The sequence below is a fragment of the Glycine max genome, chromosome 18 (genome assembly GCF_000004515.6).
Source record: "Glycine max cultivar Williams 82 chromosome 18, Glycine_max_v4.0, whole genome shotgun sequence".
NCBI lineage: Eukaryota > Viridiplantae > Streptophyta > Magnoliopsida > Fabales > Fabaceae > Glycine > Glycine max.
Window position 1 is genome coordinate 23,243,294 of NC_038254.2, and position 72,089 is coordinate 23,315,382.

The 72,089-nt window shown below is 38.1% G+C and overlaps 2 protein-coding genes, 1 non-coding gene and 1 pseudogene across 5 annotated transcripts; 2 read left to right on the forward strand and 2 right to left on the reverse strand.

The window, feature by feature from the left end:
• Positions 1 to 9,710: 9,710 nt before the first annotated feature.
• Positions 9,711 to 24,263, reverse strand: LOC100785225 (uncharacterized; annotated as a pseudogene).
• An 11,408-nt stretch (positions 24,264 to 35,671) lies between these two features.
• Positions 35,672 to 35,778, reverse strand: LOC113000243 (small nucleolar RNA R71). The gene has a single exon (XR_003265534.1). It is a non-coding gene; the product is annotated as a small nucleolar RNA R71 (small nucleolar RNA).
• Positions 35,779 to 49,886: 14,108 nt separating this feature from the next.
• LOC100785762 (putative mediator of RNA polymerase II transcription subunit 26) lies at positions 49,887 to 57,477 on the forward strand. 3 transcript variants are annotated; one of them, XM_006602343.4, is made up of 12 exons: positions 49,887 to 50,415; positions 50,525 to 50,567; positions 51,114 to 51,539; positions 53,703 to 54,019; positions 54,095 to 54,289; positions 54,369 to 54,548; positions 54,640 to 54,714; positions 54,819 to 54,885; positions 55,008 to 56,136; positions 56,212 to 56,268; positions 56,889 to 56,963; positions 57,115 to 57,477. In XM_006602343.4, exons 1-12 carry the CDS (start codon positions 50,071 to 50,073, stop codon positions 57,158 to 57,160), a joined length of 2,955 nt encoding a protein of 984 aa, XP_006602406.1. In that variant the 5' UTR covers positions 49,887 to 50,070; the 3' UTR covers positions 57,161 to 57,477. The 3 variants fall into 3 exon arrangements, with proteins under 3 accessions (XP_006602406.1, XP_040867867.1, XP_040867866.1); XM_041011932.1 differs by having other exon boundaries at positions 49,904 to 50,415; positions 54,098 to 54,289; XM_041011933.1 differs by lacking the exon at positions 56,889 to 56,963.
• A 10,243-nt stretch (positions 57,478 to 67,720) lies between these two features.
• Positions 67,721 to 69,818, forward strand: LOC100786276 (uncharacterized). Its single transcript, XM_006603272.1, has 3 exons — positions 67,721 to 67,930; positions 68,225 to 68,392; positions 69,759 to 69,818. Exons 1-3 carry the CDS (start codon positions 67,721 to 67,723, stop codon positions 69,816 to 69,818), a joined length of 438 nt encoding a protein of 145 aa, XP_006603335.1.
• Positions 69,819 to 72,089: the final 2,271 nt, after the last annotated feature.

Below are 72,089 nucleotides of genomic sequence, written 5' to 3' on the forward strand. Positions count from 1 at the left end.
TGGCCACATTGACGTCCCTCAGCTTGTTGCACTCTTTCCCGACCTTGATGGCCGTCGTCTTGAACTTTTCCTTGACCGCTTGCGCCCTTTCAAGTTTCACCTTTAAGGCTTGCACCTCTTCGCTCTCCTCAGGGGTTTCAACCTCTTCCTCACTTGAGATCTTTAGCTTCGGGAGCCAAGTTATCTCTTGTGTTCTAGCCTTCAGCCACTTGTGATAGCCACTGATGACCCCATTGCTGCATCCCCTAAGCTCCTTATCCTTTCTTTGCACCGCACTTCATGCTTTTCGGACACTTTGAAACGTCCTTGCATTAGGGTTACTAAAACCTCGTGCGATGAAAGGGGTGACACTTTCTTTCGACGGCGCTCCTCTCATGGGATAGCCAAGTTGTCTTATGGCAAGGACGGGATTATAATTGATACATGTCATACCTTAATTTCATCCGGGGACAATTGTTTGTTGACATGCAGATTTTTGCCAGCCGAGTTGAGCTGCTTAATAGTGATCACTGCGCGATCCGAAGGGTTTCACGATGTTTCGGAAGGAAATGGGCAAGGAACTCAAGATGGGGGCAAAATGGTCCATTTTGGAACATTCCACAGCCCCTGGGCCCACTAGATGACTTAGGGGGGAAGCAACCAGCTTGCCTGGGTGAGTAGGTTGCTTCTGAAGGAAGCCTCCAGCTTCTCCTCCATTTTTTCTATAAATGGACATGGGAGGCTAAGGGGAAGGGGTTCAGCACCCTTGGTATTCATATTTCACTAAAAATTAGTGAGGAGAAGAAGAAAGAAGGAGAAAATCAAGGTTGAGGCGCTTCCGTGATGTTTCCGTGACGTTTCCGTGACCAATTATGTGAATGTTCTTCGTTGTTCTTCGTCCGTTCTTCATTGTTAGTTGATCATCTTCAATCAATTATTTTTCGATTTCAAAGCTTTGAATTCATTCTATGCACCCTTAGGGGTCCATTCTTGCTTTGTATGTTTTCATCTTCATCTCATCTACTTTCGGTATTCTTTTTCTTCATTTTAAGCGAGTTTCGACCGATCGTTTAAGCCGTAATCTCACTTAATCAATGTTAAAATGAATTTTGACCGATCGTTTGCATTGTAATCTTATTTAATCACCTTTAAAATAAAATTCAACTGATCGTTTATGCTATAACCTCGGTTAATCATCAAAAAGGCAAGTTTCAACCGGACATTTGTTTTGAAAGTTCTCTTTTAATGAGTTGAGAAATAACCAAGTGAAACTAAGGCTAAAATCAACTCACAAATCAAGCTTTGCCTGCAAAAAGGTCATTTGAAACCGTTTCAAGGTCCAACGCCTTAAACGGTCCTTTTATTTTTATCAGTTAAAATGAACCGTTTAAAAGTCTAAAATCAACACCTCACGTAATTTTTCTTGCTTTCTCAAAGAACTACGTAGGTCTGGGTTCTTCATTGCAATTGAGGATACGTAGGAGCAAAAGCTCCGCTTTTGTCGACCCCAAAAGATAAAAAAAAAACATAAAAAAGGGAAAATAAAATAAATTTGAAGTCATGATTTTGCACATTTGATTAAAGGTTGTCGTCCCTTGTGACGGACGCATGGGGTGCTAATACCTTCCCTGTGCATAAACAACTCCCGAACCTTTATTTCTTAAGATTCATAGACCACTTTTTGGTATTTTCTAACGTTTTCCTCAAATAAATGTTGGTGGTGACTCAGCGCATTTCCCTTCCTTGGGAGACGCACCCGTGACTCTCGCGTCACCCTCCCACCGAAGGATAGGTTGCGACAATACAACACCTCATTCCCATCAAGGGGACGCTCGAGAACCCCTCACATGAGGACAAAACTCCGGCTCCTCCTTCCTTCCATCGGGGGAACCAATTAATGGATGCCCCTACCATACCAGCCAAAAGTTGCTCCCAATTTGCTTTCCCTTTCTCGGCACACAGGCAGTGACCTTGTAGGGGACAAACAGGTCTACTTTCATAACGAAAGAGGTGAGAGACCAGCCACACATAAAGACCGGGTGTGTAACAAACAATCCTTGGGCCACTCTTCTCGCATCTCCAGTCAAATGTGTCATAGGCATCAGCCAAAGCAACAACTACCGGACTTTCCTTGCTATGGTGATAAGCAAGGAAGGCGTCGATCGCCACTATATCCACTAGCCCATCCATATTTGGAAAGAGGATGGCTCTGAACACCAATAGCACTAAGACATCAATTAATAAAGCCCATTCACCTTGATCAGCCAAAGCCTTCGCTTTCTCCTCCAAGTGCTTCCTTGGTATTCTGACCACCCCATTCCTATTTTGTTTTACTCGGTCCAATTCTTGCGCCAAGACTTTGACCACTTTGGCCATTCTTGCCATGGAGGGGTGTAACCCAGAAAAGAGATATCGCTTTCTTCCTCCTAGTGGGCATCCCAAGATCTCTTCAAATTCTTCAATGGTCGGTACTAATTGAAAGTCCCCAAATGTGAAGCACCTTAGTGGCTGGTTGTAATATTGAACGAGGGATGCAATGGCTTCAACGGACACTTCTATCATAGCCAAATCCCAGATCTTTCCATATGTCTTGTAGAAAGCTTGAAGTTGGAGCTGACCCATTTGCTGCCCTAGCTCTTGCAAATCGACAACTTCTAGGCTTTTGATTTTGACATGATAAAATCTTTTCTTAAAAGAGGGTACTTGATTCGATCCCATGTTTTTGCTAGAATGAAAAACTCTGTTGATCAATACTTCAGCACCCTATCATGGAGGAAATATAAATGAATGCATGAGGGAATGTTTATGGTATGCATGACACAAATGCATTTTACAGACACAAGAGCCCGAAAGATCATCTCTTTTTACTCACAATGCATTGGGCATTATGGTTCATTTGCAGTCATTACCATCGTGCCCCATGCATGCATTAAAAAGATGACACGAACCTTCTGACTTCCCGTGACAAAATGACGAGACACATGCAATGCACGAGTGACAACATAATATGGGTACACATGCGTGAGACCACGTAGTTGATAGCACAAAAAGAAACGTACTAGACGAACGAGCACGGCAATGCAATCAATTAATACCGAAATGACATAACAACATAACAAGCATTGGAAAGATGCACACTATCATGACATCCTAAAGATATGCATGGCAATATCATGGAAACAACACGTAGCGTGTTTGCTCCGTGCCCCTATTTCAGGAACCTAATGGGGGGAACTAAAGGTTTTGCTATTTAGTGATAATTCCTGAGGTGGTTGAACATAACTTTCAATGGTTTCTAGAGATGTCATCCCCTTTGATATCAAACATTGTGGTGGTAGGGACTACTAGCGACAACGTATCATCAAAGAGAAAAACTCTAGATGAGTTTTCACTGTCATCAAGCAAGTCGGAGACTTAGCATGACCACAGATTTACCTCCACTTCCTATGTTCCCATGGACCTGGGTGTAGGGCCCTTAATAACTCACAGTGTGTCCCAAAGTGTAGGTGTCGTGTGTGCATCAAATAAACAAATATTTATCAATGCATGTATTAAATAAACAAGTACACCTGTCATACCCTAATTTCGTCCGGGGACCATCTGTTTGTTGGGATGCGACCCTCGTTTGACCACTTTGAGGTACTTGGCACCCATCGTTAGGCAATTCGTGAAGTTCCATGCCATGTCGAAAGTCAAAAGAAAGCATTGTTGCACAATCCGTGAAGTTCTGTGGCATGCCGGAAGTCAAAAGAAAGTGTTAGTGCGCAATCCGTAAAGTTCCGTAACATTCCGAAAGCCAAAAAAGGGATGATTACGTGATCCGTAAGGTTTCATAACATTACGGAAAGAAAACAAGTATCATTACGTAATTCGTAAGATTTCGTAACGTTACGGAAAAAAAATCAGCAAAAAAGGGCAGGGGTGTGTTTAGTAAACAGGGGGTGCAAATAGCAACCATGCCCACTTGGGCCTTCCAGGAAGTTCTCCAGAAGGCACCGCCTTCTGGAGGAAGCAACCTAGCTCGCCTGGGCGAGCTGGGTGGCAAGCTCCTCCCTCATTTTCCTATAAATAGGGGGAGGAGGGAAGAACAAAAATGTTCAACCCTCCTGGTATCTAAGAATCACTTAAAATTAGTGAGAAAAATTGTTTCCGTGAAGAAAATCCAAGCCGAGGCGCTTCCGTAACGCTTCCGAGACGTTTCCGTGGGTGATTTCGCGAAGATTTTCCACCGTTCTTTGACGTTCTTCGTTCGTTCTTCGTCGTTCTTCGGTCTTCAACCAGTAGGTTCCCGAAATCGAACTTCTCAATTCATTCTATGTACCCTTAGTGGTCCCCACTTGTTTCGCGTGCTTTTACTTTCATTTCATTTACTTTCCGTACCCCCTTTTGACATGCTTTAGTCATTTATTTAAGTCATTTTCTCGCCTAGTCAAAAATAAAATAAATTTCCATCAATCATTCGTATTGTAACATCTTTTAATTTCTGTTAAAATGAAATCCGACCGTTCGGTCATGCCGTAACCACGTTTAAAACCAAAAAGAGGCAAAATAATAATATAATAATATATTTTAGTAAAATAATAAATAAAAAATCAATCGGACGTTTTTCTTTGGGATTTTTCTTTCTTAATCAAATTGACTAATAACCAAAGTGAAACTAAGGCTAAAATCAATTCATAAATCAAATTTTTGTCATCACCTAAAAAAAGCCATTTTTAAAGGTCCAACGCCTTGAAATGGTCTTTTCCGCTTTTATTGGTTAAACGTAGATTTCTAAAGGCCTAAAATCAACATGTAACTTTATTACCTCTTTCAAAAAATAATAAGAGATCATTAATGGTCCAATGTCTTAATGTTTTCTCTCCTTTCAAAAGAATCGAAAGATTGTTTAATGGTCCAACGCCTTAAATGACCTTTCATTCAATAAAAACATATCTTGCAAAAAAGGATAAAAAAACAAACTTAACCAACACTTAGTTCTCAAAGAACTACGTAGGTCTAATTTACTTATCACAATTAAGGAATACGTAGGAGCAAAGGGAAACACCCTTGTCGACCACAAAAAGATAAAAATATAAAAAGGCATAAAAAGACATAAGAATGTAAAAAGGGAAAATAAAAAAAATTGAAGTCATATTTGCACATTTGATTAAAGGCTGTCGTCTTTTGTGACGGACGTGTGGGGTGTTAATACCTTCCCTGTGCATAAATACAACTCCTGAACCTTTCACTTAAAGTTCGTAGACCATGTCTTTTCCGGTTTTTCTGACGTTTTCCTCAAATAAATGTTGGTGGCGACTCCGATCGTATTCCTTTCTTGGAAGACGCACCCGCGAGTCACGCGTCGCCTTCCTGCTGAAGGGTAGGTTACGACAACACCAAATACGAAAGCATCAAAGGGGTTACAAGAATACAAGAATGTAAAAGAGAGAAAGGGAAACAAAACAAAGAGGAAGTCATGATAAAAAATGCACACAGATTAAATGGCTTAACTCTCTAAAAATAGTCCCCAATGGAGTTGCCAACTGTCGCAACCTACCCTTCGGCAGGAGGGCGATGCGAGACTCACGGGTGTCTTCCAAGGAAGAAAAACACGCGGAGTTGCCACCAACGTATATTTGAGGAAAACGTTAGAAAAACCAAAAGAGGGTCTATGAATTTTAAGAACAAATGTTCGGGAGTTGTTTACCTACGGGGAAGGTATTAGCACGCCACGCGTCCGCTTCAAGGGATGACAACCTTTAATCAAATGTGCAAAATCATGTCTTCAATATTTGTTTATTTTCCCTTTTTTATGCTTTTTACTTTTTGGGGTCGACAAGAGCAAGACTCTTGCTCCTACGTATCCCCAATTGCAATAAGGAACTCAAACCTACATGGTTCTTTGAAAGCAAGAAAGTTATGCGTAGGGTTGATTTTAAACTTTTAAAAGGTTCATTTTAATCGATAAAAGTAAAAGAGACCGTTAAGGCGTTGGACCTTTGTACAGATTCAAGCGATTTTTTGTGGATGAAAGCTTGTTTTATGTGTTGATTTTAGCTTTGGTTTCACTTGGTTACTTTCAAACTCATTAAAAGAGGACTTGCAAAGTAAAGGATTGGTTGAAACTTTATTTTTCAATGATTAACCGAGGTTACAACACAAACGATTGGTTGAATTTTTATTTTTACATTGATTAAGTGAGATTACGGCACAATTAATTGGTGGAAACTCGGTTTACTATGATAAAAAGGAGATTACGGCACAATTAATCGGTCGAAACTTGCTTTGCAATGAAATAAAATTACTGATGGCAGAAGAATGAAGATGAAGATGCAAAAAGCAAGAGTGGACCCTTAAGGGCGCATAGAATGAACTCACAACTTCAAAAATAAAAACTAATCGGTCAATGAACAAGGAACGATGAAGAACGGACGAAGAACGATCACGGAATCGATCATGGAAACGTTACAGAAACGTCACGGAAGCGCCTCGGCCTTGTTTTTTCTTCTTCTTTCTCCTTCTTCTCACTAATTTTAGTGAAAATCTCTCAATTTCATATGCTGGACCCTTCTCCTCAGCCCCCTCACGCCTATTTATAGGAAATGAGGGGTGGAGGTTGCACAGGAGCTCGCCCAGGCGAGCTGCTTGCTTCCTCTAGAAGTAACCTTGCTCGCACAAGCGAGCTGGTCACCTCAGCCCTAAGCTTCCTAGTAGGACCAGGGGCTGAAAAATGCCCCAAAAGTGTCCCTTTTGCCCTCCTTTTGAATATTTTGCACATTTCCTTCCGAAACGTCACAAAACCTTACGGATTGCACAGTAATTAGTGTTAAGCAGCTCAATTCGGCTGGCAAGATTCCAAATGTTGGCAAACGATCATTCACGGACAAAATTAGGGTATGAGAATACCCTACCCATATTGCAGCAATTGTCATCCCTAGACATTAGTCACTCATAGCACACAAAGCTAATAGAAAACTAGGAAATGGTCTACACCAAAAAATTGATGTAACAAATGTACTGCATAACATTCTCCTTTTAGGTTAGAAATAGAAAGCAATGCCTTCTAGCGTGTGCAGGCTAGATAGGCCATGCATCATGTGAAACAAAGATGAACCATTAGATATGAAACTTTTTTGAGATTATTATAGGATTGTGTGGATTAAATTTAAAGAAGAAAAAACTGTGTTTTTTCTTTCATTCTCTCACAACTCTATCCCTTTCCCATGAACTAGTGGAGCATGCAAATGGACCTCCTCCAATCATGAACAGTCAAGCTTCATCTCCCGTTCTTTCAAAAAAGCATGATGTGAAGGATGGAGCAGACGTGGTCGTCAGTGCGGCGATGGGTGGCAAACCCGATCTTATCGTCGGACGCAAATCCACACGTGGTCACACTGATTCTGAAAGAGTGTGTCGATCACCACGACTTCAACGAGCACAACGATGTGATAGAGGAGAACATTTCTTGGATTGCAGTTGGTGGTCGGAGAAAGGAACATTGTATTGAGGTTTGGAAGGGAAGAAACATTAGAGAAAGAATTGCGTAGGATGTCGACTATCGAGGTTTTCTGTTTTTATTGCAGTGTGTGTATCTCTATGGTAGACCCCCACTTATCTTAATTGTTAATTATAATAAATTCATATCTAACGGATCACCTTTATTTCGCACGGTGCAGGACTTATCTAGCTTGTGCACACTAGAAGGCATCATAGAAATGGCAAATTTATGTCAGAGGGTCCTATTTAGAAACTATTTACGTAATAGGGTCTGTTTCTAAATATTTAACGGGGGGGGGGGGGGGTCTGTTCTGCATGGAAGCTGCAACTGCGATTGGCGATGAAGGAGGAATTGCCATTGCCGTTGGCGAGAAAAAAGATGACGTGGATGTCCCGCCAATGGTGATGGCGAGCTAGGCTGACGTGGAGCGTCCCGTGGAGCTTACTGCCAATGCGTTTGGCGATATAGCTTGCAGGCTAGGCCACTGTGCAGATCAGAGTCACATGCACGCAGAGATCAGAGGCACAGCTAGGGCAATGGTTTCTCACCACTGGTAATAGCGGGACTCTTGTCCTGAACATTGTTTCCTTCCTTTAAATAGGCAGGTTGTCCCTTTAAAATTTGTAGTGATTCGTGAAGAGAGAAAGAAAGCAAAGAAAGCAGAAAGCCTTTGAAGTTTGTTAATTCCATGTTCAGATTTTATTTATTTGAAGTAACAATTTGTATTGTTGTTTAGTGAATTTTTTACAAGCTTTCCTTCATTCTCTTTCAAGTTAAATTTTTGAATAATTTTTATCATTTACAAATTATTTATTTTGAAGTAATAATTTTTGTGGTTAGAATGAAATTTGAACCTGAAGTTTAAGTGTAGTAATTTTTGGAATTAGATTTTTTATTTTGAAATTATTACTAATAATTATTTATAAGCCTCTTTGTTCATGGTTTTTCTGCCTTAGAAATTTTTACATGTGACCCTTCCCGTTTTTGGAGTTAAAGAATTATTCGTAAATTATTTAATTGGAGTAATAATTTTTTTGTTAGAATGAAGTTTGAATGTGTAGTTTAAGTTTAATAGAGCAAGAAAATAGATTTTTTTATTTTTATCATTCACAAATTATTTATTTTAAGTAATAATATTTTTTGTTACAATAAAATTTTAAGCTGAAGTTTAAGTGTATTAATTTTTGTAATTAGAATTTTTATTTTGAAGTTATTTTTATTACGATTAATTATTTATAAGCTTTTGTTGATGCTTTTTGTGCCTTAAAAATATTAATTAAAAAAACATGTACCAATTTGTGACAAGAAATGAGTATATCGCCAATAGTAGGAGCGAAACGCAAGAAGACACATGCAGGAGAAGGAGAAGATAAAATATTATAGAGGAACTTGGGGAGGAGAGGATAAGAGTATACGCGTTCTATGCAGGATTTTTCTAATGGAGGATTTTTTTTATTGAAGGGGCGCTACAACTGTGCATGTCTCGCCATTAGTAATGGCAATATATGAAAAGCTGCCTCCTCTGCAACCTTCTGCAACCTGCTGCCTCTTCAAGCTGCTGCTGCAAGCCTATGCCCTAGCTGCCTGTGTTGTGCATGTCTCGCCAATGGGAGGGGCAATTCTAGCTCCATGTCACCAGACTCGCCATTGTCAATGGCGGCATCCTCTGCATGCTGGCCACGTCAGCGTGTCTCGCCAACATCAATGGCGACATGTCCATGTAAGCAGCTCCCTCGCTAGTGGCAATGGCGGTTGAGGGTATATCGCCATTGGCAACTGCGGCAAGCTTGTAAAAAATGGACCCCCCTTGTAAATAGTTTTAAAACAGACCCTGATTGGTAAATACTTTCTAAATAGGACCCTTTGACATAAATTTGCCTCATAGAAATATTGTTGTCCCAATTTAAAATAATAAATAGTAAGAGACCCTCATTCCCGGTTTTAACTTATCCTGGTTTTAACCTGTGCAACAAACTAGCCATTTCTGCTATACATGTTTTTTTTTTCTCTTTTTTAATAGAATTACTGCACATCCTTGTAATTTCAACATGAAAACACCACACTAGGGAAATATAGCAAAATAGCATCTTTATCTATCTGATACATACAATAATTTTACAAATCTATTCCATACATTCTATAATGTTACAACATGGACTTCACATTATATAAACTAAAAAAAGAAAAACTATAAATAATTAGAATGTATACATCACAAATCTGAGAACTCAAACTCTTTTATAAGTGTATTTTATCTTTGAATAAAGAGGGTAGCTCCAACTAATCCCAACCATATTGTTAAGCCAACCCAGAAAGCTCGATTTCTCCTTAATCCAATGGGAGGTTTCCATACAAGAAAGTCCCCAAGGTAATCTTTAGATGATGGAAGCTGATTCGTGACTGATCCACTAATTTTTTTATCCTTGTCCTTGTATTTATCACTCCATGTTGCCGCATAGCTACAATTATAACATAATACATACTTGATAAACCATAATTTTAAATATGCAACTACAATATAACAAAAGAAAAATGCATAAGCAGTTATAATGTTCCCCAATACCAATGCCAGTGGCAGTTCCTTTATCTGGAAAACTGAAGCATATAAAGAGATATATTGTGCTTTTCAAGAACCAGAAAGGAATGGAAAAAGATGATACAACTTCAACAAGTTGCAGCAAATTCAATCCTACTTGTTACCCTCTATAAGCCTAAAAGGCACAAGAAAAATTGAAAAGAAAAGGAACTCAGAGAGAGAGAGAGAGAGAGAGAGTTGGGCATCCATAATTGCATTCTTGATTTCTTTGAGAGCAATTAGTTCAATTACTGTACATGTGCTTTATAGCTTTGTCGCTATTTCTTGTCAAGATAATTATTAAATAATAGCATCATTGCATCATTGATATTGTTTGCTAACTATAAAGGGCTATTTAATTAGTCTTCTCTTTAAAATATGCATAGAAAGACTCAAAATCATTTTGATTTAACACCACTAACAACTGAGGTCACCATAGTAAACCACATACAAGAAAAGAATTCTTAACACATTAGGGAAAGCTTCACACCAGGTATAAATGTTATATGGGCAGAGAACAAAGATGAAAATTCAAATTAAGTTTGCTTAAAATATGAAGAGGACATTGTCCTTAAGATAGAAGCTGCAAAAATAATTATTTATAATCCTACAACTGATCTGCAATTCAATTTACAATTTAGCGACCAAATCATTTTGACTGACATATCAATATGTGCCTCCGCACCATAATGGCATAATCCATCGCCTATCATTGGCTTTTGGCTGCCTAAGTGTGCTAATGTCAGAAAAGTAAATTGTGCCACGGCAAAGCCACCACCGAAGCAATAGGATGGCAGAGCCTATGAGATATCACTATGCAGCTTATGCAATGAGTTGGAAGAACTATTCCTGCTCTACAAAGTATCATAACAATCCTCCTCATAAAATCTAGACAAATAATTTCTCACATCCATATAGTGTCATGCATAAATGAAAGTATTTCTCAGTTTGAGCTTTTCCTTACCTTGTGTTTGGATCAGGAATTTTAAAATTTCAAGGAATTTGAAATGTCTAGAATTTGAATTGCTTTGATTTTAATTTTTTTTTCATTTTTCAAATGGATAAATCAATTCAAATTTTTTTCATTTTAAATTCTTTGTTTGGATAGGGCAATTCAATTTTCTACATATGCAAAATTTCAATTTTATATTTTAAATAGATGAAATTTTAATATTAAACCTTATAGAAAATAAACACAATCTAATTTTGAAATATTAATTAAAAAACATTTTCAATTTTTAATAATTTATAAATAAAAAATATTGATAATTTTAACTAGGATTGTTTTGTCTGACCACAGCTAGTGATGTTTTTAAACCGACATCAACCAAGGTTATTTTTTGGTTGACATCAAATAGGGTTTTCTTGTCAAAGTACGCTGGGAATATTTGTCAGCTGACGTCAGTCGGGGCTATTTTTTGGCTAACGTTAGTTGAGTCTATTTTTTAGCCGATGTTGGCTAGATTTTTTTACCAACATCGGCTAGGGTTTCTTTGGCCGACATCGGCTAGGGTCTTTTCAAACGACATTGATCAAGGCTATTTTTAGTCAACATCGGCCTAAATACTCCTAGCAGGCGTTGACAAAAAAATCTACCCAATATCAGCTAAAAAATATCTTGATCGATGCCGACCAATAAAACCTACCCGATGTCGACTGAAAAACATCATTGGTCAACGTTGGCTGAAAAATCTCTAGTCAAAGTTGGCTAAAAATTAGCCCTGACCAATGTCAGACAAAAAACCCTACCCAACATCAGCTATAAAATAGCCTTGGCCGATGTTGGCTAAAAAATAGCTCTGACCAATGTCGACCGAAAAAACTCTACTGGATGTCGACTATAAGAACCTAGTCAATGTCGACTAAAAATAGTCATGCTTGATGTCGGTCAAAAATACCTAGATGGTGTTAGTAGAAAAAACCCTAGCCAACATGATGTAAGCTCCATTTGAGCTTGTAGGCCTAGGATCTTCTTCATCAATGGATTCCTTTGCTTCTTAGAAGATGAATGGCAGCAGAATGGAGAAGGAAGAGAGAGAGGAGACGCCACTTCAAGGAGAAGATGAGTCTAGAAGAAGCTCATCACCATAGGAGGTCATGGATAAGAGCTTGGAGGAAGAATGAGATGAATGAAGGGAGGGGGAGAAAAAAGCACAAAATTTTGTGCTCTAAAAGAGCTCTAAAATCTGAAGTTTAATATTCAAATGATCAAAGTTGAAAAAAATGCACACACATGACCTCTATTTATAGCCTAAGTGTCACACAAAATTGGAGGGAAATTTGAATTTCAATTCAAATTTCACTTGAATTTGAAATTGAATTTGTGGATCCAAAATTTCACTAATTATGATTAGTGAATTTTAGTTATGGTTCAGCCCACTCATCCAAGATCAATTCCAAGATTCTCCACTAAGTATGCTTAGGTGTCATGAGGCATGTAAAGCATGAAGGACATGCACAAAGTGTGACTATATGATGTGGCAATGGGGTGTAGTAAGCAAATGCTCACCTCCCCCTCTAAAATTTAATTGGAATGGGCTTCAACCAATTCAATTAAATTTATTTCCAACTACACACATCAAATATTCACTTAGTTCATGTGAAATTACAAAACTACCCCTAATACAAAAACTAGTTTAGGTGCCCTAAAATACAAGGGCTGAAAAATCCTATATTTCTAGGGTACCCTACCTACATTATAGAGCCCTAAATACAAAGACCAAATATAATGGCATCCTAGTCTAATATGTACAAAGATAATTGGAACCAACGTTGGCCCATGGGCTCAGAAATCTACCCTGAGGTTCATGAGAACCCTAGGGCCTTCTTCGACAGCTCTAGCCCAATCCTCTTGGAGCCTCTTGCTCATGGCTCTAGTGACTGGTCCCTTCCTAGGGAGGATTGCATAACAACATCAACCAAAAAACCTAGCTAATGTGGTTAAGAAATAGCTATGGCTGATGTCAGCCAAAAAACCCTAGTTGATGTCAGCAAAAAAATCCTAACCAACGTCGGCTAAGAAAATCAAGTTGACATCAACCAAAACACCCTAGCTAACATCAACTAAAAAATAACCCTAGCCGATATTGGCTAACAAATAGCTTTGGCTGATGTTGGCTAGAAAAACCTAGCTGACACCGGCTGAAAAACCCTAACATGTATCTACTCAAAAGTTAGTCATGACCAATGTCAGTAGAAAAAATCTAGCCAACATCGGTCAAAAAAATCATTGGTCAACATCAATTGAAAAAACCTAGATGATAACGGCCAAAAAAATCCTCGGCTGACATTAGCAAAAATTTCCCATGACTGACGTCAGTGAGAAAATAATCCTAACCAACATCATCTAAAAAATCTTAGTCGATATCGGCAAAAAATAGTTTTGGTTGACATCATACAAAAAATTTCTGACTGAAAAAATCTCAGCCAACGTCAGTGAAAAACAACTTATGTCGATATCGGCCGTAAAAACTTTGGTCACCCGTAGTTGTGAGTGTTGAGCAAGAAAGAGTCACGAGCAAGAACGTAAGTTAGAGTGAGCATCTCCGAAAAAAGAATTTCAAATTCTATATTTTTTGAGAGAATTTGAAATCCCACTATTTTAGTCAATCAAAATGATTCATAAAAATACCAAAAATTAAATCTTCTTTCAAATATTCTATCCAAACAAGCTATTTTATCACGAATCATTTTAAATTCCTTGAAAAAATGAATTCCCCTGTTAAATTGCTCCATCCAAACACACTATTAGTGTATTTCAATGTAATTCATAGTATCTAAATACTTTTAACAATTATTAACTTGTGTCCAGATCAGAAATAACACAATCCTATACTAAGGCCATTCACAGAGAATAAATAGCATTAATACAGCCATGTGTTGCATCATCAATAATGAAAATTTCTAAAAGTCAACCCAAACTTTTGATAGAAGCAGTATTACTCCTTGTGTTCAAACAAGAGAAATTCTTTCAAAGTCTCAGTGTTAGTTAACTTCATTAAGAGTGTAAAGACACAACCCTTTGAAAATTGTAATTTGCACTAGACTTGGAATGGTTGTACAATCTTTCTAGTGCAGTAGTACTTCAAGTTACCAATCAATCACTTGTTATCACCCACTGAGCTTTTGAACTAGAGTATGCAAAAGTAAGGTTGGGTTTCTATTAATGGTGATTCTAATTAAATGGTTTTTCAATCCCATTTATGCATTTATCACATTTATAATAGATACCATACTTGCAAGAAATCAAAGCATGTTTTGACATGTATTCATATTCAACTGATTTATAACTACGATGTGCTAATCATGCCATAAATATAAATAAGGATTAACAATAAGAACAAAACCAAAAAATTATCATTAATACATAGTTTGAGCATCCCGTCACAAGAATACTGATGGGAACCAAGACCCATTGTTAGATCGAGATGACTGCTCTTCTAGAAACGGGAAACCAAATAACTAGTAATTTGGTCCTCGGACTTTTTTTTTGTTTGATCCTATATTTTATTTCATTTTAGTCCTTTAATTTTTTTTTCTATTAGGTCCAATTAAGTCAATTGTGGAGGGGTTTGACCACCAAAAATCATGATTTTTTTGTCAATTGTGATGGTTTTTACTGCCACATTTGATAAATAGGACCATACTGAAACCAAAACAAGAGATAAAAGATCAAAATGAAACACAAAAAAGTTATAGAACTAATCCAAACAAAAAAAAAGTTAGAGAACCAAAGTACTACTTGATGTAAGCTCCATTGGAGCTTGTAGGCCTAGGATCTTCTTCATCTATGGATTCCTTTGCTTCTTGGAAGATGAATGGCAGCGAAATGGAGAAGGAAGAGAGAGAAGAGACGCCACTTCAAGGAGAAGATGAGTCTAGAAGAAGCTCACCACCATAGGAGGCCATGGATAAGAGCTTGGAGGAAGAAGGAGATGAATGAAGGGAGAGGAAGAGAAGAGCACGAAATTTTGTGCTCCAAATGAGCTTTGAAATCTGAAGTTTAATATTCAAATGATCAAAGTTTTAAAAAATGCACACACATGACCTCTATTTATAGCCCAAGTGTCACACAAAATTGGAGGGAAATTCAAATTTCACTTGAATTTGAAATTGAATTTGTGGAGCCAAACTTTGGAGCCAAAATTTCACTAATTATGATTAGTGAATTTTAGTTATGGTTCAGCCCACTAATCCAAGATCAATTCCAAGATTCTCCACTAAGTGTGCTTAGGTGTCATGAGGCATGAAAAGCATGAAGGACATGCACAAAGTGTGACTATATGATGTGGCAATGGGGTGCAGTAAGCAAATGCTCACCTCCCCCTCTAAAATTTAATTGGATTAGGCTTCTACCAATTCAATTAAATTTATTTCCAACCACACACATCAAATATACACTTAGTGCATGTGAAATTACAAAACTACCCCTAATACAAAAACTAGTCTAGGTGCCCTAAAATACAAGGGCTGAAAAAATATTATAATTCTAGGGTACCCTACCTACATTATGGAGCGCTAAATACAAGACCCAAAATTAATGAAACCTTAATCTAATATGTACAAAGATAAGTGGGCTCATACTTAGCCCATGGGCCCGAAATCTACCCTAAGGCTCATGAGAACCTTAGGGCCTTCTCTTGCATCTTTGGCCCAATCTTCTTGGAGTCTTCTATTCAATGCCCTTGGGGGGGTAGGATTGCATCACTACTTTTGCTGGTAAAGAACTCATATGTGGATGAGCCTGAGTTAGGGACAGCAACTACTATTGGGTAATCAATGCTCACACAAACAAAGTTACCCATACTCACAAAAGATCGTGAGAACACAACAAACATTACACCGTAGAAAAAATAATAACAAACACAAGAATTTAACGTGGTGTGGCACCTCTTGCCTACATCCACGAAATCGTCTCAAAAGTATTTCCCTATCACAAAAATGATTACAAGATTGTAACCCACCCTAAATAGCATATCACTCTACAAACTCGAGTACCACACTCAATGGTTACAAGAAATGATAACACTCACACAAAGACACTTTTCTATCAACAAAGTGAAGTTGTTTCACAATCTCTCTTCTCACACACTCTCTCTTCATTAGTCTCTTCTCCACTAATTCTCTTCTTTATTTATAGTGAAGATTTCCACCAATTATAATAAATAAATTATCTTGGAAGTTGAAACAATACAACTTCCAATGCATCCATTCAAATAAGTTTCATCTAGTAAAATGCAATCTTTCACTTTGCATTTAAACCACCTAAACCTTAGTGATAAAAATTCAATTCCCACTATGCATTAAATGCACCTTATCTTTTGGCTTGGAACTCTACAACTACTATTATATTTGAAGTATGTTGAATTTGTATACAACATTAACAAACCAATCCTTTTCTCACTAGGTGGGGTCGGTACATGGATCAAATATCTGGCATAATGTTCTATTGTAATTTCAAAATCATGTCATCAACCTGCCCATGTTGTGCTTTGCTGCAATCTTTAACATGTTATATCCCAAGTCCTAAGTAAAAGGTGAAGTTTATGTTAGACAATTGATAACCAATGTAAAGCTTTCTTGAATCTTTACGACATGGATCAATGAGGAGATTCTGTGTATTTTTTATAAATTAATAATCATTCACTAATTTATAAATTGGTGTTATACCATATTGGTCTTACCTGCCAGATTGAGAGGAGATTTTTTAGGCCAACGGAGTAGATATCCATCCATGATTGAGTGACAGAACATATGGATTTCTTGGAGGAAAGGCTTAAAGGGTCGGAGGCCAGAATCGAGGCTAGCATGGAAGAAAATATTGGATGGAAGTTATTGTGATTGAGAGGCATTTAAATGAAATGAGAAAGGTTTTGAGAAAATGTTTGGAGGAAGAATATGAAAGTTTCACTACTTGAAGAAAGGATCTAAGCAGTGGCTTCCACATGTCTAGGTGCAATTGGCAGAAAAGCTAGTTGTAGTTGTGCAACTGCATAAGTAGTGGGATGAAAAAGTCTAAGCGCAATCATGCAAAACTCTTAAATCTTACCAGAAGACAAGCACATCTATTCAGTACAAGACAAAAGAATCCCATAGATGAGAAATGAGAATAATGCACAAAGTCAGTTACTATGCAACAAATAGAAAGAAAAATGAGCAGCAACAACATTATCATACAAGAGAGGCTAAACAAAGGCTTGAGCGAGGCTAATTTTCAAATACAACAATGCATTCACCTGTCATAAGTAAAGCCAATCAAGGGTATAGTGATGTGATCCTTACTAGGAGCAGATCGCTTGGTACAGGTCACAGAATTTGGAGGATGCCACTTCCAGAGAGGGAAGATAAGTCAGGATAGACGCCACAAGGATTACCATGATAAGTCTGAGATTGGTTTAACAAGGAACCCAGAGAGAAGCTCTCACAAAATATTCTCAAAATGCCAAAAAGTCCTTCTACTAAAAACGAGTTCAATACATATAGTGTATCTGAGGTGCAGCTGAAAAGGAACCAATTTTATTTAATTAAAATGACAATAAAAAAATAGAAATAGAAAAAATTATTTGGCATGGGCCTTCAAATTAGTTTGGGCCTTCAACAACAATTAAGATTCTTGGTAGTGTCTCTGGGCCTTCATCCTTCTTCACTTGGGCCTTGGTAAGGATGTTTGATACCATTTGTTGGAGGGTATCCTCTGACTGTTTGGTCCTACTCCTGGTTATAGGTCCCTGTATTTGGGCAGTTTTAGGATTTTCATCATATAGTCACCATCTCCTCATGCGATATCTTGAGCTATGGTGCTTGTAAAATGTAACGAAGCTCTGCAACTTGGCATCGAATGCTAACACTTGGGTGCGTCTTTTCTATTTGCTGGTATAGAGCAATGCAACCTGCATGGCAGTTATGGGCCTCATAAGCCATAGCCAGTCATATTTGTATCTAAAATTCACAACTTTTTAAAAATTAATTTACCTCCTCGTTCCACAATCAGACAAAAATTCTTGTTTGGGCAAGAAAGAACCAACCTCACCACCAAATAATGTAGGCCTGGGTATGATAGTGAGTGCAACTTCAAGAAATTCAATGGCATGTCCATAGGAGCCCTTCCCATAGGCCTTCTAACCCAAATCAAACATCAACTAAGTAGTGGCCCTCTTCTCTGCCTGTTCCTTAGCCTCCTGATTGATCCACCAAACCAACAAGCAACATGTCGTCAACAAACAATTTCCATTTCAACATAAACCCTATGCAATAATTGTTACCCTAAGTTAAAAGAACAAAACCTGGACCAAATTAATTAATTGAGTATTTTTTATGCTATTCTCCAATCTGAATTGGAGTTTCATTTATTGCATGTTTGCATAACCATTTCCATAAGAGAAATCACATCAATTCTATGTAAAAATGTGGAAGCTTAGTACTTGTTTGATTTCACGTTAAAATACCAATTTATGTGGTTTTTGATAAATTTTCATGTTTTGGGTTCCATTGAGGAATTGATTCTAAGCTAAAACAACTTTGAGTAGCTTAAGTATTGGATAAAATATTTTATAATGTATCTCACCACTAAATGCTTCTATAATTAAAACACCCAAATGTAAATCATATCACTTCAAAATCAATTTTAACCAAAGTCAATTTTGTAAAATCAATTTCATTCAAAATTAATTTTGATAATACTTGTCGCAACCTACCCTTCGGTGGGAGGGCGACGCAGAGGCTCACGGGTGCGTCTTCCAAGAAAGGAAAATGCGCGGAGTCGCCACCAACGTTTATTCGAGGAAAACATCAGAAAAACCGGAAAGGTGTGGTCTACGAACTTTAACTGTGAAAGGTTCAGGAGTTGTTTTTACGCACGGGGAAGGTATTAGCACCCCATGCGTCCGTCACAAGGGACGACAGCCTTCAATCAAGTGTGCAAATATGACTTCAAAATTATGTATTTTTCCCTTTTTTATGTTTTCATGCTTTTTATGGGCTTTTTTGTATTTTATTATCTTTTTGTGGTCGACAAGGGTATTTTCCTCGCTCCTACGTATCCTCAATTGCGATGAGGAAATTAAACCTACGTAGTTCTTTCAGAACTAAACGTTGGTTAAGTTGTTTTGATCTTTTTCCGCAAGATCAATTTTAACCGCACAAAAGTCGTTTAAGGCATTGGACCATTAAACGATCTTTTGATTCTTTTGAAAGGAGAGAAACGTTAAGGCGTTGGACCATTAACGATCTCTTGGTTTTGAAAGGAGAGAAACATTAAGGCGTTGGACCATTAACGATCTCTTGGTTTTTGAAAGGAGAGGAACGTTAAGGCGTTGGACCAATAATGATCTCTTGGGGTGCTCCACAAAAACGCTACGTATCCTCAATTGCGATGAGTAAATCAGACCTACGTACTTCTTGCAAAAGCAGTAAAGTTACGTCTTGATTTTATGCTTTTGAATGGTCCATGTTAACCGATAAAAGCAAAGAAAACCGTTTAAGGCGTTGGACCTTAAAACGGTTTTTAGTGATTTTCGCGGACAAAGCTTGATTTATGAGTTGATTTTAGCATTAGCTTCACTTTGGTTATTAGTCAATTCATACAAGGAAACTTTCAAAGAAAAATGTCCGATTGATTTTTTTGATTTATTTTATTATTATTTTTTTTTCAAGATATTTTGATTATTTTATTATTATTTTTCTTTTTTTGGTTTAACCGAGGTTACAGTGTGAACGATCGGTAAAATTTTGCTTTAACAGTGATTAAACAAGATTATAACGCAAATGATCGGTTAAAATTCATTTTATCATTTATTAGGCGAGATAACAGCTTAAATGATCGGTTAAAGCACGTTAAAAACAGAAGAAAAGAAAACTGAAAGTAAGCGAAATGAAAGTGAAAGTACACAAAACAAGTAGGGACCACTAAGGGTGCATAGAATGAATTGAAAGATTCGATTTCGGGAACTTACCGGTTGAAGACCGAAGTACGACGAAGAACGAACGAAGAACGGTGAAGAACGATGAAGAATTTCCACAGAATCGCTTATGGAAACGTCTCAAAAGCGTTACAGAAGCACCTCAGCTTGGATTTTCTTCACGAAAACACATTTTTTCACCCAAAACAGCCGAAATGCATAGCCAAGGGGTCCAGAATATTTTGAAACAGCCCCGCTCCCCTATTTATAGGGAAAAAGGGAGGTGCTTGCCGCCCAGAGGCTTCTTGAGGAAGATTTCTAAGCACACCCCAATTACTAAGTTCACCCGCCTTTTCGAACTTTACGAAAAAGTTACGGAAGCCTTACGGAAGTGTTTCGGATTTGATTTTCAACTTTTTTTCTCTTCCCTTTCACCAATGTTAAGCGAAATATGCTTACCCAAGGTTTTCGGAAATTTTACAGAAGCAGTACAGAAGCCCGGGAACCATTTTTCAACATTGAGGAGCTTGCCACCCAGTTTCTTCCTCTTTAAGCAACCCAACTTCCAAAATTTTCTGGAAGGGCCTAGATTCGAATTGCTATTAACACCCCTATCTTGATAAGTTCACCCCCCTATTTTTGTGTTTTTGGTTGTTTTCTTTTCGAAATCTCACGAAACTTTACGGATTCCACTGCGATGAGTGTTAAGCCTTCTGAAGCGATCAACAATATTCCTCGGATGAAATTAGAGTGTAATAGTTTATTTACACACACCCCACTTTGCTAAATACACTCTCGTTTTCGTGTTTTTGACCGGTTTCTTCCTGAAACATCTCAGAACTTTACGGATTCCACAACGATGGGTGTTAAACATTTTGAGGTTGCCAAACAAAGGTCACATGCCGATAAACAATGGTCCCCAGACGAAATTAGGATATGACAGTTGCCCCTCTTTACTTACCTTTTATTGGAGATAAAAGGAAAGTAAAGATAAGACACTAATTTCGTTCGAGTTGAATCTTTACCCGACTGGCCACTAGCACAAATCCAAGCAGTAAAACCCGTGAAGGCATGAAGATATTGAAATTCCTTCTTTTCTCATTTAATTTATTTTCATTTTCATTTTCACTCTCCCCTTTTTTTTAAAAAAAAAGCGTACAAAAGAAGGACGTCGAGTCATACAAAGCACAGGGAAAAAGGATATTGAAGTTTTTAAGGTGAAGACATTGTCGTCTTCGAAATGAAAATGAAGACATTGTTGCCTTTTGAAGGCATGCAATGGATGAAGACATTGTCGTCTTCGACATGTAGATGAGGACATTGACGCCTTTGAAGGCATGCAATGACTGAAGACATTGTCGTCTTCGAAATGTAAATGAGGGTCATTGTCGCCTTTGAAGGCATGCAATGACTGAAGACATTTTTTTCTTCGAAATGTGTGCGAATTACTGTATAGGGTGTCTCCACATGCTACCTGACTTCTCATAGGTCGGGGTAGCAAAACTGTGTGTGTACAAATAACCACATGGGGTATTTTCGCCTGCCACCTGACTTCACAGGTCAGGATTAACAAAAGTGTGTTTGTACGGATAACCACTTGGGGTATTTTCGCCTGCCACCTGACTTCACGGGTTGGGATTAACAGAAGTTGTCTTTGTACGGATAACCACTCGGGTATCTCCGCCTGCCACCTGACTTCACGGGTCAGGATTAACAGAAGTTGTCTTTGTATAGATAACCACTCGGGTATCACCGCCTGCCACCTGACTTCATGGGTCAGGGTAATAAAAGTGTGAGACTAAAAAAAGTCTCGGCCGGAAGATGCTGACATCTCCAGGAAAGGTGCAGATGATGACGTTAGTCACTGCATGCTATCAGGCTTTGAGTCTTACGGATAGCAAATGAGACTTTTTTGCAGTCTCGGTCGGAAGACGCTGACATCTCTAGAGAAGGTGCAGATGACGACGTTAGTCACTACATGCTATCAGGCTTTGAGTCTTACAGATAGCAAATGAGACTTTTTCGCAGTCTTGGCCGGAAGATGCTGACATCTCCGGGGAAGGTGCAGATGACGACGTTAGTCACTGCATGCTATCGGGCTTTGAGTCTTACGGATAGCAAATGAGACTTTTTCGCAGTCTTGGCCGGAAGATGCTGACATCTCCGAGGAAGGTGCAGATGACGATGTTAGTCATTGCGTGTCAACGGGCTCACTTGCCTCTAACTAACAAAAGGTGCGGATAACCATAAGGTATCTCCGCATGTCATCAGACTTGTCGTCTCTGGATGACAAAGGTGCGAATAACCGTAAGGTGTCTCCGCATGCTATCGGACTCACTGGTCATGATAGCAAAAAGTGTGCACGGATAACCATCGGGTGTCTCCGCGTGCCACCGGACTCATAGGTCACGATAGCAAAAGGTGGGGTGGTCAACAAAAGTGGGGCTTTTGCTCCTACGTATCCTCAATTTGTGATGAGGAACTCAGACCTACGTAATTCTTAAGAAAGCGGTGTAAGACTAAAATAGTCTCTACCAGAAGATGCTGACATCTCCAGAAAGGGTGCAGATGACCACATTGGTCTCTGCTTGTCAATTGGACTTGGGGTCTCCGAATGAGGAGGTGCGGATAACCGTAAGGTGTCTCCGCATGCTACCGGACTCTTGGGTCACTGGATAGCAAAAGGTGGGGTGGTCGACAAAAGCGGGGCTTTTGCTCCTACGTATCCTCAATTTGTGATGAGGAACTTAGACCTACGTAGTTCTTGCCTTTTTTGTGTGAGACTAAAATAGCCTCGATGTTCTTTCACTAAAATGCGAACATGCTTTAGTAAAGAAACAAAACCCCCCAATTGATCAGAGCAACACATAATTTTTGGTGAAAAACAACGTGTCTATTGGGGAAGGAGAGTATGCTGATGAAATTTTCTCATAACCACAAAATGAGATTTTGGATGTTAGCGTTTCATTTCTAAACGACCATTTAGAGGAAACACTGGGCCCAACAAAATAGAAGAAAATCACTCAAAGTGTATCAATCTCACACAGGTAAGTGTTTTATCCTAATTCCGAACCATAGATATGTCATGACTTGATTTTGCAAATCATTTCCTATCAAATCAAAGATTACATGTGTGATCATGGATCAATAGGACTTTTTTGGGAATGGTGTTTTTTTTTGTGGGAAATTTGGATTCGAGTGTTTTGGCATTCCCTTTTTCTGTTTTTGTTTAGTGCGGGACGAGAAAATCGCCAGCGCACAGGATTTTGGTTGGCAATCAAAGGGAAAGGACCACTTCAAGTTGTGGTTTCCTTTCTTTCCTTATTTGATTGTGACTATTCTGTATTATTTGGATATTTGTCTGGTCCGAAGACCCTTCTATATATTTCTTTTGTTTTCTTCTAATCATTGATTGGGAACTTTATTTTTTTTCTTTGTTTTCTTCCGATCTTTGATCAGGAACTTTCTTTTTTTTCTTTTGTTTTCTTCCGATCTTTGATCATGAACTTTACTCCTTTTTTTCTTTTGTTTTCTTCTGATCCTTGATCGGGAACTTTCTTTTTCTTTTGTTCTCTTCCTATCTTTGATCGGGAACTTTCTTTTCCTTTGTTTTTTTGTATTTGAAACGTGTTAGCAGCTCAACAGTGAGTGACCCTTCTTTCTTAAGAGACCCCATTGTTCCTTCTTCCGAGGGCAAGGATGGAAATTCTCATCCTGGGTCAAGGTTTATGGTGATTTGAGGTCTTGGCTCAAAAGGCTTGCAGAACAGCCGGACGTGACGTTTGTCAGGGTGTTGGTTTGGCCAGCGGTTCAGGGATAAAGGAATGTCCCAGATTATTTCCATGACACACATGCTACAATGATGATTAGGAAATTTTATGCAAAACTAGTCATGCATGCACCCATGTGGACACTCAAGCATCAAGTTTTTATGGTCATGTGACACTAGGGCTCAGGATTCATTTTCCTTATTTAAGTCAACCCAGTGTTTCCAACACATGTTCTTTTATCAATTCATGCATTCATCCAAGTCCATTTTGGGTGTTCGGGAAAATTTTCACAGCATTCACCCTTCAGGTGTATACACATTTTTTCAACAAAACCCTTTGTGTTTTGATCGGTGAATCTTTTTCAAAGAAAGAGCTAGAGTTCATTTCTTTTCAAGAGCGTCTTGGCTTTTTAGTCAAAAAAAAAATTGTTCTTGTTTGTTTTTTTTGTTTTGGCCATTTTCAAAAGATTAAAAACAGATCGTAACCTGGACACGGTTGATACCCGAGATTACATTTTATTGAAAAAAGGAATGTGAACGAAAGTACACCAAACTTACACACATTTTTGCATTTTGGACAAATCATCGTAAAGTAAGTACGACCATATGCCAAAAGCGGTAAATTACTCACAATGCGACATATAACTGCATGTTCAGTTCAATCACAATGGACATAATAATTGGAAGCAGATAATGTCAAATCACAAGGGAAATAACAGAATAAGAAAATAACTGAAAGTAGTAATGAAGGATAAATCACAAGTTTGGCGATCCCGGTCGTATGGCTCCGCCTCTTCCAAGGAAATTCTGAAATTCATCATCCCTCAGCTGCCTCTGTCTCTGTCTGAGGAATGACCATCCCTCGATGGCCTCGAAACGCAACTGATGTTCCACGCTCTGGAATCGGTGTTTGTCAAAGCCTGTGTCGGCTTGCGGGGCCGCACTAGAACCCTCTTCAATGGTGCCCTTCCTGGATTGCTTTGCAGGGAGCTTCTTCATAACCAATTCTAGGTTGCCTCCGAGTAGCGCTTCTTTAACCTCTTGAGCCGGACGCGTGATGACTTGTCGGTCACGGGCCTAGTACTTTTGCTTACCTTTGGCTTTGGACTTGGTCGCTCGCTGGTCGGCCACGTGTCATAGGCAACGCTCCAGCCTTTGTAGATGAGATGAGGGGCTCTGGAGGTGGCGGCGGTGCGTCTATTGCCCGTTGTTGGCCATCCCCAGGCTGCTGTGGTGTCTCGCCCTGCGCCTGCCTGGGGGGCGCAGTACTTCTTGATGAAAGCCCGGTTAATAGGGGGCATGATGACTTTGTTGGGGGCGACGAGCACTCTGTAGAATTGACAAAGGCCCGTAATCAGAGTTGGAAACCCCAGGACCCTGTTGGACTTCTCCAGGTCCATTGGGTGCCTTGCAGGCGTGATCCCTACAAACAATAGATGACATCAGAAATTAGTTGAGCGATGTGCATACTTACCTATGTCACGATGGCGTGACCTTGCTGGGGGGGACGGGCACCCGGTAGGACTGACAAAGGCCCATAACCAAAGCTGGAAACCCCAGGGCCCTGTTCGACTTCTCCGGGTCCACTGGGTGTCTTGTGGGCGTGATCCCTGCAAATAGTGGATGTCATAAAAAATTAATTGAGCCACGTGCATACTAACCTATGTCATGACGGCACAAACCAATTGACACTTCGGCAGGGGAAGATCGGAGTTGTGGCGGTGTGCATGATCCACACTAATCTCCTTACAGCGGCTGAGTGAAATCTTGCCCTGGTATGCATAGTAGTTGCACGATAGCCTCCCTCTCTGGTTGTCCTCGCACAGTTGGTCGCCCTCCAATATCAGGGGGTGGCCCAGGAACTGATAAAATCAAACTACTAGCCCCTCACTCGGGAGCGCAGGCCTCGATTAAGCATTAAGGGCAGAGGACCTTGAGTTCTCTGAAGGTGCAGAAGTGGAGTCCTATGAAGGCGACAGCGTGTAGCCCTATGAAGGTGAGGCCGTGCAGCCCTTTGAAGGCGAGGACGTGTAGTCCTCTAAAGGCGAGGGCATGTAGACCTCTAAAGGAGAGGACGTGTACTCCTCTGAAGGTGAGGGCGTGTAGCCCTACGAAGGCGAGGGCGTGTAGCCCTCTAAAGGGGAGGACATGTAGTCCACTGAAGGTGAGGGCGTGTAGCCCTCTGAAGGCGAGGATGTATAGTCCTTTGAAGGTGAGGGCGTGTAGTCCTCTGAAGGTGAGGACATGTAGCCCTCTGAAGGCGAGGACGTGTAGCCCTCTGAAGTAGAGGACGTGTAGCCCTCTGAAGGCGAGGGTGTGCAGCTCTCTAATGGCGAGGACGTGTAGTCCTCTGAAGGCAAGGACGTGTAGTCCTCTAAAGGCGAGGGCATGTAGACCTCTAAAGGAGAGGACATGTAGTCCTCTGAAGGTGAGGGCGTGTAGCCCTAAGAAGGCGAGGACGTGCAGTCCTCTGAAGGCGAGGACGTGCAGTCCTTTGAAGGCGAGGGTGTGTAGTCCTCTTAAGGTGAAGGCGTGTAGTCCTCTGAAGGTGAGGGCGTGTAGCCCTCTGAAGGCAAGGACGTGTAGTCCTCTAATGGCAAAGGCGTGCAGCCCTCAAAAGGTGAGGGCGTGTAGCCCTACGAAGGCGAGGGCGTGTAGCCCTCTGAAGGGGAGGACGTGTAGTCCTCTGAAGGTGAGAACGTGTTGCCCAACGAAGGCGAGGGCGTGTAGCCCTCTGAAGGGGAGGACGTGTAGTCCTCTGAAGGTGAGAACGTGTAGCCCTCTGAAGGCGAGGACGTGTAGTCCTCTGAAGATGAAGGTGTGTAGTCGTCTGAAGGTGAGGACGTGTAGCCCTCTAAAGGCGAGGACATATAGCCCTCTATTGGCGAGGACGTGTAGTCTTCTGAAGGGGAAGACGTGTAGTCCTCTGAAGTGGAGGACGTGTAGTCCTCTGAAGTGGATGATGTGTAGTCCTCTGAAGGCAAGGACATGTAGCCCTCTGAAGGCGAGGGCGTGCAGCCCTCTGAAGGTGAGGGTGTGCAGCCCTTTGAAGGCGAGGACGTGCATCCCTCTGAAGGCTAGGACGTGCAGTCCTCTGAAGGCAAGGATGTGCAGTCCTCTAAAGGCGAGGACGTGCAGTCCTTTGAAGGCGAGGGCGTGTAGTCCTCTGAAGGTGAGGGTGTGTAGTCCTCTAAAGGTGAGGGCGTGTTGCCCTCTGAAGGCAAGGACGCGTAGTCCTCTGATGGCGAGGGCATGCAGCCCTATGAAGGTGAGGGCGTGTAGCCCTCTGAAGGTGAGGACGTGCAGTCCTCTAAAGGCAAGGACGTGTAGTCCTCTGAAGGTGAAGGCGTGTAGCCCTCTGAAGGCGAGGACGTGTAGTCCTCTAAAGGCAATAGGTTCTAGTACTCAAGGGTCCACCCCTGTGAGAAAGCAAGAGATTGACTCATCGAGAGGACATCCTAAACTTAAAAGTTGGGACATTAGATGTTGGAAATCTATGCTGCTAACATGCTTTTTAGGGATGCAGATGCATGCAACCTTTGTCTTGAAATACGGTAAATGCGGACTTCGTATGCAACAATGTAATGTAATGTAATGGAAAGTTGTACAATGTTCATGACATTCTTTCCCTATTTTGTTATTTTGATTTTGATTTGATTTTTTGGAAAACACAGATTGACTGTCCTTTTGAAAGAGGTGATAATTCATGCAACCTTATCCTATCTTTTGCAAATCTCTCCGGGAACTCCCTCAGAGTGTATGTCTTGTTTGATTTAGTCACTCGACCATTTTGGAGTGACGACAATAGAGTTGTTTGACGTTTAATCAATCCATAGAAAACCCAGGGTTTGCCCCCCTCTTTTTACTTAAAAACATCGACGGGTGAGAACTTTTGATCTGCCCCTAGGTTCGCTTGAGGTTTATGCATGGTGCCTTTCATTGCCCCAGTGTAGGGCTCTGAGGTATCCATCGTTGTCTTGTTTTCACAACCTTGTAGCAAGGAAGAATGAAAGAAGCGGTTGATTCTCAAGAAACATTTGAAGGATTTTGACGGATTAAGTCAAATGACTCCTATTCTTGATAACTCACTTCTCTCTCAAAAAGACAAACTTTCAGGAATGATAAAATGAGGTCACATGAATGTCTATATTTTTACTTGAAAACACAGTCATTCAAATGCTTTTTTCTTTTTTCTTATTCTGAAACTTATTGTTTTGAACTTTACTCATCATTTTACGGCACCCCCCACCAACGCGTAGGACGAGTAATCTTTGATTGAACGGTCTTGGAAGTCAAAAACTTAGGAGCATAGGTCACTTGAGCAAACAAACCAATGGCCTACACTAACATTCCGGTGGAAGTTGAATAAGCAAAGATGTAACTGTGAGAGGATGAGAAAGACAAGGATGTTAAATTTATCCATATTATTTAGCATTGTAACTGTGGTTTACAATAATGGCATAAACTTGAAAATACTAATGAGTCATTAGAGACATCTAGCAACAACCTTCAAATTGCCCCATGTGTGGCATCTCTTGTCAATGTCAGGATTCACAAGCAATTCTCCTCAAATTTCAATCAGCCCGCATCAATTAGACCTTGCACCTTATGCATTAGGGTCCTACAATGCTCAATGGAATGCCTGGGGGCCCTCCATGATAAGCACATGTTGCATTCGAGTCGTATCCTCAGAAAAATGGAGGTTGAGGAACCTTGGCTGGGGTTATGGCAACCATTGAATTATCGAGTAGATATGGGAGCTAATCAGCATAGGACACTGGAATTGGGGTGAATTCTACAGGCTTTTTCGCTGCAAAATTCATTTCTTGGTTGGTGCTTTGGTTTGTGCTAAAGGTGGTGTTTGGGCATTAGGCGTGTGGTAAGCAGGCAGGCCTTGTGGCTGTTTTGGGGATGGCCTTTGTGGATGATTGGGTGAGAGGGACTGTTATTGGCTGAGTAATGACATTGTTGGGCTGATGGGAAATTTGGTCGTGTAGGAATGGTAGTCACAGCAAGGGTTTCTCCCTCATCCTCTTCATTTTCCCCAGTTTTCGCATTTTGCCCCTTTTCAGACCCACTTCGATCCTTTCACCGGTGAAGACCAAATCTGCAAAGTTTGAAGGTGTGTAACCCACCATTTTTCCATAGCAAAACATTGGTAATGTGTCTACTATCATTGTGATCATCTCTTTCTCCGTCATTGGAGGTGCCACTTGAGTTGCCAGATCTCTCCACTTTTGGGCATATTCTTTGAAGGATTCGTGCTCCTTTTTGCACATGTTAAGTAGTTGCATCATATCCGGAGCCATATCAGAATTGTATTGATACTACCTAACAAAGGCAACCATTAGGTCCTTCCAAGAATGGACTCGGGAAGGTTCCAAGTTAGTATACCAAGTGACAGCTGCCCCTAGTAAGACTTTCTTGGAAGAAATGTATCAGCAATTTCTCATCTGTTGCGTATGCCCCCCATCTTCCGACAATACATTTTCAGATGATTCTTGGGGCAACAGTCCCCACGTACTTATCAAACTCCGACACTTTGAACTTCAGAGGAACGACCATGTTTGGGTACTAGGAACAACTCTTCTATGTCAATAAAGGCATAACCTCTACCTCCTTCAATGGCCCTGAGCCTTTCCTCTAGATGATCCAACTTTCCCATTTCTACCGTAGCAGGAGGGATCTTACCCACTGTGGAATGCAAGGGTTGTGGTTGGGGGCGAAATTGAGGGCCCTCCAAAGTGTTTTGCAGGGGTAGATCACCAACTGCTTGCCCTTCAGTGGCATATCCGAGGCAAGGCTCGAAGTCGGCTAGATTGCGATGGGATATTTCATGTGTCTCCCCCATGGGTTAAGAGACATGTGCATGATCAGTTTGAGGTTGTTGGCTCTCAATGAGTATAGGAGTAGAGTTATTGACATTCTCATTGGGAGTGTACGCCACATTGGGTGGTGTATAGTTGGGAGGCAAGCCATATGGCGGGAAGGCATGCTTGTTTTTTTGCACTAAATAAGGGCCACCCGTACTTCCCAACTCTTTGCCTTCCAGACCTACCATATCTGAGGTTGGATGATTTATTTGGTTAAGGCCATATGGGGGGTCAGGTCCCCCTCAGCAATGGTGCCGGTAGCGACTATTGCAGCCGCATTGACCTCCATCATCATGGCCATTTTCTCTTTCAAGGCCTCCATGTCAGCCTTGATCTGTTCTTGTACCTCCTCTACTTCACCCATTACTCTAGCTCTAGCACGCGATTGGTAAGGGCACCGTAAATCGCATTCTTTCGTTTGATTTAAATGATTACAATTTGGTTTTGAAGGAAAGAATGCAATAGGCAATGCAACCAATTGAAAAGCATGGATGTATGCGAATGATGCACAGTTGAAGTATCGCGAATTTTTACGCAGGACATGGGGTTGAATCAATTTAGATTTTCAACATGGTCCATGACATCTTTGTCAAGGTGAAACTGGAAGTAACAAGGACATCAACAGTCTTAAATATGTTTAGCAGTAGACGAAGCAGCGATGTAACTCCATCCATCTTTTGCCCCAATTTTTTTGCAAGATGGTTACTTCCATACTTGACATTGACTTGATGAACCTTTTCTAGAAAGCATGAGCTTGGTTCAACCCTATAATCCAAGGAATGGCAATTTCGATCGCCAATACTTCGACAACATTTCATAGAGATGAATGACTCGAGCATACTTAAGCTATGCATGGCAAATGTAATTATGAGATTGAGATGCCCGAAGGAACATCTTTTCTTAGTTAATCATGCATTAGGTACCATGTTCAATCATTTTGTTTTTTTAAGTGAAACGGGTTTATGATCCCAACATGGTTGGCTCATGGTACCGAACATATGCAACTAAGAATGCATCGTGAATTTTCATGATTCCCTTTTTTGTTTTTGTTTTGCAGAGGAAAATGCAAGGATCATGCATGAGTAAACATGAAAATAAATGGTATGCAAAAAACATGTTAGATGCAGATGCATAGTGATGAAATGACTTATGCAAAATGCAATGCATGAATATGGTAAGTGACAAATTCAGGAATGATATGTCCATTACGATGCCATGAAGAGATGCTTATACGGAGCATGATATGAATGCATTTACGGACACGAGAGCCCGAAAAATCATCTCTTCTTACTTGCGCATTCGGGGGCGTAGTGCCCCATGTGTGCAGTTAAGAAGGTGATATGGACCTTTCGGCTTCCCGTGACAAAAGATGAGACCAACATACAAAGCGTGCATGACGACATGATGTAGACGCACAAAAGCACAACACGGGGATGTACACAATATGGCAATATCCACAAATAATCATATAGCAAAGGCGTACATGAAATTTAGGTTATATGCATGGCAGTGTTTAAAAGGCACGCAACGTGTTCACTTCGCGCCCCTATTTTAGGGACCTAAATGGGAGGAACTAAAAGGCTTTTAGTGATAATTCCCAAGGTGGTCATATCTCTCTTGATGGTTTCTAGAGGTATCATCCCCTTCGAAAAAACATATTGCGGCAGTAGGGACTACTAGCAACAATATGTTATCAAAGAGAAAAACTCTAGATGAGGGTTCACTATTATCAAGCAAGTCGGAGACCCAGCATACCCACAGATTCACCTCCACTCCTTATGTTCCCATGGACCCGGGTGTAGGGCCCCTTTTCAACTTACCGTGTGTGAAAAAAGGTGTTGGTGTTGTGTGCATCAAATGAATAAATATCTATCTCATGCATACATTTCAAAAACACACTAAAAACATCAAAGAGATATATACAAGAACGTAAGAGAAATAAAAGGGAACTGACAAAAGAGGAAGTCATGATATTGCACGAGATTAGAAGGCCCAACTCTCTAAAAACAGTCCCAAGTGGAGTCGCCAACTGTCGCAACCTACCCTTCGGCGGGAGGGCGACACAGAGGCTCATGGGTGCGTCTTCCAAGAAAGGAAAATGCGCGGAGTCGCCACCAACGTTTATTCGAGAAAAACGTCGGAAAAACCAAAAAGGTGTGGTCTACGAACTTTAAGTGTGAAAGGTTCGGGAGTTTTTTTTACGCACGGGGAAGGTATTAGCACCCCACGCATCCGTCACAAGGGACGGCAACCTTCAATCAAGTGTGCAAATATGACTTCAAAATTATGTATTTTTCCCTTTTTTATGTCTTTATGATTTTTATGGGTTTTTTGTATTTTTTTATCTTTTTGTGGTCGACAAGAGTGTTTCCCTCGCTCCTACGTATCCTCAATTGCGATGAGGAAATCATACCTATGTAGTTCTTTCAGAACTAAACTTTGGTTAAGTTGTTTTGATCATTTTCCGCAAGATCGATTTTAACCGCACAAAAGTCATTTAAGGCATTGGACCATTAAACGATCTTTTGATTCTTTTGAAAGTAGAGAAACATTAAGGCGTTGGACCATTAACAATCTCGAAACGTTAAGGCGTTGGACCATTAACGATTTCTTGGTTTTTGAAAGGAGAGGAACGTTAAGGCGTTGGACCATTAACGATCTCTTGGGGTGGTTGACAAAAGCGGGGCTTTTGCTCCTACGAATCCTCAATTGCGATGAGAAAATCAAACCTATGCAGTTCTTGCAAAAGCAGTAAAGTTACGTCTTGATTTTATGCTTTTGAACGGTCCATGTTAACCGATAAAAGCAAAGAAGATCGTTTAAGGCGTTGGACCTTAAAACGGTTTTTAGTGATTTTTGTGGACAAAGCTTGATTTATGAGTTGATTTTAGAATTAGCTTCACTTTGGTTATTAGTCAATTCATTCAAGGAAACTTTCAAAGAAAAATGTCCGATTAATTTTTTTGATTTATTTTATTATTTTTTTTCAAGATATTTTGATTATTTTATTTTATTTTTGTTTAACCGAGGTTACAGTATGAACGATCGGTTAGATTTTGCTTTAACAGTGATTAAACGAGATTACAACGCAAATGATCGGTTGAAATTCATTTTATCAAAACAAGTAGGAACCACTAAGGGTGGATAGAATGAATTGAAATATTCGATTTCGGGAACTTACCGGTTGAAGACCGAAGAACGAAGAAGAGCGGTGAAGAACGATGAAGAATTTCCACAGAATCGCTTACGGAAACGTCTCGGAAGCATTACGAAAGCACCTCGGTTTGGATTTTCTTCACGAAAACACATTTTTTCACCCAAAACAACTGAAATGCATAGCCAAGGGGTCCGGAATATTTTGAAACAGCCCCCCTCCCCTATTTATAGGGAAAAAGGGAGGTGTTTGCCGCCCAGAGGCTTCTTGAGGAAGATTTCAAAGCGCACCCCAATTACTAAGTTCACCCCCTTTTTCATACTTTACGGAAAAGTACGGAAGCCTTACTGATGTGCCATCATTTTCTTCTATTTCTTAAACCCTTTTTGCACCATTTTAATTACTGATTAGTCTTAATTGTCAAATTAATTATACAGTTTTATTATTTGGGCTCATTCAGCTAATTTGATGTTTTTAATCTAATTTCAGGAATTAATGAAACATTGGGCTTAATCCGGATTTTGGTTGTGGACTTGAAGAGGGCAAATAAAGCAGCGCTTACTTTAGTTAATTTCTAATTAGGAGATTGCAATTTTATTTTATGTGGTTCAGTGTTTATTTCGTTTGGGCCAGAATAATGTAATAGGGCCCAGTTACTTTGAGTGACTCTTTTTAAATAGCAACCTTGGGATTTGTGCAAGGCTATTCTGTTAGGCTATTCATTATTCAAGGCTTTGTTTAGGGTTTTCGTTTTTCTGTTCGAATGCTACTGTTCACGTAATGAAATTTTCCATTTTCTGCTTCTAATTACAATTTCGTTCTTGTTTCTTCTTTTGCTTTCATTTACGTTTCTGTTTCATTTACGTTTCTGTTTCATTTACGTTTCTGCTTCATTTATGTTTCTGCTTCTAGTTTCATTTACGTTTTCTGTTTGAATCTATGGAAGGCTAAATATTGTGGTGTTGTTTCCTTTTGAGGACGAAGCTCAACTCTCTTCGAGGTTTTGTTTATAATGTGACTTCCTGGCAGTTTTCCCTTCACCAGTTAACCCACATTCGTAATATTAATCTGTGCACGCTTCGTGTTCGATTAATTTCCTCTGAGCCTAACTTGCGTTCATGCTTAATGGACGAAGGGCTAATTGGTGTATGTGTTGCTTAATCACGTATTGACAACCCTAAGTTGATTTTCGCTTAGTAAATTAAAATAGGGTTGGATTAAGTGGTTAACTGTTAGGGACGAATTCTCCATAACCCAGGACAAGAGAATGGCTTCTGAATTAGAGGAAACAACCCGTTTTTAATATTATTAGTTTCATATTCCAGTTTACTTGTTCTGTTCTTTAAATCACAAAACAAACAAACCCCCCAATCGTTACTGTTACTGAAAGTATATTATGAACATTTGGTTTATCATTGCTCGTTGGGAAACGACCTATGATCACTTCCTAGTTACTGCATTTTCATGTTTATTTGATTCGGGTACGGCCTCGATCAAATTTGGCACTGTTGCCGGGGAGCAGTGTCCAAAGGTTCATAATAGCTAGTGTCGTGTTAGTGTTTAATTATTTCGTATTTTATGTTTAATTGTTAGTGTTGTGTTAGTATGTGTGTTAGCGTTGTTTAGTGTCCTGGTATTTTGTTTAGTGTGTGTTCTGTTTTTAGTTTTTCTGTTAAGCGCTTTCCCTGTTTCAGTTTTGGGTGTTTTGCTGTGAATAATGTTTTGCGACGAACTTAGCGACCACTTTTGCTTGCGGCAAAACAGAGTAGTAGTAGAAATCATGTAGCGACGGATTTTAGCGACCACCCTTGCTGAATTATTTGGGATCTTTTGTTTTAGTAGTTAGAGTTGTTATTTTTGGCTGAATTTTTTTGTGCTAACTTCTTTTAATCTATATTTTGTAGGAAAATTAGCTAGAGCCTTTAGTTTGGTCAGATTTGAGAGTTCCAAAAAAGTAGCAAATTTTGTTTTTGTCCAAACTTCAAACGATCATAACTTTTGCTCCGGTTTTCAGAATCGCAATTATTATATATGTATTTGGGGTAGAAAAAAATTTCCTACGCCATGGCAGCCCTCCATAGGCTAGCTGAAGTCTCCATCATCCAAAAAAGTGATTCTGTCAAAAGTTTTTTATTTTTCAAGTTTTATTCACTTATTTTTCTCAACCTACCATTTTTAGCTTCCATAGTTAGACTTTGAATTTTTGTTTGAAATTTTATGTGCTATCTTCTCATCATTTTATAAGGTTTTTCACAAAATTTCAAGTCATTTGGATATCATTTGAGGGTAGCTATAGTTCAAACCTACACCTTTATTTACATGACAAGGCAACTAGTTGTGCATGCTGAATGTAGTGTATGACTAGAGGCAATCCATCTGACTTACAATCCTTTGATCCTGAGATAGATAGGACATTTCATAGATTAGTTAGGCATCATTTTATACCTTTTGATCATTCTGAGCATTCCATTACTGGTGAATCTGTGCATTTTGTTATTGGTGATTTTGAACATCCTGATTTTGAGCATTATAATTTTGAGCATTCTGATTTTGAACATTCCGAGAACATGGCACAACCTCCACCCCGTGAGAGGACTCTAAGGGAAATGGCTGCACCTGATTTCACCTACGAAAGCTTGTGCATCCAATACCCTGATGAGGATGTCCCATATGTTTTTAAAACTGGACTCATCCATTTGCTTCCAAAGTTTCATGGCCTTGCAGGTGAAGACCCGCACAAACATCTGAAAGAATTTCATATTGTCTGCTCCACCATGAAACTCTCAGATGTCCAAGAGGATCACATATTTCTGAAGGCTTTTCCTCATTCTTTAGAGAGAGTGGCAAAGGACTGGATGTATTACCTTGCTCCAAGGTCCATCACGAGCTGGGATGACCTTAAGAAAGTATTCTTAGAAAAAAAATTTCCTGCTTCCTGGACCACGACCATCAGGAAGGATATCTCAAGTATTAGACAACTCAGTGGAGAGAGCCTATACGAATACTGGGAGAGATTTAAAAAACTATGTGCCAGTTGCCCTCACCATCAGATTTCGGAGCAGCTTCTTCTCCAATATTTTTATGAAGGACTCAGTAATATGGAGAGAAGTATGATAGATGCTGCCAGTGGTGGAGCCCTTAGAGACATGACTCCTACTGAAGCCAAAAATTTAATTGAGAAGATGGCTTCCAACTCCCAACAGTTTAGCACCAGAAATGATGCTATAGTCATTAGAGGAGTGCATGAGGTATCTACAAACTCATCTGCATCATCTGAAACTAAGAAGCTTGAAGGCAAACCAGATGCATTGGTTAACTTGGTAACCCAGCTGGCCTTGAATTAGAAATCTGTACCTGTCGCAAGAGTCTGTGGTTTATGCTCCTCTGCTGACCACCATACAGACCTTTGCCCTTCCATGCAGCAACCTGGAGCAATTGAGCAGCCTAAAGCTCATGCTGCAAACATTTACAATAGACCTCCTCAACCTCAACAGCAAAATCAACCACAGTAGAACAACTATGACCTCTCCAGCAACAGATACAATCTTGGATGGAGGAATTACCCTAATCTCAGATGGTCTAGCCCTCAACAACAACAACAGCAGCCTGCTCCTTCCTTCCAAAATACTGCTGGCCCAAGCAGACCATACATTCCTCCACCAATCCAACAACAGCAACAGCCCCAAAAACAACAAACAGTTGAGGCTCCTCGGCAACCTTCCCTCGAAGAACTTGTGAGGCAAATGACTATGCAAAACATACAGTTTCAACAAGAGACCAGAGCCTCCATTCAGAGCTTAACTAATCAGATGGGACAATTGGCTACACAATTAAATCAACAACAGTCCCAGAATTCTGACAAGTTGCCTTCTCAATTTGTCCAAAATCCCAAAAATGTCAGTGCCATTTCATTGAGGTCGGGAAAGCAGTGTCAAGGACCTCAACCCGTAGCACCTTTCTCATCTGCAAATGAACCTGCCCAACTTCACTCTACTCCAAAAAAAGGTGATGACAAAAATTTACCTAACAATTTCTGTGCAAGTGAATCTTCCACTGGTAATTCTGATTTGCAAAAGCAGCACATCCCTTTTCCATTCCCTCCAAGAGCAGTTCCCAACAAAAAAATGGAAGAGGCAGAGAAAAAAATCTTGGAAACATTTAGAAAAGTAGAGGTAAACATACCTCTGCTGGATGCAATAAAGCAAATTCCAAGATATGCTAAATTTTTTAAGCAGATGTGCACTAATAAGCGGAAGCTTAAAGGAAGTGAACGAATTAGCATGGGCAAAAATGTCTCCGCATTGATTGGTAAATCTGTCCCCCAAATTCCTGAAAAATGTAAAGATCCAGGTACATTCAGCATACCTTGTATTATAGGGAATAGTAAGTTTGACAATGCCATGCTAGATTTAGGAGCTTCTGTTAGTGTTATGTCTCTGTCTATTTTTAATTCTCTATCTCTAGGTCCCTTGCAGTCAACTGATATGGTAATTCATTTAGCTAATAGAAGTGTTGCCTATCCTATTGGTTTCATAGAAGATGTCTTAGTTAGAGTTGGTGAACTGATTTTCCCTGTTGATTTTTATATTTTGAATATGGAGGATGGATTTTCTCAAGGATCAGTTCCCATCATTCTAGGCAAGCCCTTTATGAAAACTGCTAGAACTAAGATAGATGTATATGCAGGCACACTATCCATGGAGTTTGGTGATATAACTATTCATTTTAATATTCTGGATGCTATGAAACACCCATCTGAAGATCTTTCTGTATTTCGTGCTGAAATAATTGACCATGTTGTTGATGAATACATGACTAATCTTTATTCTAATATGCATGCCTCTCATTCTTCATGCATTGAGTCTGAAATTGTACTTGATCATATGTCTGAATTTGATGCTGAGAGTGAATCTGAAATTGATATTGATTGCATGTCTGGTGGTGGTGATGGTGTTTTACCTCTCGAGATTGATTTTATAGAGTCAGATAGAACTAACCATGTTTTAGGAAGTACACATACTTCTGACTTTCTTTATGAGGTACAAGCTGAGAAACCATCTCCTTCTACCACTATCCAGCCGGCCACACCAGAATTGAAGCCTCTGCCATCAAATTTAAAATGCGCTTACTTGGATGATAGCAAAAATTTTCCTGTAATTATATCTGCCTCCCTTGCTGATGAGCAAGAAGAGAAGTTGTTGTCTGTTCTCAAGAAGCATAAGAAGGCTATAGGCTGGACCCTGGCGGACATTCCTGGTATTAGCCCATCCACATTTATGCATTGAATAAATTTAGAGGATGGAGCTAAACCAGTAAGACAGCCACACAGAAGACTCAACCCGATGATTCTTGATGTAGTGAAGAAGGAGATAACCAAGCTTTTGCAAGCTGGAATCATTTATCCTATCTCCGACAGCCAATGGGTGAGTCCCGTCCAGGTAGTCCCAAAGAAGGTCGGCCTCACAGTGATAAAAAATGAGAAGGATGAGCTAATTCCTACTCGGGTGCAGAACAGTTGGAGAGTCTGCATCGACTATAGGAGGCTGAACCAGGTTACCAAAAAGGACCCTTTTCCCCTGCCATTCATTGACCAGATGCTTGAACGCCTGGCAGGTAAATCTCACTACTATTTCCATGATGGTTTTTCTGGTTGTATGCAAATTACTATTGCTCCTAAGGATCAGGAAAAGACCACATTCACCTGCCTCTTCGGCACTTTTGCCTATAGGAGGATGCCTTTCGGCCTATGCAATGCCCCTGGTACCTTCCAGTGGTGCATGATTAGTATTTTTAGTGATTTCTTAGAAAATTGCATAGAGGTGTTTATGGATGATTTCACTGTATATGGATCCTCTTTTGATGGTTGTTTGGATAGTTTGGAAAAAGTTTTGAATAGATGCATCGAAACTAATCTTGTTCTAAATTTTGAAAAATGTCATTTTATGTTTGAGCAAGGTATAGTTTTAGGCCACATTATTTCCAATAAGGGTATTGAAGTAGATCCTGCAAAAATTTATGTTATTTCACAATTGCCTTACCCCTCTTGTGTGCGAGAGGTGCGATCTTTTCTAGGTCATGCAGGATTCTACAGGCGCTTTATAAGAGATTTTAGCAAAGTAGCCTTTTCACTGTCCAACTTGTTGCAAAAGGAGGTGGAGTTTGACATTAATGACAAATGCAAAAAGGCTTTTGATTGCCTCAAAAGAGCGCTGACTACCACCCCCATCATCCAGGCACCCGACTGGACAGCCCCTTTTATGCTTATGTGTGATGCATCAAATTAGGCATTGGGGGCTGTCCTTGCTCAGAAAATTGATAAATTGCCCAGGGTGATGTATTATGCTTCTAGGACTTTAGATGCTGCCCAAGCGAATTATACTACTACTAAGAAAGAGCTTCTAGCCATAGTTTTTGCTCTTGAAAAATTTCGATCTTATTTGCTTGGTACCCAGATTATTGTTTATATTGACCATGCAGCTCTAAAGTACTTGTTGAAGAAGGCTGATTCTAAGCCTAGGTTGATCCGATGGATGCTCTGGCTCCAAGAGTTTGACTTGGAGATCCATGATAGGAGTGGAGCACAAAATTTAGCTGTTGATCATTTGAGTCGGATCGAGCGTGTATCTGATGCGGATTCACCCATTCGGGATGATTTCCCGGATGATCATTTGTATATACTGTATAGTATTTCTGACTCTCTTTCTACTCCCTGGTTTGCTAACATTGTCAATTATTTAGTTGCTTCTATTTTTCCTCCCTTAGCATCTAAGGCCCAAAAAGATAAAATTAAAAGTGATGCTAAGCATTTTATTTGGGATGACCCCTACTTGTGGAAATTGTGCAGTGATCAGGTCATTAGACGATGCATTCCAGATCATGAGATTGACTCAGTCCTGCAGTTCTGTCATTCTTCCGCACCGGGAGGTCATCTAGGTGTTCAAAGGACAGCTCGCAAAGTGCTTGATTGTGGCTTTTATTGGCCCACCATCTTTAAAGATGTGTGGAAGATCTGCATCACTTGTGAGCAGTGTCAGAGAGCAAGAAATACACTTACATGGAGACAACAAATGCCTCAACAACCTATGCTATTCTGTGAGGTGTTTGATGTCCGGGGTATAGATTTCATGGGCCCTTTTCCTGTCTCTTTTGGTTATGTTTACATTCTCCTTGCAGTTGACTATGTTTCAAAATGGGTGGAAGCCAAGCCCACTAGAACTAATGATGCTAAAGTTGTTGTAGATTTCATCAGATCTAATCTATTTTGCAGGTTTGGAGTACCTAAAGCAATTGTTAGTGATCAAGGAACCCATTTTTGCAACAGAACAATGCATGCCTTGCTAAAAAAGTACGGGGTTGTACACAGGGTATCCACACCATACCACCCCCAGACCAATGGACAGGAAGAAATTTCTAACATGGAGATCAAGAGAATTTTAGAGAAGATTGTGCATCCAAGCAGGAAAGATTGGAGTACCAGGCTTGATGATGCTCTTTGGGCACATCGGACTGCCTACAAAGCACCCATAGGAATGTCTCCTTATCGGATTGTCTTTGGAAAGGCATGTCATCTTCCAGTGGAAATTAAGCACAAAGCATACTGGGCAGTGAAGACTTGCAACTTCTCTATGGATCAAGCTGGTGAGGAAAGAAAGTTGCAACTGAGTGAGTTAGATGAAATCCGCCTAGAAGCCTACGAGAATGCCAAGTTCTACAAAGAAAAGACCAAGAAGTTCCATGATAGCATGAGAGTTAAGAAGGACTTCATGGTTAGGAAAACAGTGTTATTGTATAATTCTAGGCTTGGACTCATGAGTGGTAAGATGAGGTCTAAGTGGATTGGTCCTTTTGTTGTTACTAATGTTTTTCCTTATGGTACAGTTGAGATCAAAAGCGACTCTACAAACAAGAGCTTCAAGGTCAACGGACATCGACTTAAGTCATTCCTCACAAACCCTTCTTTAGTGGACATAGTGGTGGAAGAGACTTCCTTAATCCACCCTACTCTTCCTCCACCATGACTTAGGGAGTTCTTCTTTTCCTATCTCCTTCTTTGCTTTTATTACACTTGTCTGATTCTATTTGATGGTTTAATTGCTTTTAATCTTTTAACAATGCCACATTGAGGACAATGTGTTGTTTAAGTATGGGGGGGGAGTGTTCTTTGGTTTTGCTAGTTCTGTTGGTTTTGTTAATTTGTTAATGTTGTTAGTTTTGTTGGGTTTCTAGTTTAATATTTTAGGTCAATTCTATGTGCATGTACAAATTTGCATGTTTTTTCTTTGAATTAGAGGATATGTTCAAGAAATGGATAATTGTTTAAAAAAAAAGCCTCTTGACATTTTGCGATTTGAAATCCTTACTTTTCCTCTACATGTCATGATAGTTTTGAAAGCTCAATTTGAAAGTGATGAGTTTACCTTTGTGAGAATTTGAGCCATCCATCATCATAATCATTTGGTGTGTTTTGCCCCATTGATTATTTGCACAATAGCCTTGGCTTGATTCTTGTTGATGCTTCCTAATTCACATGCATATTTTGGAAATGATTTAGGCAATTTTGTTCTTATAAGCTCCTAGCCAAATGGATTTACCTTGAATTAATTCCTTTGATAGCCCTTTTGATCCTTGTTTCCCTTTCCTTGTTTTGAAGCTCACTACAAGCCTTAAGTGAAAAACCATGATATCATCATATCCTTAAGGAATTTTGGAGCTTTGGAATTGTTTTGGGAATAAGTGTGGGGGGTTTTTTTTTGTTTCATTGGATAACATGTTTTGTTGGCTATGCTTCATGATGTATTTTGGGCCATACTTGATGTACATTGTATATTGGTTAAATGTTGGACATGCTGAATGAGATGTTGTTTCTCAAAGGCTACAGAGCAAAAAAAAATCGAAAAAGAAAAAAGAAAAGCAATAAAGTTGAGTGAATAAAATCTTAAATGGAAAAAGAATGATGAGACTCTTGGTTCTACTCTTTATGTTTAAATTTTATCTTTAGTTCTTTTTATTTTTTATTTTTTCTTAATATGCACTTATTCCCCATTGCTCATCTATTCCTTTGGGATTTAGCCTCTTATTCCATATTTTTCAATACCTTGTCCTTGGCCCCATTACAACCTTAAAAGACCTTTTGATCCTCATTTGCTTGTGTTTATGGGTTGATTGTCAATTTTAGAATCTTGCCAAGTTTATGTGGTGTTTGTTTTCATGGGTGCTTTGAGGGTAAATAGTAGCCTAGACACTTGAGAGATAGAGTGTATATCTTGTGAGGCTTTATCAATTTTCATTCTTGAGCTGATTAACTATTTTGCCATGATTGGGTTGCTTGGATGATTTTCATGAATGTCTTGACTTTTCGGATCTCCTTATGTTAGATGTTACCTATTCCTTTCATTAGTTGATGTTCATTGAGGAATATGTGAATGTTCTGGTTGTCTCTCTTTGATATCCTTGGATTTTGTTCTTTGTTTCATTTTGCCCAGGAGTGCAAAAGGCTAAGTAAGGGGGGTTTTGATGTGCCATCATTTTCTTCTATTTCTTAAACCCTTTTTGCACCATTTTAATTACTGATTAGTCTTAATTGTCACATTAATTATACAGTTTTATTATTTGGGCTCATTCAGCTAATTTGATGTTTTTAATCTAATTTCAGGAATTAATGAAACATTGGGCTTAATCCAGATTTTGGTTGTGGACTTGAAGAGGGCAAATAAAGCAGCGCTTACTTTAGTTAATTTCTAATTAGGAGATTGCAATTTTATTTTATGTGGTTCAGTGTTTATTTCGTTTGGGCCAGAATAATGTAATAGGGCCCAGTTACTTTGAGTGACTCTTTTTAAATAGCAGCCTTGGGATTCGTGCAAGGCTATTCTGTTAGGCTATTCATTATTCAGAGTTTTGTTTAGGGTTTTACGTTTTTCTGTTCGAATGCTACTGTTCACGTAATGAAATTTTCCATTTTCTGCTTCTAATTACAATTTCGTTCTTGTTTCTTCTTCTGCTTTCATTTACATTTTTGTTTCATTTACGTTTCTGCTTCATTTACGTTTCTGCTTCAAGTTTCATTTACGTTTTCTGTTTGAATCTATGGAAGGCTAAATATTGTGGTGTTGTTTCCTTTTGAGGACAAAGCTCAACTCTCTTCAAGGTTTTGTTTATAATGTGGCTTCTTGACAGTTTTCCCTTCACCAGTTAACCCACATTCGTAATATTAATCTGTGCACGCTTCGTGTTTGATTAATTGCCTCTAAGCCTAACTTGCGTTCATGCTTAATGGACGAATGGCTAACTGATGTATGTGTTGCTTAATCACGTATTGACAACCCTAAGTTGATTTTCGCTTAGTAAATTGAAATAGGGTTGGATTAAGTGGTTAACTGTTAGGGATGAATTCTCCATAACCCAGAACAAGAGAATGGCTTCTGAATCAAAGGAAATAACCCATTTTTAATATTATTAGTTTCATATTCCAGTTTACTTATTCTGTTCTTTAAATCACAAAACAAACAAACCCCCCAATCGTTACTGTTACTGCAAGTATATTATGAACATTTGGTTTATCATTGCTCGTTGGGAAACGACCTAGGATCACTTCCTAGTTACTTCATTTTCATGTTTATTTGATTCGGGTACGGCCTCGATCACTTACGGAAGTGTTTCGGATTTGATTTTCATATTTTTTTCTCTTTCCTTTCACCAATGTTAAGTGAAATATGCTTACTCAAGGTTTTCGGAAATTTTACAGAAGCAGTATAGAAGCCACGGAAGCCCGAGAAATCATTTTTCAACAACGTGGAGGAGCTTGCCGTCCATTTGCTTCCTCCTTAAGCAACCCAACTTCCAAAATGTTTTGGAAGGGCCTAGATTTGAATTGCTATTTACACCCTTATCTTGATAAGTTCACCCCTCGTTTTAGTGTTTTTGGCTGTTTTCTTTCCGAAATCTCACCAAACTTTACGGATTCCACCGCGATGAGTGTTAAGCCTTCCGAAGCGATCAAAAATGGTCCTCAGATGAAATTAGAGTGCAACAATTTATTTACACACACCCCACTTTGCTAAATACACTCTCGTTTTCGTGTTTTTGACTGGTTTCTTCTTGAAACATTTCAGAACTTTACGGATTCCACAACGATGGGTGTTAAACATTTTGAGGTGGTCAAACGAAGGTCGCATGCCGACAAACAATGGTCTCCAGACGAAATTAGGGTATGACAATACTAATCCAAATATACACTTAAATTATTTCCATCCAGCTCTACACATACCAAACACATTATTAGTAATTTGTGAAATAAAAATTGTATTAAAAATCAACGAAAGTTATAATTGAATTTAATGTAAATGCTCTAATAGTATAAAATATTTTCACTCTATCATCAAGTTACAAGATAAATTTATTGACTTTTATAATTAACGCAATCTACCCTCTGGCGTGGGCGCAGAAAGAGCCTCTCGGATGGGCCAAATGATGTGTCTTTCGTTGAAGGAAAACGTGTGGAGTCGCCACCAACATTTATTCGAGGAAAACATCAGAAAAACAAAAATGGAAATGGTCGAAAGTCTGCATATTTTGAAAATAAGGGTTCGGGAGTTGTTTATGCATGGAGTTGATGACCGGTTAAAACTTATTTTACATCGATGAAAAGAGTTTACGACATAAACGATCGGTCGAAACTTATTTAAACAGGGGTTAAGTGAGTTTACAACACAAACAATCAGTTGAATTTTATTTTAATGGTGATTAAACGAGATTATGGCACAAACGATCGGTCAAAACTTGCTTTAAACAAAGAAAAAGATCACCGATGACCGAAGAAGGAACTGAAGATGCACAAAGAATAAAAGGGACCCCTAAGGGTCCATAAATCAAATTCAAATCCTTAAAGCAAGGGCTAACCGAATGAAGAACGAAGTACGGATGAAGAACGGCGAAGAACGTTCACGGAATTGATCACGAAAACGCCACGAAAGCATTACGAAAGCGCCTCGACCTTGATTTTCTTCTTCTTTCTCCTTCTTTTCACTAATTTTAAGTGAAATATGCTTGCCAAGGGTGCTGAACCCCTTCCCCTCAGCCTCCCACGCCCTTTTATAGCCAAAATAGGGGAGGAGCTTGCCGCCCAGCTCGCCCAGGCGAGCTGGAGGCTTCCTCCAAAAGCAACATGCTCGCCCAGGCGAGCAGGTTGCTTCCTGTTGAAGCTTCCTGATGGGTCTAAATGGGCCCAGTGCTGAAGGACACCCCCTTGAATTGATATTTTCACATCCATTTTGAGTTTTTTGCTCATTTCCTTTTGAAACGTTGCGGAATCTTACGGGTCGCGCGACAATTGGCTTTAAGCAGCTCAACGTGATTGGCAAAAATCTGCATGTCGACGAGCAATTGTCCCCAGAAGAAATTAGGGTATGACAGTTTCCCCTCTTTACTTATCTTTTATTGGAGATAAAAGGGAAGTAAAGATAAGACACTAATTTTATTTGAACCGAATTTCCACCCGACCGACCATTAGCGGAAGTCGAAGCAGTAAAACCTGTGAAAGCATGAAGACATTGAAGTTCTTTCTTTTCTCGTTTTATTCTTTTTTCATTTATATATATACATATATATATATATATATATATATATATATATATATATATATTATTTAAAAAGCATAGCAACAAAGGACGTCAAGTCCTATGAAGCATAGGGACAAAAGATATTGAACTTTTTGAGATGAAGACATTGTCGTCTTCGAAATGCAAATGATGGCCGTTGTCGCCTTTGAAGGCATGTAATGACTGAAGACATTATCGTCTTCGAAATGCAAATGATGGTCATTATCGCCTTTGAAGGCATGCAATGACTGAAGACATTATCGTCTTCGAAATGCAAATGAAGGTCATTATCGCCTTTTGAAAGCATGCAATGACTGAAGACATTATCGTCTTTGAAATGTAGATGAGGACATTGTCGACTTTTGAAGGCATGCAATGACTGAATACATTGTCGTCTTCAAAATGTAGATGAGGACATTGTCGCCTTTTGAAGGCATGCAACGACTGAAGACATTGTCGTCTTCAAAATGCAAATGATGGTCATGATGGTCTCCGCATGCCATCGGACTTGATTGTCTCTGGATGGTAAGGGGACTTTGACAACCTCAGAACAACGAAAGTGAGTGACCATGACGATCTCCGCATCCCATTGGACTTGCTTGTCTCTGGATTACGAAAAGGAGACTATAATAGTCTCGGTCGAAAGACAGAGGTCTCCGAAAAGGAGCATACGACTTTATTTGGTCTCTGCATGTCAGCAAGCTCGCTTGCCTCTGGTTGACGTAGGGGAGACTAGAGTAGTCTCGGTCGATAGACATTGAGTCTCCGACAAAAAGAAGTAGATGACCACATTTGTCTCTGCGTGTCAATGGGCTCGCTTGCCTTTGGATGACAAAGAGGAGACTAAAGTAGTCTCGGTCGACAGAAATTGAGTCTTTGACCAAAAGAGAAGATGACCATATTTGTCTCTGCGTGTCAACGGGCTCGCTTGTCTTTGGTTAAAGAAGGGGAGACTAAAGTAGTCTCGGTCGATAGACATTGAGTCTTTGACAAAAAGAGCAGATGACTTTATTTGCCTCTGCGTGCCATCAGACTCGATTGTCTCTGGATAGCAAAGGGGAGACTTTAATAGTCTCGGTTGAAAGACATTGGGTCTTCGACAAAAGGGGGCAGATGACCATATTTGTCTCTGTGTGTCAACGGGCTCGCTTGCCTCTGGATGACAAAAGGGAGACTAAAGTAGTCTTGAAAAAGCATAAATGATAGAGGACTTTGAGTCCTACGAAAGATAAAGGCAGTGGATTTTGGGTCCTATGAAAGAAAAAAAACAAGGACTTTGAGCCTTGTGAAAGATAAAGACGAGGACTTTGAGTCCTATGAAAGATAAAGTTAGGACTTTGAGTCCTATAAAGATAAAGTGAGGACTTTGAGTACTATAAAGGTGAAGACTTTGAGTCCTATGAAGGCGAGGACTTTGAGTCCTGTGAAGGTGAGGACCTTGAGTCCTCTAAAGGCTAGGACTTTGAGTCCTATGAAGGCGGAGACTTTGAGTCCTGTGAAGATGAGGACCTTGAGTCCTCTAAAGGCTAGGACTTTGAGTCCTATGAAGGCGGAGACTTTGAGTCCTGTGAAGATGAGGACCTTGAGTCCTCTAAAGGCTAGGACTTTGAGTCCTATGAAGGTGAGGACTTTGAGTCCTGTCAAGGCGAGGACTTTGAGTCCTGTGAAGGAGAGGACTTTGAGCCCTCTAAAGGCGAGGACTTTGAGTCCTCTGAAAGAAGCCAATAGGTACTAGTACCAAAGGGATCAACCTTATGAGAAAGTAAGAGATTGACTCTTTGAGAGAGCCTCTCATCCCACACTCAAAAGATTGGACATTAGATTTAGGAAATCTATGCACTTAATATAAACATGATTTTTGGGGATGCAAATGCATGCAACCTTTGTCTTGAAATGCAGTAAATGCAGGCTTTATATGCAACAATGCAATGTAATGGAAAGTTGTACAATGTTCATGACATTCTTTCCTATTTTTGTGATTTTTATTTTAATTTGATTTTTTCTCCTTTTTTGTGGAAAGCGCAGATTGACTGTCCCTTTTTCGAAAGATGTGATAACTCATCCAACCTCATCCTATCTTTTTGCAAATCTCTTCGAAAGCTCCCTCAGAGTGTATGTTATGTTTGATTCAGTCACTTGACAATTTTGGAGTGATGACAATGGAGTCGTTTGATGAATGGTGGCAACTTTTGATAGAAGAGGATGGGTCATCGGTTCGTGGAAGGAGTTTGAGTGTGGAGCTTGGTTGGTTGCCAAATTGGATTTAGAAATGTTAGATGTGGGTATTTTCATTTCTTGATTTTTTGATTAATTTATTTTGTCAACACTTGTATAAAGGTTAGACCTTTACCACCTTACTTTCTCTTTTTTGTTGGTTCATTGCTAAATCAGTTTGGTAAGATGCAAACATCCTAACATTAGAGGCACTTAGTTTTTCTTTTATAGAAAATGGATTCCAATATTCCAAGTACTCTGATGTGACACATCTTTTGAATGAGTTAATAGACAACTAATCGGGTCTGACTCATTCTAGAGTAATACTGGTGGCAAATAGAGAACAATATTATAAGTATATATCTAATTTAGAAGTTGGATTTTTATAAAAAAAAATTGTGGTACTACTTCTAAAGTATGGAACCAATTTAGATTATTTTGAAACCTTCTACAATAATCTTATTTCTTAATTATAAGTATATTTTTAAAAATAAAGCTCAAATCAACTTATGATTTTCTAATTGTAAAATAAAAATAGAAAAAATATTTCAAAAGTGAAACAATAAAAAAGTTTAAACAAATGATAAACACGTAAGAAAGGATATTATACATAAGACTTTTGGATGGAAAAAATGTGGATGAGAAGGAAGATCCCAAATATCATTCACACATGTCAAGCATAGTCACATTCAAGTATAAATGCAATGTAGCATTTTTTATGCTCTTAACTTTAAATGCATGTGGTACCATTAAAAAATCTCTTGTAAGAATAGCTTAGGAGTACATGCAATCGACGAATAGCCACACCATGTGCATATGACACTAACACTTAACTAGGATTACACTTCTAATAATGCATTAGGGTTATTGAGTTTTTCAAGCATATTCCAATTCATAGGATCAATGTAACATCCCTGATTGCATTTGTAACATCCCTAATTATTGGTGTCTCAACAACTCACACTTTACAAAACTTCTCTCAACTTCCTTAATAGTCAGAACCTTCCATTAGTTAAAATCCTCCGTAGGTAACTCTTTCTGAGACCTTGACAATTTGCTTTGGTTGCTCAATTGTATGATCCTATACCTACACATCCTTTGGATCTTTCTCATTCTGGTGTGATTCGTTTAGGGTGTTACATGCCTACCAGCTTTTGCTTGGTTCATCCTTGAACCACACCATACTCAGAGAGAGATTTGCTCTAATACCATTTGTAACATCCTGATTGCATTTGCAATGCCCCTGATTATTGACGCATCGATGACTCACACTCTACGACACTTCACAAGGTGATACTTCACTCAACTTTCTTATTGGTCAGAACCTTCAACCAATTAGAAACCTACATAGGTAATGCCTCTGATTGCATTTGTAACACCCTTAATTATTGACTTCTCGATGGCTTACTCTCTATGACACTTCGCACGGTAACACTTCAATCAACTTCCTTGTTGGTTAGAACCCTCCGTAGGTAGCCCTTCCTAAGACTTCGACAATCTTCTTTGGTTGCTTTCAAGATCAATGACTGACCTTACAAACCAATACAAAACTTTTTAGCATGCTTTGTCTTCACTCACAGGTTTCCTAAGAAACTTTTCCAGAGGTCACCCATACCATAATTGTTCCAAGCCAAACACACTTAATTATGAAGTTCTAAGTGATGGGCTATCAAAATGTAGATATATCTTGTTGGTATAAGCAATACTAATTAATTTTTTTAAGTTGTTTTCAACTATATAGTCTTATACTTGTACAATCTATAGATCTCTCTCATTTCAATGTGATTCTTTTGGGATGTTAGAATCAACATTGAGTTTAAAGGAGGTTTCACACCATATAACACCTCCAAGACTGAACTCAACAAACCCTTTACGACTTCACCTAATTAGGTTCATAAGTATACTTTAAAAATTATTTATATATGTTATATTATGATGCATGATTCATACATATGTTCATGGCTTCATTTAGCTTATCACATACATGTTATGAATAAAAAATATGATTGAAAAAGAGATTCATTAAAAAATATAATTAGGTTTCTTTATAATGCATAAGAATTAGTTTATATTTTTTTTATCCATATGAATTAAATATAAATATAAAAAAATTTATAATAATTTATATATTCTGTTTAATCAACCGAAGTACATGATTAGTTGTAAAAAAGTTAATAAATACTTTACATCTATTTAAAATTGAAATATATATAATTTTTAAAAGAAGTAAAACATAGGTATAATATACATGCAGTGTAATTATCAAAGTCCCCCGTTCTTAAAGTTTGAAGGAACAAACACAGTTCAAGTTATTTTTTTAAGAAAAATATTTTTCTTTGTTATTTATGCTTTTATTTTTTTGTTCCGTACACGAATAGACTAGAGTGGAGAGTGAGTGGAAAAAAGAGTTTGGTTCGCAAGCGGGGTGCCCCACGGTGTCTACCTGAACCCTCCTCATTCTTCCTAAAAGTTCCCCCTTCACTCCGCACTTTCCCATCAAAACGAAGCGCATCGCAATCCAAATCCCCTAATCCATGGATTCGTTCCAGCAACAACCCCACGGCTACATGAGGCCACTGCAACCGCCACCACCTCCTCCACCGCACACGGCGGATCTCTACCACCACCCACACCACTTTCCCCAGATACCGCCGCCCCCGCCCCAAGTCCCTTGGTTCTCCTCCCAATTCCAATACCACCCTTCCCAGACCCCTTCCCCTCCGCCGCAGTGGCAGCAACCACCGCCGCCGCCACCGCCAGCTCCTCCGTCGAACGCTTATTCCTACCACCCCAGCCAGTACCCTCCTCCGCCTCGATCTCACGTGCCTCCTCCTCAGTTCACACCACACTCCCACGTTCCTCCTCAGCCTTATCCTCAGGTGAAATATCCTTCTTGCCCCTCGCGTTTTTTGCATCTTTTTTTCTTAGTTTAGGGTTTAATTCTTTGATTGTTTTGTTAGTTCGCTAATTGAATTGAAATTTTTGTAGGAATGGGGCAACCCAAACTGGCCACCAAACCAGGGCTATCCAGGTTAGTTGTTGTTTTTTTTTTTATGCTTATGTGAGAAACGTTGTTTTTCGTATTTCGTGCCAGAATTAGGGCTTTGGCGTTTATTGTTAGGGTCTGGAAGAGTTGAATGTTATATCCACTTGAGAGGGAAGCATTTCATCAGAAAAGATAAAAAAAGGAAGAGTGGGAAAACAAGGCTTGCATTGTTTTTGTTAGCTTTTGTTTGTTGGTTGATTTATGACCATGTTATCTGTGCCAAATACATTGTTTTTTTTCCCCCTTTGTGATTCATTTGTATATGTATGTATTCATGAGATTATTTGGAGTTATGACTTGACACTGAATATTGGGCAAGATAGATTTTTGCATGTGTGAGTAGTTACGCCACTTTTCAACTGTAGTTTGCAACAGGTGTAAATAATAATTGCCTTTTGTGCGCCTCTGCATGATTTTGAAGTTCTATATGGCAATGGCATCTTGGAAACTTGCTACCCCCCTTCAGTTTCTGTATCTCCATTTTTAATACATTGGGTATTGTATTTTTTTGACATAATGTTCTAATGATAGCCAATAAGAATGAAGATTGGGCTGCTAAGGCCAGAGCTTGGGCTGATGCTAATGCTGCAAGGGAAAGTCAGCATCCACAATCGCTTTTTTCACCTGCTGGAAGAATGCAAGAGCAAAGCCATTATCATGATCAGTATCAGCAATCTGTTGACTCACATTATACTGATGTTCAAAACCAATCCCATCCATCAGCAAGCTATCAACAATTTTCTTACTTGGATGCATCTGTGCAGCGGATTTCAGGACATTCCCAGGAGCCTGCATCTGTCAGTTTGGAGACATCATATACTCAAGATGGGCATTCTTACAGTGCTAGAGATGGGACCGACATAGGAGATTTGACTGTTTCATTTGAACAAGGGAACTTGCCGACAAATCCATCAGTTCATCAGCAGGAGGTACCTTCTAGTTATAGTTCTGTTGCAGGTAATTGTTTATTTAGTATATTGAAATTGCAAGTGAAGCTTCTGTGGAAATGGATCATAAATCAATATTCTGGAATTTGCCTATACTGTATATTTGTTATATGAACCTGTCAAAATTTGGTTCAAAGAGATATCTTGGTAGTTGGAATCACATGAATCATGATTTGATTCATGTGATTTGATGCAAGTCCTCACTCTATTGATGCAGATTGCATAGAATTTAATTTTATCACTGGAGATGCATGTTGAATTGCTAGAACTGAACCAAATTATAGGAATCTCAATTCTGTTGTTTTCCAACAATACTGATATGGGAAAGGTATTTAGCCAAACAGTCAATGTGGGATGAAAAACCAAGTCAGTGTTGGGTGGGTGTGACCACAATCTTGTGGGCAGGGGTCTGTGAAGATGGCTTCTGAAAAATGCTCACTGTCACATGCTACCCAAATGGATAGATGAGCCTATGGTGGTAGGGTTGTTTGGGACAGGCGGTGAGGGTGGTTGGAGGTGAACAGCTCTTCAGATCTGTTGAGACTTAAGCAGGACCGTTGTCTAGGAGAGAGAAGCCAAAGCAACAGCTGGGAAAAAAATAGAGTTTCTGTTGAAAAGTTCTAGTAATTGATGTTGAAAGAGAGAAAGTTAAGTACCCACCCCCAATAACTAATGTACATGAGGGAAATAAATTATTATGTTTACAAATATATTTGTTATTTTCAGTATTAACCATATCTTATTACTCATGTTATGTTTTGATTAATGGTTCACAAATAGGTCCTACTGATTTAGGATTTGATTTACAGTTTGATAACCATGAGAGAGAAAGAAATATATGCTATCAGCCTATAACAATTCTTGTTTAATGGACAACGAGTATGATTGTATGAATTATTTTTGGATAGAAAAAGAAATATTATTAGATTGGGAGGGTAGAGGATAAGATGCCCACGAAACACACACACAAAGCTGAAGGTAACAAAGAAAACTAAAATCACCCATGAAAAACCACAGAACTAACACAGCCCAAGGAGTCAACAAAAGGGAACCCCCATAACATTAGTTCTCCTAGGAAGTTCTTTCCATTGTCCACAATAAAACTCAACAAAAGGGGAAACCTAATGCTAAAATAAAGTAATAAACTCAAAACAATGCTCTCACTTTGGCCCAAAGTTTTCAATTTTTCAATATCTGGACAAGAAGAGTTTCAAATTGAGGACCAGCATTAATAAAATTACCACCTGTTGATGACTATTCTACTTGTCCTCTCTGGACAAGCAAGCATTGGGAATAAAGGCTGAGAAAATGGATGGCGTATTTGGGGGTTTAGGTGCCACTTTTTTAATTCAAAATAATAGACATGAAGCTGTTTTTAATAAAAGGTCTATGCTCTTGTTTAGAAATATAGGGAACCATATGTGAAATTGCTTTATTCTTATCTTGGCAAGCAAATTATGTTGTTAAGTTGTTTCCACTTTTTATATGAAGCCACTTGAGCTGAGAACTAGGTGGCTTAAATTGGGGAATGGTTGCATGTTTCTTGCCACCATCAAAGTGCTTAACAATAATAACTTGTGCTTAATTATTTATATATTGAATCGGAAGTCCTGATGAAGTACCACCCGTTAGTGATGATTGAGCAATATCCTTTAAACACTTCAATGCACATCATTATATAACTAATTGTTAAGTAGATATTTATAAGCAGTGCTCACCTAGTTGTCTCATTTCAGGTGTCTGTTCATATTCTCGGCATTATTTATTGTATTAGAATATAGGATATATGGATTGTTGGACCTTATATGTTTTTTGGCACCTCACTGCCTTACATGTAAATATTACCACATCTTCATCTATTTGCTCAGGACCTAGCCAAGGAATGATAAACCCATCTCCCATTGTTTATGCTGGTTTATTTGCAGCCCTTGTGATAAGTAGTAGGTGTGTATGGTTATAATACTTAAATGTTGCATATCAAAAGATGAGTTGGAGAACAGCTAGTAGTCAGAAATATCAGACAGTTGGAAAGGGCCTTTTAAAGATTACTCAACTTTTTGTAGCTTTCATGAATGTATGACTCTAGGTCTTTGGGGACCTGATATTTAATTTGGATGCTTCATATTCTCCCGCATTTATTTCCCAATGTTCATTCTGAATATTGACTTAACAGGTAAAGAGGCTCTTGATCAGATTCAACTATCATACTCAGTCTTTCCTTTGTCAAGTTCCTCATCGCAAGAACGCCATGTGCAACAATCAATGCATGCACCACCTTTTGTGTCTGGCAGCCATTCAGTTGACTCCACTATCAGTCTTGCTGATCAACCATTAGATTTTGCACCTAGGTTTAATCGTGATAGTGACTTGCAAATGCAATCAACTTATAATCATCACGATTCCAGTTCTTCAATGAATAACTGGGCTTCTCCAGTGACACCTGGTGTTAGTTATCCATCAGTACCACCAAATCTTTCTTCTGGGCAACAGGTTTTAATTTTGAAATGCGTTGTTTTCTTAGTCACTTATGCTTATTTTAATGCTCTTGACACTTGGTTAATTTAGCAGCATGACCCTTCTATCACCACTCCTGGTCATGTGGCCCCGCCATTTGGAAGGTTTGCTGGACCTGGCCTCCCTTCGACCATTCCACCAAGTGGTGCACCGTTTACTCTTAGCACAGGAACTACACTTCATCCTACTGTGGCTTTCTCAGCTGATGCGTATGGGGCATCTGGTGTTCCTGATCGTCCTAAGAAGGTAAGTATGTTGCAAAGGTTAATGCTTGGATTGATATATCATATATGGCATCAAACCTCATTTTGCAGTTATTTTCCAGGCTTCTGTCCCTAACTGGCTGAAAGAGGAAATAAAGAAAACAGTCATCCCTGCTCCTGCAGAGAATCTGAAGGAAGAAACATTTGTAAATGATGGCATTGACAAGTCATATGCTAGAGGTGATGAGGCAGATAGTAAAAGCATTGATTCGTCTAGATCAGCTGAGGATGAGGATGAAGAGGTTTCATTTTTTAATATTAAAGTTTGTGTCCATAAGATAAATTAAATGTCCATTATCTTTTTTAATTCAGTATGATGTATTTCATATGTAGGATCAAGTTGAAGCAGCTAGAACTGTAGCAATCAACCAAGAAATAAAAAGAGTTCTGACTGAAGTTCTTTTGAAGGTAAACATTCTTTAAAACGTGCATTGTTATCTTATTGACATCAGTGTACGGGATGTAGCAGAAAAAATAAATATACTGTAGTTCTAATTACAGCTTCTTCTTAGGTTACTGATGAATTGTTTGACGAAATCGCAACCAGAGTTCTTGCTGAAGATGATCTTACTGCTGAAGGTAATTAATCATCTGATGCCTTCTCATTTTCTCTTAAATTGTATTTATTAATCTATATACATGATTTTATTCTACCAATCAAGTATTAACTATTGTAGGTTATAACAATGTGTTTTCTGTAGTGGGCCACAAGGTTGCCACCTCAAATCATAAGGCATCAGCATCTCCTCCCTCAGCTACAGTTCCTAAGGCATCTGCAAAAGTTTTAGTTCCAATCAAAGAGAAGGTAGAAAATGAAGACACCAGTGAAAACTCTAATTCCAGCTCTCCTGGAGATGTTTTAGGTCTTGGAAATTATGGTTCTGATGCTGATGATGGAGACAATGAAATTGAGAGTTCCAGTGTGCCAACACCTGCAAGAGATGCTGCCTATCAGTCAGGGATTAAGAAACCTTTGTCAGATAGACATGATCTACCTGTTAATGGCATTGCACAACTTGATGAGCATGATAGAAGTGAAACTAATTTGATGAATAATCAGGTCAAAACCATCTCTTTACCATCCAGAAGTAGCAATGATGCTGCTACTGATCTGTTGCATGATGACAAGGTGACCAAGGAATCCAATCATTCACATTCTTCCAAGGTGGTGACTGAAGATCTTAAGGATAATGGGCTTAATTCCATTGAAAGAAGCCTTGATAGATTTAATGGTTTTAGTTCTAAAGATTCTTCAGGGGTATCAAGATCTGAACTGCCTGGAAAGAACATCAGTGTGGAAAAAGCAACAGATGATCTTTCAGGTAGGGAAAGCAGAAAAAAATCAGAAAAAAATGATCGGCCTGACAGGAGTACTTCTGAGAAAGACTTTGTAAAGGAGGTACACAGTAGTAAGACTAGGATAGATGAAAAAGGTAACGAGAATCAAATAAGAAAGGATGAAAGAAACCAGAAAAGGGAAAAAACAGATTATGGCAGTGAGGCAAAAGAAAGAGTGAAAGAGCACAGTTTAAGGCATGGGGAGAAGGCAAAGGAATCAGACTCAAGGAAAAGATCCTCTCATGTTGATGTCAAGGATGATAAAAAGGAAGCAGAAAAATCCCATAGAGGTAGTGCCACTGACGATACTAGCCGGAAAAGGGAGCATGCAAAGGATAAGGGGGAACATAAATCAAGGCAAAAAGATGCAAGTAATCATGACAGGCACAGAAGAAGACGTTCATCTTCAGTAAGCAGTAGAGGTAGAACCAAGAAGGATCGTATTAATCATGCTGATGATTCAAGTGGTGAAGGATCAGATGGCTCAAAAAGGTTTAAAACAGATTCCATTTGAACCTCATTGTCTGGTTGTCATATGTAGTGTCTCATATCATTTTTGTAATGCAGGAAGCTGCATTCAAGAAAGCATGACTTATCACCGTCTCCGGTCAGATCTAAAAGAAGGTATTATTTATTAAGAGATCCTTACATTGTTCAGGTTTGGAATATTGAAGTTTGGGTGTTTCAGCGCATCTGATATTTTAGTTTTTTGTACAGTATGATAGTTGACTTATTTTGTACCTTGTTTCTGTGAGAAAATATTTAGCTTATGACTTTTGGCAGTTTGAGGATTCTGAAGCTGATACCATGCCACAGATTCAATCATTTGGGTCTTTTTTAGTTGAAGTTAAATTATCTTATTGCATGTTATATGGAATGTTTTTCATAATGTTCAAGTTTGTAGTAATAATCGCATTTTCATGCATCTTTTCTCTACTGTGATCGATCAATTATCCATCTGCTATATATTATAAGACATAATATAAGAGCAAAAAACTTTTGATTTTGTGCAGAAATTATCCATAATTGTAAGGATATCTGCACCCTGAATCTAAGATATGTAGGTACATTTGTAGTTTCTGGTAAACGTTTGACTGATTCTGATCATACTCATTAGAAACAGATAGGATGTATTGTAATAGGCTTCTTCCAATGGAGTGTTGACACTGTACCAGGTTGAGTTGTATTTATGAACTTTTGTATACTTTAAACTCACCAAGTCAGTACGGTGGTTTCATTTTTAGACAACTTTTGCGGTCTCCTCATAGCAAGCATTCTCAGCGCAGGCATTCTCCCTATACTTCTCTTGATTCTTCCAGGTTTGTTGCCAGAGTTTTTCAAGATTAAGATTTATGTTTTTCAGACAAACTTCCATCATCATATAAGATTAAGCTGCACAGGTGAATTTGTCAGGCTTCATATTTATGTTACAATGGTGCCTTGTTTATTTACTGTAACCCTTTTATGCAGGGGAAGGAGGTCAAGATCCAGATCACCTGTTCGGCGGCAGAAATGAATGGATGGGGACAGAGATGGTTGACTTTGCATTTAAGGGGTTCGTTCAAGAGGACATAAATTCGGAGGCGTAGGGCGAAGCTTGTGATGGTCTGCAAAGGGAATTTTGATTAAAAATTAATAGGTAGCGATGACTTTTCCCATTTTTGTAGGTTCAATAAAATGACTGTTATTTTCCTGATTTGCTAGTGTTCTTTAGGGAGAAGTATAAAACTGGGCAGGGTTGGACATGTGCTGTAATATGTTTTGATGTAAAAAAGAAACGGAAAAATCGATAGCTTCTTTCATTAGAAATCCCATCAATATTATAATTCGTAATGACAAATTCAAAACTGACTAATCCAATTTTTGCTGGATGTGTTAGCTGAATGATTCAGATAAAGTTTAATAAAATAATCTGCTGTCCATTTTTCTTGTGTTTATTCCCTTTCCTTTCCTACCTCTACCCATGGCACGTAAATACTGAATAGACGAGTTGAACGGAGAATCATCTATGCCACCTATCCCATGCAAAAAATCATCTTAGATCAGGTTATTGATGGTAGTGTTACAGGTATGAATGTGAATGTCTGTGTTGGTTTAATCACTTGAGTTGCGTTAAAGTGAATTGCAATACGTTTCTACTGTCTCCTAGCTTATTGACTAAAAGACATTCTGCATCTTGTAATGGCCACATGATCTGTGCTATTCGTGATTTTGTGATATTGCCTTTAGCGAGTTTGAAACTTCCGATATCAAAATTGGAAGTCATTTTCTGGAGGCAGTTTTAGAAGAAATCTTGCAATTTTTTCAGGAAAGGAATTTACAACTTACAATATTTATCTAATAAAGGGTTTAGCTAGAAAAGTTTGGTCCTGGGTAGGCAGTGTATTGCCTTGTAATAATTGTGTTATCATTTTTCGAATGGCACGGCATTAATTGCACATGACAGTTTGATTCATGTCTTAGTTGCCTATCGGAGCGACGTGTAATTTATTTACGTGTTGTTAACTTTGAAATCCTCAAAATTTTCAACTTCAATTTTTTCGTGTGCTTCGACACTTAACATATCTTTTCTCCCATTTAACTTTGGACATGTAACTTCTACTCTTATCTTTGAGATATTTTCCAAATAAAGTTCTATTATATGTTTCATAGACATTACTTTGGTGAGCAACTTTTGTAACTGGTCTATTTTGTATCACTTTTATGTACCGTTAGATTAATCTTGTCTAGATGGTTCTATCTTATGCCTTTCACACTGGATTCCTCTCCCAACTCCTTTTGCACAACTGTTTCCACACAAATTTAGAAAGATGGAGGGACACTCCTTCCACATAGACTTGTGAAGGTGGAGGGACATTGTGTCCGCAACAGATTTTGTTGACATCGAGTTTCGTAAAAGTAGAGTGGCATCGCGTGCAACAGATTTGGTTGCCAATAGTACACATGACGGATTTGGTTGATGACAAACCTTTCATTAAAGTCACTTCTCTAACAACAATAACCTAATCGATCGACTCTTGTGATTCAATGTGATGTCAGTTTTTGAAAAATCCCTTGGATCTCAAATTTTTCTGCTAGAACTACATTCATTAACAAAATAGAGATGGATAAGATTTGATTGCTTTCTAACTTCCCAAATTTATTTGAATGTTTCATTTGAATATTAATTGACTTTGTTCTTATGACTATGATTGTCTTTGTAAAAAATGAAAAAGAGATGAATCTAAAGGTGCTCAAGGTATGGAGCACGATTGAGAAACAATGTTTTTCTATAGTCAAATACGAAGAATTAAATTATTCAAGTGATGCAATGTAAAAAAAAGAAATCATTTAAAGCTTAGATTGGATGATTGCAACAAGGGAAGACTTGAATCAACTAAAAAAAATTATGTTTTTCTAAGTCAGATATTTTTGTTTTGCATTTATAAAAAAAATAAAAATTAGAGGATGGGGTCGGACATAGGAGGTAGGAGGCTGTAGGTTGATTGACAAGACTATGGCAGTGAGGGAGAAAAAATATATTATGAAAGGTGTACCATAATAATGTGGATTTAGATTAATCTATATTAATGATTCATTTTGAATTACTTATAAAGATGGTCCATGTTAGTCTAGGCCTCGTAGACAAATCCAACCTATTACATTAGTCTCCATTTTCTCAAAATAAAATAAAAGACATTAAGCTTGCCTTTTTTCTCGCCACCATACTCACGATCCACTTTCAACCCTTACATTTTTTCAAAGTGACAACAATATTATATTATTTATTGTAATAAAATTTTTCCTTTAATATTATGTTATTTACTCTATTGTATTTTTCAATCAAATATTTGATATTTCTCCAAGAGTTTAAAATTAAAATTATCCTTACCAATATCTTTTTTTTGTGTTTTTTTTTTGCAAAATAGATATATAAATCATATAAACATAACATTTATGTCGTTTTATATTTATAATTAACTAACTTTCTAGCTTATAGTTTTATCAAATATTTTCTTAATAGTAAAAAGTTTGTCAATTATTAGGTTATTGATAAACATGTTAAGAAGATATCATTATAGTTAAACAACTTGTGCAACTTTGCCGGTTAGTCACCTAATAAAAATCCATATTAAGTAGTACAAAATCAAACTTTGTTAACATCATGTAGCTAGTATGGAACTTGCCTATTTGACTGATGAGTTGACCTTTGATCAAGTAAGAACAATCTTAATTATATCGGTAATATATTTTAAAGAGGTCATATTTTGATATTTTCTTTGTAAAATTGCCCTAGTTTAAGTAGAGGTGGCAATCATGGTTGTCACTTATCCGTGTTTTTGGTGAAGAAAGCACTAACCATAACTAATTAAGACTAAACTATTGAATATTGATTGTTAACTATAATTAGGTTGGAATATATCATAATATGTATGTCTCAGTGTTGGTTTAACCACCTTAGCCGCGTTCAAGTAAATAGCCAAATTTGTGTCGCCTTTACGTATGCATTTGGAAATGCCCACATGCCATTTGTGAATTCATGATGCAGAAAACCGGCAACGGCACTGAACCTCGTTAACTTCGATTATACTCATAAAAAGTTTTTTCTTTTTGTTATATATATATATATATATATATATATATATATATATATATATATATATATATATATATGAAAAATATATAAAAATATGAAATTTAATTAAATCAATTTTATTAAAATCATCTAAACAAATCCACGTGGGTAAATGGATCACATTCATTTCACTGTTATCCAATAAAACTTGTTAAAAACATCTTCGGATCAAAACAAGATCGTTTAAGTTTACAAAAGAACTCAAGTTAAGTAGCGGAATAAAATAAAATAACATGTTCAGAACATCATACAATTGAAACAGAAACTTATACCCAAATGTCAAATCCTATCAAAGCATTGTGTTCCAACGTCTTCTAGTGTAAGGTTCTTTAAAGTCATTTTTACCTAGTCATTTGCTTCCATAGACACAAGGTTTGAAATCATCATAGGATCCAAGCACACACAACACATAGGGAGTGCATTATCATATTTTTAAATAAAATACAGATAAACAAAGGCATAATCAAAATACATTATAGAAATATTTATCACATAACTTAACTTAATATAATTCATGTCACTTCACCACTTTATCATTTAAAATTCATTTTTTCAATCACCAACCACATTACACATGAATCACACACTTGACTCAAGACATAACAATACTCACCAATTTCATAATAAACAATTCACAGACATCATGCAAAAATTATATTAAGACTTAAGCTATATGCAACGTGGCATCATGTCAGTAAAAAAACAACACTAGAACGCTTAGGAGTACATAACAAGACACATCACACAATGACCATGTCAAGTCACTCTCACTAAGTAAAATCATAAGGTGACCAATCAAAGTCACTCTGTTTTGCGAGAATGCTCCAACCATATGAGATCAACATAGGATTAAAGGAGTACTCAAACTGAGTGTATTTACCCCCAAGGCTTAAACTCTAAAGAATCCGTTAGAGCTTCACCTTCCTGATTCTGTAACATCCCATTTTTCGTAAAATAACTTAAAAAGGATTTTTTATTTAAAAATAAATAGAGTTTTAGAAAAATGATGAGGTTTTTATAATTAAATAAATAAGGAGAAATAGATTTATTAATTAAAATAATAGTTTCAAAGAAAATAAAAAAAAGATATTTTATTTATTCATTTTATAAGACAAAATAGAATTCATGTTTATAAAATAATAAAAATAAATAAAAATAGAGTAAATAATAGGCTGAGAGTATACTAGCTATAAATAAAGACACGTTAAGTTAGTTTTCAGACTGATGATGATACATCTCTACGCTTCCTCTTTCTCTCAATATCATTTTCCCTTCTTCCTCTCCCAGAATCCTCTTTTTTTCCCGCATAAACCCAAACTTATCTCAGTAAAATGATGATCTTGGACTTGTTAATCGTTGGATCATTGTAAACTTTGAGCACCAGGTTCGGAACTCATTTTCGAACACTCTCGTCGTTGGAATTTGCAAAAAAGATATATGAGGTGAGAGAAATTCCTTTCGCATCGTAGCTTTCGTTTTCCCACATACACCTAAACATGTTCCATTAAAACTACAATTCCAGACTCATTAACAGTTGGATCATCATGCAATTTGGACACCAGGTTCACAATTCATTTTCACACATCTTCATCATTGGGATTTTCAAAATAATGTCTGTGGAGGGAGAAATACTCATCGCACACAAAGAGTGCAATGAAGGCTTCAATTTCTTCTCCTTCTCTCTAATGCTTGGAAAATCCTAGCAAAGAAACCAGAGGAAAAGCTTGAGAAATCTCAGCAAACCGCTAGAGGTGCCGGAATACACATGAGCCCGCTTAGAGGTAAGGGATGAGTTTATCGCAATTGGAGTTAGAATGAACATGTGTAGGGATCTTTAGAGGATTAAATTGGGGTTTATTTTGGGATATTTATTGAATTACGATTTTCCTTTACGATTATTGATGCAATCCTACCCCGCAAGGGCATTGGATAAAAAACTCCAAATAGATTGGGCCAGAGATGCAAGAGAAGGCCCTAGGGTTCTTATGAGCCTTAGGGTAGATTTCGGGCCCATGGGCTAAGTACGAGCCCACTTATCTTTGTAAATATTAGATTAAGGTTTCATTATTTTTGGGCCTTGTATTTAGGGCTCCATAATGTAGGTAGGGTACCCTAGAAATATAGGATTTTTCATCCCTTGTATTTTAGGGCACCTAGACTAGTTTTTGTATTAGGGGTAGTTTTGTAATTTCACATGCACTAAGTGGATATTTGATGTGTGTGGTTGGAAATAAATTTAATTGAATGGGTAGAAGCCCAATCCAATTAAATTTTAGAGGGGGAGGTGAGCATTTGCTTACTACACCCCATTGCCACATCATATAGTCACACTTTGTGCATGTCCTTCATGTTTTTCATGCCTCATGACACCTAAGCACACTTAGTGGAGAATCTTGGAATTGATCTTGGATTAGTGGGCTGAACCATAACTAAAATTCACTAATCATAATTAGTAAAATTTTGGCTCCAAAGTTTGGCTCCACAAATTCAATTTCAAATTCAAGTGAAATTTGAATTTCCCTCCAATTTTGTGTGACACTTAGGCTATAAATAGAGGTCATGTGTGTGCATTTTTTTCAACTTTGATCATTTGAATATTAAACTTCAAAGTTCAGAGCTCTCTTAGAGCACAAAATTTCGTGTTCTTCTCTCCCTCTCCCTTCATTCATCTCCTTCTTCCCCCAAGCTCTTATCCATGGCCTCCTATGGTGGTGAGCTTCTTCTAGACTCATCTTCTCCTTGAAGTGGCGTCTCCTCTCTCTCTCTTCCTTCTCCATTCCGCTACCATTCATTTTCCAAGAAGCAAAGGAATCCATTGATGAAGAAGATCCTAGGCCTACAAGCTCCAATGGAGCTTGCATCAATTATAAATATAATATTATTGTGTTTGATGGACCAATTTATGTTCTGATGTGGATTGGTTGATAAACTTGAGTGCTCTTGATGTTTTCGTGTTTTTGACTTATGATTTTGATTAATTGATTTTAATATCATTGTGTGGAATTGTTTGAGAGGTTTTACTCCCCATGTTGTGAGAAATATTTTGTATAAATTGTTATATTGAGATTATGAAATTGTGATTCAAATTGTGAGTATGTGACAAATTGAACTTGTGATGAATGGTGAAATACATGTGTATTGAGATGTATATATTGAGTTGTGAGCTATGAACTGTGCAATTACACAATTGTAAGACCCTTTAAAGGCGACGAGTTTTTGCGCGACGAGTATTGTGATGGGATCCACTGTGGGAACCCAACGAGTTTAATCCCTTTGAGGCGCGATGAGTTAAAATGATTTTGAAAATAATTGAGTAGTTGTGTGTATTGCATAGTTCATAGGTAAAGTGTATATGATTCATGAGGTGTGATAACATGTTAAATTGAGATTATACCATTGTGATTGAGACTGAATGTATGTGATAAATTGAGTATGTATTGACTTGTAATATATATGTGCTTTGAGATATTGTGTACACTGAGTTGTGAGCTATGAGCCATATAATCACACAACTATAAGACCCTTTAAGGGTGACAAGTTAATGCACGACGAGTATTATGATGGGAACCACTATGGGGAACTGACGAGTTTAATCACAAGCGCGACGAGATAAAATTATTTTGAGAACAATTGAGGAGTCGTGTGTTTTGTACAGTTAATAGATAAAGTCTATGTGCTAAAATGTTTTCTGGGTTGGACCTGAATTAGGAGGGAGAGGCCCTGACGGACTCTTTAGAGTCTAGGCCTTGGGGGTAAATACACCCGGTTTGAATGTTCCTTGAAACCTATATTGATCTCATATGGTTGGAGCGTTCTTGCAAAACAGAGTGACCTTGACTGGTCTCCCTATGATTTTACCTAGTGAGATTGACCTGACTTACTAGTGTGTGGTTTGTCTTGTCATGTACTCCTAGGCGCCCGACGAGATGTTTTACTAACATGGTACCATATTGCATATAGGATTGAGTCTTAGTATATTTGTTGCATAACACTTGTGTATTGATTGATATTGATTGGTTGAGTGATATGTGTTTGACCCTTGAGTGCATGAATGATGTGAAAATAAATGAGGTGTGTTGTGTTGAGGTGTGGTGTTACGCGACAAGTGGTGGAATGACATGAACTGTGTTTAAGTAAGTTGTATTTCATTTACATGATATGTATATCTATGTTGTCCTGTTTCTCTCTATTAGTTAGAAATGTGATAACTCACTTCATGTGTGCTATTTGTGTTTGGATCCTGTGATGATCTCAAACTTTGTGTTCGTGGGAGCAGATTATTAGGTGGATGGCTATGGAGAACCTCATGCTAGAGGGCGCTAGAACACAATGCTCTGATAGGATGTGACATTGGGCATAAATTTCTATATTAATTGCAAGAAGTCTTCGACGGTCTTGTTTTGAGCCGAAATGATTTTATTATTTATTTGGACACATTCTATTATGATGTTAGAAAAGTGAATGTGAGTTTTTTACCCTTTTGAAATGCTTTTATTTAAATGTGTTTTAAAAACTTTTAATTAATTTTGCATTTCTTATTCCTTTTATTATTAGTGCATATATGTGTGGGGTAGAGGGTGTTACAGATTCAGGTCTAACCCCTAAAACAACTTTTGCATGCAAACACTACTCATGAATTATACAATACCCATGACCTCACACTTGTTTGCAAACACGTTTAACACATTGCACTACAATTTAACACCTCAGGTTCCTAACTTAGAACCCTACACTTTTCTTTTAACACCTCCTGCATTGTGCTACAATTTAACACCTCAGGTTCCTAACTTGGAACCCTACACTTTTATTTTAACACCTCGTGCATTGCACTACAATTTAACAACTCAGGTTTCTAACTTGGAATCCTACACTTTCTTTTTAAGACCTTGTGCATAAACACTTTTCTCAAGGTAAACACCAGTCAGGTTATTGTATAATTCACAACTCACAACACAAGTAATATCACATCAAATATTAACCATACACTTATTCACAATCATATCTCATGTCCACAATTTAACATCTCACAATGTCACAATCTACCATCGCATGTTCACGTGTATCCCACTGATTAATACATGCTCAACTTGCCACTTATACTCAATTTCAATCACAATTTCATAATCCCAAAATGATATGTCACTACACCTCATGTTTATTTATACATCTTCATAACATTCATAACAATATTCATAAGGTACAACATACACATGTACATCAAATCTAACCATAATATTCTCAAACTCCAACACTTGAATAATTTTCAGAATCATACTATAACAACACTACAATATTATTTACATCAAATATATATGTAGCTAAATCTATATATATATAACTAGCACACATCATATTGGATCATGAATTTCAAATAAACTTTCATTGCACCAATTCCAAATAATTATATGAACACTTTACCATGCATTTACACACACACACACACACACACACACGCATGTAACTAACATGAAACAAGGCATAAGAGTAAACAATTCAAATATAAAAAAGCAGAAAGCAAATCTACTGGACTCAATTATATAAAAAAAAAACATCATAAGTAAATATTTATATAGTAACTAAAGTTGCCATTGAAAATACCTTTCCAAACTAACAAGCATAATATGAGATTATTAACATGAGTTAATCTCAAATATTTTTAAAAACACATATATATGTATATATAAATGTAAAAATAAGTATACATGAATTCATATATATTATCTAAGAATACACCACACAATATACTAGGAATCTTCGATTAATTTCAACTATAATATTAATTCCAAACTATATAAAAGAAATCCTAAAAAGCACGAAAAGGGGAAAATACAAAATCAATATCTCACTCCCTCTTATGGTAAATCCCTCTTTACTTAATTTTATTAATTCACGTTAATTAGAAAAAACCCCAATTTCTAGGGTTCACACTCAACACAAAAATATATCAATTCAAAATAATTTCGCATCGAAAGATCAATTGATCATTCAAACACAGTCAATTTGTAGTTATCATTGTACAGACAGAATTAAAACACATAAACACCCTAAAATTAACCCTAATTTGATGCTCTAAGAATCTCTGCACATGTTCACTCTAACCCCAATTGTGATAAACTCATCTCTTACCTCTAAGCGGGCTCACGTGTGTAGTCCAACCACAATAATGGTATCTCTAGTGGTTTCCTAAGATTCCTCAAGCATTTTCTCTGGTTGCTCTGCTAGGGTTTCCAAGCGTTAGAGAGAAGGATAAGAGATTGAAGCCTTAATTTCACTGTCTTGGTGCAAGGGATATTTCTCACTCTATAGACATTATTTCGTAAATCCCAACGGCGAGAATGTGCATAAATGAGTTTCTAAGATGGGATCCAAATTTCAGGGCGATACAACCGATAACGAGTCTGAGACCATAGTTTTGCCGAGATAGGTTTGAGTGTATGCGGGAAAAAAGAGATGATTTTGGGATATGAAGAAGGGATAACGAATTTGGAAAGAAGAGAGAGCGTAGAAACATATCAATGTAAAAAATGACCTAATATATCTCTATTTGCTAAGATACTTTGAGCCTATTATTTACTTTATTTTATTATTTTATAAAAATAAACTCTATTTTACTTCCTATCAAATGAATAAATAAAACATCCTTTTCATTTTCTAAAAACACATATTTATTTTATGTACTTTAAAACCATTATTTTAATTAATAAAACTATTTTTTCTTATTTATTTAATTAAAAACCTCATTGTTTTTTAAAATTCTATTTATTTTTAAATAAAATTATTTTTAATTTATTTTTAAAAAAACAGGATGTTACACTTGGTGAAGACCTTGGAGGAAGCCAACGTGCTTGTGACTTCAAACTTCACATGTCTCAGTAGTGGTCTAGAGGGTTTGTTACAGTTGCATTTCTTTCTTTCAGGTAAAGCATCTCTCTCTTTTAACAACCCATGAAGATTTTTTTTATATATAAAAATATTATTTGTTAGTATGTTAATTTTTTTATTAGCGGAAAGATTCAAACCCATAATCTCTCCTCTTCTTCCCTTCTTCCTTCACCATCAAACCCATAAAGAATTGACATAAGAAGAACATATCTCTCTCAGTAAAACAACAAGCCATAGAGGTCCTTTGTTAATTATCTGCTTTTGGATTGCATTATGTGGCTCTTTTATCTTTATCTTCTATTTTTTTAGTTTTTGTTTTAGTTAATAAGTGGTTCCTACACTTTAGGAGCAAGTTAGGTTGTTATCCACGGATTGCTAAAATCTTGGTAACATGATAGTTTTCTATTTTATTTGAATTATTATAAATGTACTGGTGCTAATGAATAAAATTGATCATTCCATTCCTTCTTCAAATATTCAACGCATTCCTCTCGGGTTTTCTCCTCTATTTTATTTTTCTTTTCTTCCATAAAACCGACAAAGTGGTATCACAACTATCTTCTTACGGGACCTGTGAAAATGGAAGTTGAAGCAAGCTTTTCACAAGTTGCTTCTCCTGTCTTTGATGGGGAGAACTATGACCTTTGGGCAGTTAGAATGGAGTCTTACCTAGAGGCATTGGATTTATGGGAAGCTCTAGAAAAGGATTACAATGTTCCTACGCTACCAGGCAATCCCACCATGGCTCAGATAAAAAAACACAAGGAAAGGAAAACCAAGAAAGCAAAGGCATAATCTTGTTTGTTTGTTGGTGTTTCAAAAACTGTCTTCACCAGAATCATGACCATCAAAACACCAAAAGCAATATGGGATTATTTAAAGGAAGAATACGCAAGGGATGAGAGGATTCGAGACATGCAAGTGCTGAACTTGATGAGGGAATTTGAGCTCCAAAGGATGAAAGATTAGACAATTAAAGAATACTTGGGCAGATTGCTTGGCATTGCTAATAAGGTTAGATTAATGGGCACTAAATTGGCTGATTCTAGAATTATAGAAAAAATTATGGTTGCAATGCCTTAGAGATATGAAGCATCAATAACCACGTTGGAGAACACAAAGGATTTGTCCAAGATCACTTTGGCAAGAGTGTTACATGCCTTGCAAGCCCAGGAGCAGCGAAGGCTTATGAGACAAGATTGTGTGGTTGATGGTGCTTTACCAGCCAAGCAATATAAAGGTGGAAGTACTGTAAATGACCAAAGTAAAAGTAAGGGTAAAAATAAAAATTACCCACCTTGTCACCATTGTGGCAAAATGGGTCACCCACCATTCAAATGCTGGAGAAGACCAGACGCAAAGTACAGCAAATGCAATAAGCTTGGACATGAAGTTGTAATTTGCAAAGGCAAGTTTCTACAACTGAAGACAATGCCCAGGTCATAGAGCAAGACGAAGAAGATCAAATGTTTGTGGCAACATCTTTTTCAGCAAGGAGTAGTTTAGAATGCTGGCTGATTGACAGTGGTTGTACAAACCACATGACATATGACAAAACACTCTTCAAGGATTTGAAGCCTACTAAAGTCTCAAAAGTCAGAATTAGGAACAGTGGCTATATTTTAGCAAAAGGAAATGGAACCATCATAATCTCAACAAATTTAGGTATAAAGACAATCTCAAATTTTCTTTATGTACTCGATATTGACCAAAATTTTCTTAGCATAAGTTAGTTGATAGAAAAAGGATTTAAAATATCCTTTGTAAATCAACATTGCCTTATCTTTGACATTGTTGGTCTGGAGATGCTAAGAGTTAAAATGAGAGGTAAAAGCTTCTCATTTGATCCAATTGAGGAGGAGCAGGTAGCCTATTTCACTCAAGCCAACCCCATAGAACTTTAGCATAAGAGACTTGGCCATTGTCATATTCAAAGAATGCTGAACATGAAGAAGAAAGACATGACAAGAGGTCTACCGGTATTTTCTGATCACTTGCCAAATTGCAATGCTTGCCAGTTTGGTAAACAAAATAGAATGCCATTTCCCAAATCAACTTGGAGAGCCTCTCAAAAGCTGCAACTAATTCACACTGATGTGGCAGGACCTCAAAGAACACCATCACTACAAGGTAGTTCATACTTTATTCTTTTCATAGATGATTTTACAAGAATGTGCTAGATTTTTTCCTTAAAATTCAAGCATGAAGTGGCTGGAGTATTTATAAAGTTCAAGAAGATGGTGGAAACTCAAAGTGGCTGCAAGATTCAAGTTCTAAGATCCAATAATGGGAAGGAATATATCTCAGCACAATTTAATTTATTTTGTGAAGAAACTGGCATTGAACATCAACTCACAGCTCTATAACTCCAGAGCAAAATGGAGTTAGTGAAAGGAGAAATATATCGGCAATGGAAATGACTAGATGTATGTTGCATGAGCAGGAATTGCCTAAAGAATTTTGGGTAGAAGCAACTAATACAACAGTATTTCTTCAAAATTGACTTCCAACCAAGGCCTTGGAAGATAAAACTCCTTTTGAGGCTTGGTATGGGTATAGGTCTTCATTAATATTTCTTAAAGTGTTTGGTTGTGTTTGTTTTGCACATGTTCCATAGGTTAAGTGGGACAAACTTGACAAGAAGGAGATTCCGGGTATTTTTGTGGGCTATAGTTAAGTTTCAAAGGCCTACAAAGTGTATCATCCTTAAATCGGAAAGATGACTGTCACAAGAGATGTGCATTTCAATGAAGATCAGAATTTGGATTGGAAGAATCCACAAAGAACAAATGGATCCATCAACAATGAAGGAGCAATATGTGAACTTGCTAGTTGTGAAGAAGCATTAAAAGACCCAAAATGGAAAAATTTCAATGAAGGAGGAGATGTCAATGATTCAAAAAAAACAGAACATGGGAGCTAGTTAACAAGCCTATAGATAGAAAAGTCATTGGAGTTAAATGGGTTTTCAGAACAAAGCTTAATGTAGATTGCTCAGTCAACAAATACAAGGCTAGACTCATAGTAAAAGGGTATGCACAAATTTTTAGTGTTGATTATTCTAACATTTTTGCTCTAGTGTCCAGATTAGATACAATTAGATTGGTATTAATGGTTGCTGCTCAAAAAGGCTGAAAAGTATTTCAGTTAGATGTCAAATCAGCTTTTTTTAAATGGAGTTTTACAAGAAGAGATATATGTGGAGCAGCCAGAAGGATTTATGAAGCGAGGTGAAGAAAATAAAGTCTATCTACTAATAAAGGCCCTTTATGGCCTAAAGCAAGCACCAAGGGCTTGGTACAACAGGATAAATGATTACTGTAACATTCCCAATTTTTCGTAAAATTTTTTTTAGAGAATAATGATGTTTTATAATTAAATAAATAAAGAAAAATAGTTATAATAAAATAATAGTTTGAGAGAAAAAAGTATTTTATTTATTCATTTGATAGAGAATAAAATAGTTTTTTTATAAAATAATAAAAATAAATAAATAAAGTAAATAATAAGTTGTAAGTACCCTAGGTATAAGTAGAGACGTGTTAGGTCAGTTTTGAGACTAACGATGCCTCATCTTTCCTTCATTTTCGTTTTTCTCTCTTCTCTTCCCAAAGCCCTTTCTTTTTCCTGCAGCCCACCAAACCTTTCTCAGAAAAACTACAATCTCGAACTCATTTACCGTTGGATCATCGTGAAATTTGAGCACCACCTTCGAAACCCAATTCCTAGCATTCTCACTGTTGGAAATTCCGTAAACATGTTAGAGCTAAGATAAATACCCTTCACACCATAGTTTTCTCTTTTCCCGTAGAAACCTAAAATGGTCTCAGTAAAACAGAGATCCTGGTTTCCTTAAACGTTGGATTTTCATGAAATTTTGATATGTGGTTGGAAATTCAATTTCGCACCCTTTCACCGTTGGGATTTGTGAGATAATATTCTTGGAGAGAGAAAAAGGAATCACACGAAGACAGTGAAAATGGAAGCTTCAATTCCTTCTTTGTCTCTTTGACATTTGGGAACTCTATCGGAGCAGTCGGAAGAAAAACTGGAGGAATCTCAGGAAACCGCTAGAGATGCCGCAATCGCTATTGGAAGACACATGAGTCCGCTTAGAGTTAAGGGATGAGTTATTACCAATTTGGGGTTAGTGAGAACATGTGTAGGGATCCTTAGAGGATTAAATTAGAGTTTTATTTTGGGAAGTTTATTAAATTGCAATTTTTCCTTTATGATTATAAATAAAATATTGATGTTCTAATGAGAATTGCTTGATAAATTATGCTCTTGGTATTTGTATATTTTGACCTATGATTTTGATATAATTGTGTAATATTATTTGAGGGGTTTTACTCCCAGGTTGTGATAGTATTTTGTATAAATTGCTATATTGAGGATATGAAATGATGATTCAAATTGTGAGTATGTGGTGAATTGAACATGTGATGAATGATGGAATACATGTGTATTGAGATGTGTATTGTGTTGTGAGTTATGAATTGTACAATCACACAACTATACGACCCTTTAAGGGCGACGAGTTTTGCACGACGAGTATTGTGATGAGATCCATTGTGGGGACCCGACGAGTTTAATCACAAGCGCAACGAGTTAAAATAATTTTGAAAATAATTGAGTAGTTGTGTGTATTGCATAGTTCATAGGTAAAACGTGCATGATTCATGAGGTGTGATAACATGTTATTTTGAGATTATAACATTGTGATTGAAATCGAGTGTATGTGATAAATTGAGTATGCACGTGATTGAGATGTTGTGTGCATTGAGTTGTAAACTGTGGATTGTACAATCACACGACTATAAGACCCTCTAAGAGCGACGAGTTAATGCTAAGTCCCTTTAAGAGTGACGAGTTAATGCTAAGACCCTTTAAGGGCGATGAGTTAATGCAAAGACCCTTAAAAGGCAACGAGTTAAAAATATTTGAG

What these genes read in the sequence shown, in the direction of transcription:
- LOC100786276 (XM_006603272.1), top strand. Translation starts at nt 67,721, where the DNA reads ATGGAAGTTGAAGCAAGCTTTTCACAAGTTGCTTCTCCTGTCTTTGAT. An exon ending in GGAAAACCAAGAAAGCAAAG is followed by an intron (nt 67,931 to 68,224) that starts GCATAATCTTGT and finishes GCAATGCCTTAG; the next exon opens with AGATATGAAGCATCAATAAC. An exon ending in AATATAAAGGTGGAAGTACT is followed by an intron (nt 68,393 to 69,758) that starts GTAAATGACCAA and finishes CATGTTCCATAG; the next exon opens with GTTAAGTGGGACAAACTTGA.
- LOC100785762 (XM_006602343.4), top strand. Translation starts at nt 50,071, where the DNA reads ATGGATTCGTTCCAGCAACAACCCCACGGCTACATGAGGCCACTGCAA. An exon ending in TGACTGAAGTTCTTTTGAAG is followed by an intron (nt 54,715 to 54,818) that starts GTAAACATTCTT and finishes GCTTCTTCTTAG; the next exon opens with GTTACTGATGAATTGTTTGA. An exon ending in GGATCAGATGGCTCAAAAAG is followed by an intron (nt 56,137 to 56,211) that starts GTTTAAAACAGA and finishes TTTGTAATGCAG; the next exon opens with GAAGCTGCATTCAAGAAAGC.